At 33.3% G+C, this 72,089-nt stretch overlaps 6 protein-coding genes across 12 annotated transcripts; 2 read left to right on the forward strand and 4 right to left on the reverse strand.

Annotated features, from left to right (window-relative positions):
• The first annotated feature begins 17,229 nt into the window (after positions 1-17,229).
• LOC105173802 (uncharacterized) lies at positions 17,230-24,609 on the forward strand. Its single transcript, XM_020698058.2, has 7 exons — positions 17,230-17,389; positions 18,122-18,252; positions 18,381-18,635; positions 18,958-20,112; positions 20,434-21,620; positions 22,128-22,286; positions 22,472-24,609. Exons 2-7 carry the CDS (start codon positions 18,138-18,140, stop codon positions 24,341-24,343), a joined length of 4,743 nt encoding a protein of 1,580 aa, XP_020553717.1. The 5' UTR covers positions 17,230-17,389; positions 18,122-18,137; the 3' UTR covers positions 24,344-24,609.
• Positions 24,610-25,895: 1,286 nt separating this feature from the next.
• On the reverse strand, positions 25,896-34,432 carry LOC105173453 (eukaryotic translation initiation factor 4G). Of its 2 annotated transcripts, none has more exons than XM_020697559.2 (11): positions 34,280-34,432; positions 33,997-34,158; positions 33,678-33,787; positions 33,161-33,340; positions 32,942-33,009; positions 32,773-32,829; positions 31,362-32,141; positions 30,881-31,225; positions 27,674-30,792; positions 26,670-26,864; positions 25,896-26,422 (listed from the first exon to the last, which is right to left on the reverse strand). In XM_020697559.2, the coding sequence occupies exons 2-11, from the start codon at positions 34,146-34,148 to the stop codon at positions 26,092-26,094; spliced, it is 5,337 nt and encodes a 1,778-aa protein (XP_020553218.2). In that variant the 5' UTR covers positions 34,149-34,158; positions 34,280-34,432; the 3' UTR covers positions 25,896-26,091. The 2 variants fall into 2 exon arrangements, with proteins under 2 accessions (XP_020553218.2, XP_011093493.2); XM_011095191.3 differs by having other exon boundaries at positions 33,997-34,197.
• A 6,073-nt stretch (positions 34,433-40,505) lies between these two features.
• Positions 40,506-42,260, forward strand: LOC105173455 (large ribosomal subunit protein eL43). 2 transcript variants are annotated; one of them, XM_011095196.3, is made up of 5 exons: positions 40,506-40,614; positions 41,328-41,367; positions 41,677-41,765; positions 41,868-41,950; positions 42,037-42,260. In XM_011095196.3, exons 1-5 carry the CDS (start codon positions 40,612-40,614, stop codon positions 42,098-42,100), a joined length of 279 nt encoding a protein of 92 aa, XP_011093498.1. In that variant the 5' UTR covers positions 40,506-40,611; the 3' UTR covers positions 42,101-42,260. The 2 variants fall into 2 exon arrangements, with proteins under 2 accessions (XP_011093498.1, XP_088731900.1); XM_088875774.1 differs by lacking the exon at positions 40,506-40,614 and having other exon boundaries at positions 41,322-41,367.
• A 228-nt stretch (positions 42,261-42,488) lies between these two features.
• Positions 42,489-45,105, reverse strand: LOC105173454 (uncharacterized). 3 transcript variants are annotated; one of them, XM_011095194.3, is made up of 3 exons: positions 43,635-45,104; positions 42,892-43,135; positions 42,489-42,792 (listed from the first exon to the last, which is right to left on the reverse strand). In XM_011095194.3, exons 1-3 carry the CDS (start codon positions 44,714-44,716, stop codon positions 42,637-42,639), a joined length of 1,482 nt encoding a protein of 493 aa, XP_011093496.1. In that variant the 5' UTR covers positions 44,717-45,104; the 3' UTR covers positions 42,489-42,636. The 3 variants fall into 3 exon arrangements, with proteins under 3 accessions (XP_011093496.1, XP_011093495.1, XP_088731899.1); XM_011095193.3 differs by having other exon boundaries at positions 42,874-43,135; positions 43,635-45,099; XM_088875773.1 differs by having other exon boundaries at positions 42,489-43,135; positions 43,635-45,105.
• A 10,745-nt stretch (positions 45,106-55,850) lies between these two features.
• Positions 55,851-60,447, reverse strand: LOC105173456 (casein kinase II subunit beta-1). Of its 2 annotated transcripts, XM_020697969.2 has the most exons (6): positions 60,302-60,447; positions 59,926-60,149; positions 58,195-58,413; positions 57,341-57,450; positions 57,078-57,243; positions 55,851-56,379 (listed from the first exon to the last, which is right to left on the reverse strand). In XM_020697969.2, the coding sequence occupies exons 2-6, from the start codon at positions 60,113-60,115 to the stop codon at positions 56,249-56,251; spliced, it is 816 nt and encodes a 271-aa protein (XP_020553628.1). In that variant the 5' UTR covers positions 60,116-60,149; positions 60,302-60,447; the 3' UTR covers positions 55,851-56,248. The 2 variants fall into 2 exon arrangements, with proteins under 2 accessions (XP_020553628.1, XP_011093499.1); XM_011095197.3 differs by having other exon boundaries at positions 59,926-60,428.
• A 9,326-nt stretch (positions 60,448-69,773) lies between these two features.
• Positions 69,774-71,065, reverse strand: LOC105173457 (Cox19 family protein (CHCH motif)). Of its 2 annotated transcripts, none has more exons than XM_011095198.3 (3): positions 70,912-71,065; positions 70,104-70,180; positions 69,774-69,983 (listed from the first exon to the last, which is right to left on the reverse strand). In XM_011095198.3, exons 1-3 carry the CDS (start codon positions 71,003-71,005, stop codon positions 69,936-69,938), a joined length of 219 nt encoding a protein of 72 aa, XP_011093500.1. In that variant the 5' UTR covers positions 71,006-71,065; the 3' UTR covers positions 69,774-69,935. The 2 variants fall into 2 exon arrangements, with proteins under 2 accessions (XP_011093500.1, XP_020553618.1); XM_020697959.2 differs by having other exon boundaries at positions 69,774-70,004.
• Between the last annotated feature and the right edge of the window lie 1,024 nt (positions 71,066-72,089).

Here is a 72,089-nt window from a genome sequence, read left to right on the forward strand (position 1 = left end):
AACACTCTATATCGTGTAGGACTAAATATGCAATTTTTTTAAATATATATATATGAATAAATGATAGATGGACGATGGATAGTTAATAATAATCTATTTAAATTTTGAAGGCCCCAAAAATAATTTAAGTGAAATATGTATAATATTTCCTTACGCATCTGACCATCTGATGGTGTTCTGATTTCTGGGTCGTTGTTATTTATAGTCAACAAAGACTGAGCTGTCAGCTAAATTGGTCACATCCAATTTGACATATGTCTTTTTATGATTGGTTGAATAATTTTTAAATATAATCAAAATAATTTGCCTAGATTATATCTAACTACCTAAACTACCCTTGTTGGAATTGATTTCAATTTTCAAACTTGTCTGTATGTTAATTGGTATCATAATTTAGATAAATACAAATCTTGGTAAGCAATTTTTAATTAAACTGATTTATTAGATTTAATTATTGACGTATTGTTTTTATGTTTGGAATGAGTATTTTAATAAATTGAATTTTTTTTGTTAAAAATAAAAAATTTATTAAAAATCAAATACCAAAATTACAAATATATATTTATCTATTTTTATTTTGAAAGTAGAATAATATAAACAATATAGAAATAATCAATAAATATAAAAATATCTATATAAGACTAATATTTTAGTATCTGTACGAATTGCTAAATAAAAATTATACATAGATTTCATGTGGTTTAGAAAATTATATCAATACCACTTATGTTTGCTTTCGTCTAACAATTAGATTCAGATGTTCATAAAATTCACGAAATTTGCTGCTATTAGCAAAAAAATTGAATGAAAATTCATACTTATCATTTTTTAATTAAACTACCCTTTTCCATCTTCACACATATAAGAAAGTACATCTTCACCCTTATAAAGTTAATTTGGTCATTAAAAAGTAGGAAAAAGTATTATTTTAATCCGCTAAGTATTCCTAATTTTAATTTTTGTCCATTTTTATTTAGGTCCATTAACTTACGAAATTGTTTACTTCTAGTCCTCTAGCAGATTTTCGGACAATTTTACTCCTATGCAACTTTTGAAAGACAGATTTAGTCCATATGCACTCACAGGGGTAAAATTGTCCAAAAATCTGCCAGATGACTAAAAGTAAGTAATTTCGTAAGCTATTGGACCTAAACAAAAATGGACATTGTTATCGGACTAAAATTAAAATTAGGCATACTTAACGGATTAAAATAATAATTTTCCCTAAAAAATATGTTTGACCTACAATAAATCAACAGGAAGTAAATATGAATTTTTATTCAACGTTTTTGCTAATGGCAAAATGAAAATGAATTTATTTACTGGACGATAACAAATGTGAATAGTATTAAGTGTAATTTTTTAAACCACACATATCTGTATATAATTACATTAAATTTTAGAAAGAAGAATGTGATTGTCTCATATTTTGTATATTGCACGTTACCCATATCCCTAGGTTGGGAAGAACATTACCTGGGATCTAAATATATATATAGATTAAATAATGTAACTAATAATGATTTAGGAAACATTAGAATCTTTTCTACTAAGATTTGCTCCCAAATTCCTCACTTTTTTTTTTTTTTTAATTATAGTATTTGTTTTCTTGAAATTTTGTACAAATCTCGTCATGGGCTTTTATAATTACATTGGCAGATGCCCCTCGGGGATGTCTCATCGTTGACATCTCGTCTAATTATATCGACAGGCACACCATAGGGACATATATATATATATATATATAAAAGATAAGAGATATTTGTATAAAAATTTAATTTTAAAAAGTGTTGATGTAGTTTTTTTTTTTAAGAGATAATTTATAATTTTATTTTTTTGAAATTTAATTTAATTATACGTAAATTATTTATAATTTGAGAAATTATATATATTATCCCTGATGTTTGCTTCTATTTAACAAATAAATCTCTCTATTATGTCAAAATTCGTTGATTTTACTGATATTAACAAAAAGTCAGGTAAAAATCTATGTTTTGTCCCTAATTGATTTATTACTAATTTATTACAAGTCAAATAAATCTGTTTTACGATCAAATTACCCTTATACATTTTCGGATATGTTAATGTGATGAGGTATATTTCATCATTATAAGCATAATTTAATTAGAAAAAAAAATATGTTTGGCCTGCAATAAGTCGACATAAATCAATCAAGGGTAAATATCAAATTTTATTTAATTTTGTTTGTTAATATTAAGAAATTCAATGAATTTTCACTACCTAGTGGACCTCTTTATTAGACGGGGCAAACTTCAAAGGTACTAAATGTAATTTTTCAAACTATATAGGATCTATGTATAATTATAACAAACTTGAGGAGAAGAGAGTGTTATTATCCCTTTTTTCTAATTTAGAAAAAATATTAATCTTTGCATTTTTGGAAAAAAAAAATACAACAAGTTTCAAAATATTAACAAAAATATATTTGTTGTCACTAGTTCGCCAGTATATATACTGCTAATTAATGATAAAATATTACTAAAATCATCACTTATATTTCTTCTCTTTTTTATCGCTAATCTTCTCTTTTTCAGTGTATTCTCAACATTTTTCGTTCAAATTCTGAACAACAAATGTGCAATAATATAGAGCATTTTTAAAGAAAATCCATCTGTAATTTCATAAGTTCAAGAAAATAAAATATAATTACATTATTTTGGACGTAATGAAGTATAATCAAACCCCACATTTCATTAAAAGAAATATGACTTTTCACTATGGTTAATAATATGATCATAATTAAAGGTAACAGCTGTGGCAGATACTAATTAATCACGATTGCACAACGCTATCCGTCATTGTTTCTGCAAATAATGTCAAAACATTTGCTACATCTAAAAATAATAACAAATATTTCCGTCATATTGTGGTGATCAAAACTTAAATTTTTATATTATTTTTATTTTACCATTGTATATTATATAAATTTATTACGATTTTCAAATCACAGTAAATAGCAACTTATGGAATAATCAATTCTTCTCATTTCACTTCATTACAACTTTGTACAACCAAATGTTGTTGCAATTTTCCAAGTAACAACTGGCAAACTCCAACATATGAAATTTTCAAGAAACTTTTGGGATCCCAAAACCTTAAAATCTCAGGCACATGCATGCATGCAACCTTTCAAGACAACATTTGGATTTTACATCTCCAGGAATTAATTCTAATCATATACAGACACAAAATTCACTTCATTATACAATTATAATTGTTTGGTATGCTTAATTATTGTTTTATTATTAATGATATCTTAGTTTAGTGGTTTAAATTGAGTTTTCTGAATAATTTGACATTGCGGATTCGAGTTATTTTAAATTAATGGGTATTTGTCTCACTTAGTGTGAGTATCGTAATGAGTGTTTATCTCACTTCATATGAATTTACTGTCATACAAATCAGTTTATTATAATTTGTGTTTACTGATCAGATTGTATGTACTAAATTTATTGATATTAATGTAATAATGAAATTACCATTCAATGAAAAAATGATTGTTTGACCGATATACTATTTGAGTATTGTATGAAAAAAATTATTGTTTCGCCGTTATACTATTTGATAAAAATGATTGATCACATAACAAGTACAACTGATTAACTCAATGTGAACATAGTACAAGAATAAAAAAAAAAAGAGTACATTTAATTAGGGATAATTACACTCCATTTCTTGAGATTTAGTGTAATTACACTTAGGCCCCTATAATTTGGAAAATTACATCTAGCATCTTTGAGATTTGCTTCCATCTAACGAATAAGTCATTCGTTAGTAAAAATTTCACCCACGATTGATTGATTACTGATTTACTACAAATCAAGTATTTTTTTCGGATTAAACTACCATTATAACGGTGAAGATATATTTTCTTACATGCATTAATGCGTGAAGATTTATAAGGGTAATTTGATCATAAAAAGATTTATTTGACCTGCAATAAGTCAGTAATATATAAGTCAATCAGGGGTTGATATAGATTTTTTTCTAATTTTTTTATTAATATAAGAAAATTCAATGAATTTTGACTAATGGATGGACTTATTTGTTAGACGAAATCAAACTTTATGAGTGTTAGATACAATTTCTAAAAATACATAGGGTCTACGTGTAATTACACTAAACTTTCAGGAGAGAATAGTGTAATTATCTTTTTAAATTATGTTGCTGTACGTACCCATTTGAAGATGTAAGATTTAAGGGTTAATTACGCTTAAATTTCTTTTTAAAATATGAAATTGCACTATATTCTGAAATTTTTTTGAAATTACACTTATATACCCGCCGATATTTCTCCGTTTACAACTATACATTTCTATTAAGGATTGGACATAAAATATTGATCTCAGCTAAAAAAAGAAAAAATACATAAACTTCAAATTTTATGACTCATTAAGCATTCTTTAAAAATTATTAACAATATGGTTAGTTTTTTCATTCATCAGCAACTCTTTTATATCCAATTATAATAATTTTGTAAATAATATTTTATTATGATTACATTCTTGTGACTTTATATATTACATCACCCAATTTACAAGCACAAAAATATTATTTGGGCATCTCTGTCAATAAATTATACGAAATATTGAATGAGCTAGGCGAAAAATTAAAAATTTTTGTAAATTTTTTTAATGTCAATATTTTGTTTAAAACATAATAAACGAAGAATTCTTAGAGTGGGTTGAAATATAATTTTCAAATTTTTGTTTTAGAGAAGTATATATAATTTTGTATTTTTAAAAATGATTCGGCTGTAATTAACCCCAAGATTTGTAATATTACAACATTACTACTAAAACAACCTATGATTATGATATATTTGATATTATGTTGAATTCATTTTCTATATAGATTGCTTTTCTTCTTTAGATATATATCAAATGTTTATTCAGAACTTAAATGCTCCATAAGAATTAATCCGACACAAAACCATGATAAATACTCTGACAAATACTTCAGTTTAGGGGTGCAAGATGAGCCGAGCCGGCTTGTATCCGAGCTCGAGCTCTTGGCAAGCTCGAGCTCAAGCTCTATACGTTAACGTTCGTGAGCTCAAGAGCCGGCTTGCCAGCTCACCCCCTGTTTTTCTAATTTATATATATATATATATATATATATTATTTAAGTGTATATTTAATATTATATCAAGTTTATTTTTAAAATTCACCATATATTAGAATTTATTACTCAATATATCTCTTATTTTAATTTCATATAATAACAAAATATGGTAGTTTTATTTATATTATTTAAAAATAAGCTTAAGCAACAATTTAGTAAGTTTTGATACATTTTTTGTAAATAAATATTTAAAATCCATTATCAATTAGAATTATTAGTTAATATATCATATTTTAGTTTAGATGATATTTTAATATGGTATTTTATATCATATTATTTAAAAACAAGCTTATTAGATAATTTAGTATGTTTTGATAATTTTTTTTGTAAATAAATATTAATATAATGCCTATAAATTTTATTGTTGTTGTTGCAATTTCAATTCATTATAACAAAATGCATTTATTCACTATATATTATAATTATTAGTCCATATCTCATAATTTAGTTTTAGATGATATTAAAATATGGTATTATAGTTTATATTATCTAAAAAGAAGCTTAATCAATAATTTAGTACATTTTCATAATTTTTTGTAAATAGATATTTAATATAATGCATATGAATTTTATCGTTATAATTTCAATATCCACTATAATAAAATGCATTTATTTTAAAAATTCACCATATATTAGAATTGCTAGTCAATATATTATATTTTAGTTTTAGATGATATTAAAATATGATACTTTAGTTTATATTATCTAGAAATAAGTTTAATCAACAATTAATACGTTTAAATAATTATTAATTTTTAAATAAATATTTAATATAATGCATATATTTTATCGTTATAATTTCAATGCATTAGAACAAAATGCACTTATTCACTATATTATTAATTCATATCTTAAAAATGATATTAAAATATGGTATTTTAGTTTATATTATCTAAAAGAAAATCTTAATCAATAATTTAGTACATTTTTATGTATATATTTTTTTGTAAATAAGTATTTATATAATGGGGTTATGAGATTTAGGTGAACTGAATTTATTGATGTTGGTTTAAATACTAAGTAGTGGTATGGAACTTTAGTTACTTCTCATTAAATGATCGGATCGAATGTTTTAATAGCTGTCAATTTTATTTCATCGTATTACTTCTTTTTGGTCTTCTTGTGAATATTTTCTTCCTATATTTAAATTTTTGAATAATGTATTTCATATGGTACAATAGTCCATATTTTTTAAATTCAAATATTTCAAAAAAATACATAATTGAGGTAGACTCTTTATTTCCTGAGCTCAAATTGTCTAGTGCTCGAGCTCGACTCGATTGCACCCCACTCCAGCTTTTTAAGACACGCTTTTACAACTTTGTAAATTCGTTTTTTGTGTTATGCAGTGATGAATTTGGATAATGTTTTTTCATTTTCATGTACAAGATGTGGCTTTTTTGTTGGATTATTTGTGCAAATTACGAAAATTCTATGATATTTACATTGGAATTTTGTTCTAATGCAAAGAAAAAAATTAAAATTTTCATACACGTAGAAGTTATCCAAAAAACAGTAGTAAAAAAATTACATATTACAATTACGAACGATCCTATAGTTTCAATTTTGAGATGATACAGAAAATTTTGTTTAATATAAAATAAATGAAATAATAAATGCTTTTTATTTATATTTTAATTCATTCAAATTCAATTAATTTGATCGTAGACTAATTGCATTTATTATTCATTCTTTGAAATATAAAATATTAGGAGAATTCTTTATAATTGCATCAGGAATTTCAACCATCAATAATTAGTATACGTTAATTATCAATATTAAATATGTATAAATAATTAATAAATATTATTATAGTAGACTAATATTACTATTAAAATAGATCAATATTAAATGGACTTTTATAAAAATAATTGAATTTTTTTTATATGAATTGAAATTAAAATATGAAATAATATTATGCCACGGTAGCATAACGTAAGTTCTGTCGCAAAAATGATATATATGTTCTATAAGTTTAGATATTTCGGCACTTAATTTATATATTTAATTATGTTGTAAAAATGATGTATATGATTTACATTTTTTTAATATTTTGGCACTTAATTTATATATTTAATTAAGGAAAAAAGTATAATGATATCACGGAGGCATCTCTTTTGTAATTGGGTGAATGGCCAATCAATCAAAAATTGACTGAATGATTCGGTTTGACCAATCAATCACATGTTACTTCTTTTCTTAATTAGTAATAATGATGTATTTTTAGATAATTTTTAGGATAAATTATAATATTTTTTAAAAAAATTTAATATAATTATAAATATTATTTTAAAAATTATAAATACTTTTTAAAATAAACAGCCATATGACAAATATCCCCTCGTGACAGTTCATTCAAGGAGGTATTTATTGGGCGATCGTTGATTTTAAGAGTATTTATAATTTTTAAAATAAAAAAACAGATTATTTATAATTATGATCAACCTAAAAAAAGTTTATATAATTTAGAGTAAATTACAACTACCTTTCCTGATATTTGGCATAATTATAAATACTTTCTTGTTGTTTAAAAAATTACAAATACCCCCTAATTTTAACGTTCGTCTAACAATGAGCCTATTCCATTAGGTTTTCATCTAATTTTTATGGTGAACCGACCAAAATGTCATTTTGAATTATAAATTATAATTTTTTATATATTTTATAATTTTTTAAAATAATTATGAATTAATATTCTCTCTAGATTATTTGTTTTACCCATCCTCAAAATTTTTTATACTTTTATAAATACTTTTTTTTTTATTTCTAAAAGAAATTCAACAAGGGTAAAATAGTAACGTCCACTTCAATGTTTAGAGGATACATAATTATTTTCCATTTGAGAGGGGGTATTTATAATTTTTCAAATAAAGGGTATTTGTAATTATGTCAAACCTCAGAAAATGCAGTTGTAATTTACCCTATAATTTATCCTAATTTTTATACATTTAAGGGTTTATTATATGTTGTGTTTAATATTAATTCATTTTCATGAGTTATTTGATTAAAAGACATTTATGAGGGCTTGAGATTATAGTAATATAGAAAAATTGAGACCATGTGATTTTTAGGTCATAGACTCGAGTTTTATAATTATGTCAAACTGTAGAAGATGCAGTTGTAATTTATCCTATAATTTATTCTAATTTTTTTACATTCTAGGGTTTATTATCTGTTGTGAATAAATATTAATTCATTTTCATAAGTTGTTTGATTAAAAGGCATTTATTAGGGTTTGAGGTTATTGTAACGAGGCATAATTTAGTTAGAGAAATTGAGACCACATGATCTTGAGGTTGTAGACTTGAGATCTAATTTTATGTAAGTATTTGTTAATTCTAATAGTCACTACAAAAAAGGCGGGATTTGGGGCAGATTTTGAAAAAAAAAAAATTTCTTTGAAACAATTTCTAGGACACCAAACTTATTTGGAGCGATTTTGGAACAGTTTGAATCCATCCTTACAAATAGCATTATAAAAATTTAGGAATGGTTCAGACAAAATTATTCCAATTTGGGACGGAACTGTAACACTCATTGAAAATCGTTCCTAATATTGAATTTGTCCAAATTTTTTTTAATTTTTTTTATTTCGGAACGGTTTTCACGAAATTTGGAACGGCTACATTAGTTTTGTTGGGGAACTTTTGGAATGGTATTTATAATACTCGTGCCTGAATTTTGGAACTATTTTTATTTGTATTGGTGATAAATATAGGAACGATTTTTGTAACTTTATTCTGCAACAAATTTAGGAACGGATAGTTTTAGTCAGAAACACATTTGTAGAACTGTTTTAATAATGGTACTGGGAACGATTTTTTTAGTTTGGAACACGTATGGAAAACTGAAATAGTAATGGTATTTAAAACGGTTAGCCACTAATTAGAAACAGTTGTTTGAAATGATTGTAGTAATGGTATTTGGAACAGTCGATGCAGTTTAGAAATACGTGTTCAGAATTATTTTAATAACGGTATTTGGAACGGTTATTTATTTAAATTTGTAACATTTTCTTTACTTTTACTAAAGTTGTTCCTAATTTTTGAATTTTATAATTATTTATAATTTTATAATTGATTTATATTTTATATTTTATTAACATATTTAATAAATTTAAATAAATAAATAAATTTATATATTTTAATAAATTTTTATATATAATTAAGTTAATTTAATAAATTTTTAATTAATTGCATTTATGAATTTAATTAATTGAATAAATATGAAATAATGGAGTGTAATAAATGTTATGATACATGAATAATTAAAAAAATATTATATTAATATAAAAAAATTATCTAATTATAAAAATAAAAAAATAAAACCTAATCTAACCCCTCCTCGTCAGCGATATCCATATTGTCCTAATTCGAGGCCGAGGGGTCTGTCGGAGGCAGTGCTGCGGTCGACGAGAAGGTCTACATCTCCCTCTTCATGGCCATCATGATCTCGAGGCAACCGATGCAATCCTCCATGGCAGTGGCAGTGTGGTAGGGTGGCGATGGTGATGTGAAGGTGCGGCTGGAGACGTGGGCCTCAAAACCAAGACCGAATACCCGGCCCTTGTTCTGGCCCCTAACTGCAGCCAGCCACATCTGTGCTTCGTCATTGCCATCAAAGCCTCCGATTCAGTGGGGGCATCATGGTCCTCAGCCATGGGCTGAGGCTGACGACCTCTAGCAGCTTCTGAAACGTCTCCTACAAAACAAACAAAATTATTAGTACTTTTAACAAAAAATTATTTTTTTTAAAAAATAATTAATGATGTAGCTACTTACCGCCACCTCTGCTGCCCTCGGCCCACTCCAGCCACTATCCTCTTTTTTCTTGTAGCACCTTTCAAATAATTCCATCTGCTTGGGTGACCGACCGAGCTCTGCTTCCTGTTAGAAGAAAAAATTAGTTAACATCTTATTTATGAAATAATGATAAACCATATAAAATACTATTATTTACTTATTAACTTTCTTTTGTGCATGCCGACAGAGGAAGACCCTCCCGGTACAAAGTCGAGGATGTTGTGGGGTTCGCCGCCCAATTTGCTTTATTCTTCGAGGACTCCTGCATGAAGTCCTCGCTGGCCCAGTACGTTTGGAGCTGGAGCCAGACCTCGTTGGTCAGCTAGAGTGGCCTGACCAGGCTGGATAGCGGGCGACAAAAAACCCACACGTGGAAGATTTGGAACATGGACTTTTCGTCACAGTCCAACCAGTTGGCCATCTACAATAATAAAATATTAGTAAAATTCATTAAACAATTAGATTATTAGATAAAATTAAATTAATTTAAAATTGATTACCTTCATGCTCTCGAACTAGAAGTGTTGGTCCTTTAGCTGCACCTGCTTTAGACACGACCATAGGTGGGGACGCATGCCCGCATTGATGCCTTCATGGAAGTGGCGGTCAGACCTGAAAAGACATGTTATGTTAGACATTTTCAAGATAAAAGAATACGAAAAAAAATTTAATAAACAAATTTACCTCGCGTCATCGAGGCTGGTGTATTGGCGTGCTAATGGTAGTGGTGGTGGTGGTGGAGCAACAGCCGGTGTGGCAGATTGTTGTATCGTCTCATCAGCTGCCAGTGCAGCTCTAGATGGTGAGCTCGTGTGGGTCCTGGAAAGCATCCGACGGCGCTGTTGGAAGTGGCGGGCAACGACCGTGGCCACTACCATGACCACATCCTCAAGCACGTGGTACAGGAGGCGTAGCACTAGACAAGACCTAAACGAATTATCGAGAAGTATTAGTCTAAATTTTGCGATTATTGACATTAATATGTAAATAAAAAAGAATATACTAATTCTTACACATTGAAAATATTATCATGAAGTTATGATTATTGTACTCATTAATTATTTAAAAATATATAATTCTCTTGTGCACATATACAAACGGGCCACACATTGCTTTAAGCTTGTTTAGCCTGTTACATGAACTTTTTTTGTTGTAGTACTACTTAAGTTTGTCCAATTTTTCTATCAACATTATCTTTTGTTGACAGGTGAAGATGGATAAATCTAACTAGTTTTACTAACAAAATTCACTTGATGGGCTAAACAAAATTAAAGGCATGCGTGATCAATTTGTATGTGGTTACAAAGAAAATATATATTTTTAAATAATTATTAATCATTGGAAATATTATCCTCAATTTGTTTTGTATTTCTAATGATTATGCAATTGTGTTTTTATTTGAAATATTACCTTAACATTGTTATTGTTGATATTATTTTGTAAATAATATTATTATTAGGATCTAACTTTGTGATTATTTACATTATTATGTAAAAATATTATTGTTGGGAATATTTTCTAATTTTGTGATCATTGATATGTTATGTAAATAATGTTATTATTGAAAATATTAGCCTATTTTTTGTGATTATTAACATTGTTATGTAAATAATGTTATTATTGAGAAAAATAGCCTAATTTTTGTGATTATTAACATTATTATGTAAAAATATTATTAATTGAGAATATTGATCTAACTTTTGTGATTGTTTATATTTATTATGTAAAAATATTAATATTGGGAAAATTGGTCTAACTTTCGTGGTTATTACCGTTATTATGTAAAAATATCATTATTGGGAATATTGGTGTAATTTTTGTGATTATTTATATTATTATTTAAAAATATTATTATTAGAAATACTAATCTAATATTTTTTATTATCTAAATAATATTATTATTGGGATTATATATTGGCTCATGTAAAAAATAATATTACATCAATTAGCCTATTTATACAATAAATTGCACCATCTATACAATAAATGTGATATAAAATTTAAGAAATATGTTACAATACACACAAAAATTGTATAAACTACAGAATTATACAGTAAATTGCACAAATAATTACACTATACAATTACTAAATTACACAATACTTGCATAAATTACACAATTATACAATTAATTTCGAGACATTACACAAATTTCTATAATTGCAAAAATTACATAAAATAAATTTCTATAATTGCATAATTCTTACACAGCTATATATTTCTATACTTGCAGAAATTACATAAAATAAATTTTTTTACATAAACTTTTCAAAAATGACCAAAACTTTTACAGAAAATCTTTAAAATTACCAAAAATTTACAGAAATTTTTTGAATTTACCAAAAAGTTAAAGAAAATTTTTAAAAATTATAGAAAATTATTAAAAAAATTGCCAAAAATTATGATTTTTTTTAAAGTTTTAGAAATGTATTAAAATTTCAAAAAAACTACAGAAAAATTTTTAAATTACCGAAAATATGAAAAAATTTATATAATTTACCTAAATTTTTTAGAAAAAAATTCTGTTATATTTTCTGAAAATATTTTCAGAAATATACTCTGAAAATATTTTCAAAATTTTTTTGTCAAACTTTGGTTCAAAAAATTTCAGAAAATGGGGGAAATTCATTTTACGAAAATGGGAAAAAAATAAAGTAAAATTGGGGGATAAAAAAATAGGTATTTAAATGAAAAAAAAAAACGTGGCTTACCCCTACTAGGATAGACAGCAGTTTTATGGCGACGGACGGCACAGGAGTGCGAGGAGTCGGGCTGAGAGAGTGAGGGAGAGAAAGGGAGAAGGAAAGAAAAAAATTTGTTAAGTTTTGTATATATATTGAATTTTTAAAATGGACTTTGGAACAGGTATTTTTTGAAAAATCATTCCAAAAGCCGTTCCAAATAACCAAGACGACATCGTTTTTGTTAACGAGCATTCTTTAAAAAACCATTCCTAATTTTTTAACTGTTCCAACAAACTGTTCCTTAAAAAACCGAAACGATGTAGTTTGATGCACAAACGAAGTTGTTTTGGTATATTTTTAACAAAACCATTCCTATTTTTAAAAAATCATTCCTAATTGTGTGTCAAAATTATTTTCTAAAATAATTTAGAAAAAAAAATGTAGGAAAAACCATCCCAGTCATGTTACTAATCAGAAAAAAGTAGACCATAAATTAATTAAGGCCATTGAAAACATACAATGCTTTGAATTAAATTGATACATGTTCAAAAGATCAAGTATATTTCTACATATAAGATTGTTAGTTTTATATATATGTAAGTAGCAATTTATAAAAAAAAAAAATATTGTGTTTTGTTTTTTAAAAAAAATTATTGATATGGACACCCACATGCCATAAAATTCTGCACTGCTCGATTAACTGCTCCAGATAAACATCAATGGGACATTTCGGATTGGAAGGACCAGGGATCACCATCATTAGGAACATATACTCAAACTTCATGCACATTCTTGGTAGAAGATTGTACGGTGTAAGTATAACGGGTCAACATGAGTATGTATGACCGTACTGCCTGTGCAGTGCGAACCCATCCATGCACAAACCCCGATCTAACATTACGGGGCTCTGCTGCAAAATCAGAATATGACCGGTCAAAATGTCTCCATGCCTCTTCATCAGACGGATGACACATGGAGACCTCCCCCGTCTGATGGTTGGCATGCCACGTCATTTGCTCGGCACTCGCTTCTGAAGTATACAACCTCTACAGGCGTGGGGTAATTGACAGGTACCAAAAAATGGTGTTTTCTTGCGATTAGAATTTCGCTCCCTGGTCGGCTTATACCTAGTTTCCCCACAAAACTTGTAGTTGTCCAAATCAATGTCGTCCTTCCAGTACAACATGCAACCATTCTTACACGCATCAATGTTCTTAACAGGTAAACCCAAGTCTCTTATCAAGTTCTTCATACTATAGTAATCCTGGGGTGGAGTGTGGTTGCGGAGCAATATATGATCAGTCCACTGGGATACTCAATCATATATATGCTGAGAAATATGGCCTTCGGCCTTGATTTTCACCAACTCAGCAGCAACCCCCAATTGAGATTTGCCATTAGCAGCATGCACTACATCTTGAAATCGATCTGCCAGCCTAGACACATAATTGTAGGGGCCCCACTATAATATGAACTAGGTCATGCATCAGTAGGACACGACTTTGTACCATAATCAAGCACACCATCCTGATTATAATTAGAAGACTAGACAACCGGCCTGGCGGCATAAAAAACCATCCTCTGCGCCGCATCACCCCAAGGCGTACCCGCACCCTCCATAACATGAGAAACGAGAGTTTGCTTCTCCTGCAACGGGGCTGCTGTAACGGCCTCAAAATACTCATGCATCCTCTTCTCACCATGAGAAGTCCAATTATAATACTCCAGCATAAAACCTTTGATATACAAGTCGAAATTTACTTTGTCCGTGATTTTGAAAACTTCATTTTTTGCACTTTCGGCAAGGACACTTAATTTCTTGTCGTCCATATATGCATATTGATACTTGACCCATTCTACAAATGTAGCAACACCACCCTCAAACTTCGAAATAAGACCCGCCCTATTTGGAAGGTTTTTCTCATACATGATAATGAGTCTCTCTCTCTCTCTGACACACATATATATTATTATAGTATTAAATTTAAGTGACAAAATTATAATAAATATAATCAATTGACAAACATAGGGTTAAAGTTGTTAACTGATCAAAATAACTTCAAATATCAAGGTTGACGAACAAGAGTATAAAAATATTAGTGGGATAGTCAGAGATAAAACAAAATTGAGAGAGATTGAGGAAAAGAGATAAAATAAGAAGAATGAAAGAAAATAGTGAGATTAAATGAAAAGAGAGGAGCACATTTATATAAAAAAATTTGGAATGATCTTTGAAACGGGTACAAAAACACATATTTAGCCGTTAGTTTAGATTTTGAAATCATCATTGGGACGACTTTAGGGACGAATTTTTTGACCGTTGAAAAATAGCCATTGTATTTCATTTGGAACGGTCTCAATAATACTAAAATAAATAATACAAAAAAACCATTCCAAGTAGTACTGAATTTTGGAATGATTTTTAAAATACATTACTTCTTTTGCAAAACTTACAATTTGGAATCGTTTTTCGTATAATTGATTAAGGGTGTACTAAAATCGTTCCAAATTATACCTCATTCTGGAATACATTTTCTAACTGTCATTTTTTGGACATCATTTGTCACACATATAGGAACGGTCAACTCAAGACCGCTCCTAATTCTAATATTGTGTTCCAAACAGAGTTTCAACAATTTATAGTTACTACTTTGGAACGGTCTTTGCACCGAATTTTGTAACTGTTTGTTTGAAACTTATGTTGGAACGGTTTGGCCGTTTCAAAAATTATAACTCAAATAAAATGTAGATCATGATGTCATCTTTCAATATCCATTCCTAATTATGTGTTCCAGAGCTCGTTCGAAGATGGAACGAATTTTGGAATGGTTGTCCTGACCCTGCCAAATCCCGCCTTTTTTTGTAGTGAATAGTTATTGATTAGTTATAGTGCTAGTTATATACAAATATATTTAATATTAGTAATTGACATATATTTATTATTGATGATTGAAATTCATAATGTAATTGTAACAAATTCATTCAAATACATCAATTATCAACATCAAATACACATAGCTAATGAACAACTACTATATATTAAGATATTTTTAAAACTTATAAGATGTTATATCTTATTTTAAAAATAATATTTTAGGGTGTTTGGATAAAATATAAGTACACAGCTTATTAACATAATGACAATTTTATAATTAACAGGGCTAAATATATTTACACCCCAAAATTATGCCTGAGGTGCATTTTTCCTCCCCCCTCCCGAACAATAAAATTTACTTTGTAAAATATATGTACGTATATTGAACTTGTAAATATTTTTTTGTATTACATAATTTATAAAAATTTAAAAGTTAAGTATTACTTTTTAAAATAAGCTGAGTAAAATTTTAAAATCACTAAAAATTTCTTAATAAAATATATTTTTGGGAGTAAAATAAAAAGTATCGGGAGTAAATGAGAAGGGCTTTTTTATCTATCAATGACAAATATTTGTTGTCAGCGCATTTTTTGCTATCTTTCATACTTTAAAAGGGTAAATACGATTATATACATTGTTCAGAGGGCAAAATATATTTAACCCTCATTAATATGATCGAACTTTAAGAAAAGTTTTAGTAGAACTTTAAAAGTAACTTAGTAACTCATTACTCCTCTTAAGAGAGCTTATCATTAAATTCTAATATTTTATTTTTGTATTTTACAAGCTATTTTTTCAAAAAAATTACGAAATAGTTCACAATACAGTGTACGTTATTATCAAATATTTTATAAAATATTTTGAAAAGTTTATAAACCCATCCAAATGCTCATTCAAAATTAATTTTGTGCTAGCAGAATACTTAGGTATAACATATATAATAATGATGTCTTAACTTAACGGTTAATGTTTTGATTCAAATTTTATCGAATGTATGAGTATTTATTTCATTATGTGTGGTTTATTTTGATTTTTTTATTATTGTTAAATATTGATTAAATTGAGGTATTATTATTATAATTTATTACTGTTATTTGTTTTTAGAAAAAAAGGGTATAACTTAAATATGAGAAAGAACAACTTGTCCCCTAAGAAATGGATGCATAGGGACAAAGTAATCATCATTAAACAAGAGTCAATTTTCTAACAACGATTCTTCATCTTCTTGGACACCAAAAGACGTGTAATGACTGCATAATTTATTGGAAATCATCATCAGCTTTTCCAAACAGGGCAAGCAAGCTATATATGTGCCAAGAATCAAGATTTTGAGGGGCCGGGCACAGGAAGCCTTGACATTTCAGTGTTGAAACTCAGAAAAGCAATGTCTCAATCCGTATAATGTTTTAAAGTTTTGGGCAAAATATGAAATTATGGTAAAAAGAGAATCCCATTTTTGTATTCTTTAGCTTTAGCCTGTAGCACAGAGAGCGAGAGAGAAAGAGTTGATTTTTAGTGCTTTTTCTTTGCTGCAGTTCACACCAAAATGCCTACGTGACCTTCTTCACTCGCTGTCTCTCTTTTCTCTCTCCTCTTCTCTCTCTCTCTCAGACACACACACTGTGAATGGGGGTGAAAAGTATGAGCACAGAAGTTATAGGCCATGCAGAGGTAAAGTTAAGGACATTTAGCCAAAAAAAGACGAACTTTAAAGTCACACTCAGACACAGAGAATAGCAAATGTTGGTATACATAGGAAAAGAAAGAATAAGAATCAATCTTTTTTGCCTGCATTAAAAGATTTAGGTTTGGGGAAGTTTCAAGTGTGTTGTGTGTTTCAGGGATCAGATCAGAGGGTGACATTCAAGTGAAATTTTTCAAAGGTAAATCTCTGCATATAATGTTTTGTGTTTCTGGGATCACCTTTTTTTTGTGCATTTTTATGGAGTTGATGTTCTCAGACTTATGTGTTTTTGCATTACTTTTTTTTTTATCTCTGAGTATTATGATTTTTCTTGTTTATGCGAGTACTAGCATGTGATTTACTTGAAGAATATCTTGATTATCTGAAGAGGTCATTTTTGCAGTGTTTTCTTGATTTCAAACATCTAGAATCCTAAATTAGTAGAATGATGTTCTTTAGTTTCCGATTGATGTTGAGCCCTTGTCATAACATAAGCCTATAGGCAGCAAACCAACTGCAGAAGATTGTGGACTTCATTTCACACCGCACCACAAAGCTTGAATTGTTCTTCAACGTCGGAGAAGAGTTTGATGCAGTTTATGTTGAATTTCAAGAACCCCACAGTGTCTTGAAACCCCATGTAGCTATCTGATCAAATGAAAGAATTGTTTCCATTGCACAAAACATGCACATAAAATGCATGTCTGAATGTAATCTGTTATGGTATGTGCAATAACTATTTCTACCTGGAACTTTTCAGTTGTTTTCTGTCCCTAATCTCTGTTCTTATTCATTCTTTTTCAGACAAGTAGAGGGTTTTGCATTACATCTCCCAATCAACATTTTTGAAGTCTCTTTTCTTTGCATTTACTGTGTTTTTAAATTTTCCAACTTATCTTCACTCCTTAATTATGTTCCTAATCTTGTCTAGTTTGTGGAGCAAAGCAATGAACTCTTCTGGTGGTGTAGCATCACGGACAAGATCACGTACGAGGTTCGCTCATGACATCATGGGGGGAACGCAGAGTGGCTCTTCAAGCAAGAGCGTGCAGATGAATTTAAGTATAAATTTTTACCACATTTGGGTTAACAGTAATTGCAAGAAAGCTTTTGTTGCAAATTGTTGATACTCTTATTTTTTGTAAGAACATAGTACTTGATGATGATGATGATATTGTTATTGTGTCTAGGAGAAAAACCAAGAGAAGAGAACAATACAGTGCTGGAGGATGATTACGAGTTAAAGGGTTATGACACCGATTCCTTGGACGACGAATATGTTCAGTTTCTTGGAATGCATGTGAAGCATGCGAATGGTGACAGCATTGGGAGTTGTCATCATGGAATGGAGATCGAAATAATCAGCGAAGCTGAATTCCGACAGACACCTCATTGTCCGAAGTCTTCACCGGCAGTGGAATCTGGCAGAGGTTGTGCAGGAAAAGGTCAGTGAACGAATTTTTTCACTTTGCAGGATCACCACCTTTTTTCATCTTTAGTTATTAGTCTCATCGCTTTCGCTAATGATAAAATTGTGATATGCCATTAACTGCTTGGATTAAGACGATCTTATTTCTGCCAATTCTATTTGTGCACATGATCTGCACATGTATTTCCTTTGTATTCTTGTTTAACAAGTTGATGAACTTAGAATCAAACATCATCCAAATAATGTCATTTGCATTCTTGGCATTTTTCTAGACATCTTGCACACATGCTGCTTTGTGCTACTTCTGTAACAACTTAAGGTTTAATTATCATTTGCAGACAATGATGATAACACAATCAAAGAATCAACTTCTGTCTGTCCTAGAACAAGATGGAGTAGAACTAGCTCTGATAGAAGCAGACAGTTGGATCAAAACAAATGTTACGCTGATTGTAATAGCGCTCTTCTGCAAGAAGATGAGAAGTCACATGGATCAGAACACGAAATAGGCATAGCAGGTTGGACTAGATCAAAGAGAGGGGTTGCCAGAAAGCCCATAATGGTGGACGACATTTCCTTGGATTTATCGGATGGATCATCGTCTCCTGGTGACAGCAGTCTTTCTGATTCTCCTTCTTCAAGTGAGCATGAAGACTGTTCTGATGGTATTGAGCTATTATCAGATAGTCATAATGAAGAAGAATCTATCGATCAGCAAGCTTCTAAGAGACAGGAGTTTGCACCATCGAAAGTGCATGAAGACAAGGTTCAAGTTGAAGTTCAGTTACTCGGAGATAGTAGTAAAAGGACAGTAGGAAATATAGGTAATTGCTCCAGCAGACAAGATAGCTCGAGAAATAGACCAGGAAGCAAAAGGGATCATGTGCAGAAATCATCTTCATTGTTAATAAGTCAGATGTTTACCGAGAAAGAGTTCAAAGAAGATGAAGACGAAGTGGGAATTGACAGTTCATGGACTGGCAGAACGAGTATGAAAATGTGGATTTCTTCATCAGGTACTAGGGGTGCTCGAGTTGCTCAAGGAATTGGGAAAGAAGGGAAAGCACCTATAAGCAAATATGATTCGTCATTGAAGAACAAAGATAGTGATAAGAGTAACACTGCTTTGCACGATCATTCTCCCACATACGAACATGTTAGAGAGAAGAAAGCAAAAGTCAAGTTTGAAAACAATGAGCAGACAAGTGGGAGGCGGTTTTGTGCAAGAAAGTATTATGATTTGTACAAGGACAATACAGAGCTGGAAGATGATTACGAGTTAAAGGCTTATGACACTGATTCCTTGGACGACAATGATGTTCAGTTTCTTGGGATGCATATAAAGCATGCAAATGGTGACACCATTAGTGGTCATTGTGGAATGGAAATCGGGGTAGAAAGAATCAGCGAAGCTGAATTCAGGCAGACACATCATGGTCTGAAAAAAGAATCTTCACTGGCAGCAGAATCTGCCAGAGATTATGCAGGAAAAGGTCAGTGAAGGAATTGTTTCATTTTGCAGGATCACAACCTTTTTTATCTTTGGTTTTTAGTCTCATCACTTTTCCTAATGATAAAATTCATATGCCATAAACTGCTTAATTTAAGACAATTTTATTCCTGTCAATTCTATTTCTGCATATGATCTGCATGTTTATTTCCTTTGTGTTCTTGTTTAACAACTTGATGAACATTGAATCAAACATCTTCGAAATTATGTCCTTTGCATTCTTGGCATTTTTCTGCGCGTTGCTTGCACACATGTTGCTTTCTGCTACTTCTGTAACAAGTTAGGGTTTAATTATCGTTTGCAGAGAATGATGATGACACAATCAAAGAATCAACTTCTGTTTGTCCTAGAACAAGAGGGAGTCAAACTAACTTGGACAGAAGCAGACAGTTGGATCAAAATAAATATTATGCTGATTGTAAGAGCCCTCTTCCGCAAGAAGATGAGGAGAGGTCACATGGATCAGCACACGAAACAGGTATAGCAAGTCGGACTAGATCAAAGAGAGGGGTTTTGAGAAAGCCCACAACGGTTGACGATATTTCCTTGGATTTTTTATCGGATGGATCATCATCTCCTTCTGATAGCAGACCTTCTGATTCTCTGTCTTCAAGTGATCATGAAGCTGATGATTCTGAAGATGAAGAATTCACCATGGAGCAGTATGACTGTTCTGATGGTATTGAGCTATCAGATAGTCATGATGAACAAGGATCTGTTGATCAGCATGCTTCTAATAGACCGGAATTTGCATCATTGAAAGTGCATCAAGAAGAGGCTCAAGTTGAAGTTCAAGAGCTCGGAGATAGTCGCAAAAGGACAGTAGGAAACATCGGTAATTGCCCCAGCAAAGAAGATAGCTCCAGAAATAGACCAGGAAACAAAAGAGATCATGTGCAGAAATCATCTCCATTGTTGTCAAGTCAGATGTTTACCAAGAAAGAGTTCAAAGAAGATGAAGACGATGAGGGAATTGACCATTCATGGACTGGCAGAAAGAGAATGAAATTGATTTCTTCATCACATACTAGCGGCACTCGAGCTGCTCAAAGAATGGGGAAAGATGGGCAAGCATCTATAAGGAAATATGGTTTGTCACAGGAGAATGAAGATAGTGATAAGAGTAACTCTGCTTTGCACGATAATTCTCCCACATATGAACATGCTAGAAATAAGAAAGCGAGAGTCAAGTTTGAAAACAATGAGCAAATGAGTGGGAGGCGTTTATGTGCAAGAAAGGATTATGACTTGTACAAGGACCTCTTGGATTCTGTACTGGATAAGACAGCAGAAGTTAAAGAGGATGGAAGTCATGAGGAACCCAAGCAGTCGCTTGAACACAAAGATGCCCTTCCTCTGAAGTTCAGATTTGAGGATGAGATCACAACAGCAGTAGAAAAATCAGAATCTGAGTTGATCATTGAACGTCTGTTTGACGAAATGGAACTTTGTCTGACATATGGAGATATGGACTTCAATGAATACCATGAGGTAAGTATATCAAGTTTATATGTTGTAAGAAATGAAGCTTTTATTTGTGTTAACATGTTTAAACTAATTAAGGAAAGGTCACTTTTTCCCTATGAGAAAACAATAAAAGAATTTGACCTTCCCTCATAAATTCTGAGCGCACATTTTTTTCAAGATCGTGCTACTTCTGTGCACTTTCTAGAGGAATGGAAAAAGAGTGATATGTTCATTTATTGTTTTGGTATTCTGCACTTACCTATTAAGGTCACAGGTTGGAAAAGTTTATATGTTGTAAGAAATGAAATCCTTGTTTGTGTTAACATGTTTAAACTAATTAAGGAAAGGTCACTTTGTCCCTATGAGAAAACAATAAAAGAATTTGATCTTTCCTCATAAATTCTGAGCACACATTGTTTCTTGAGGTCGTGCAACATCCGTGCGCTTTCTTAGAGGAAACTTAATAGGGAAAAAGATGACATGTATTCGTTTATTGCTTCAAAATTTTGCACTTATCTTTTAAAGTCACAGGTTGCAAAAGATACTACAAATTCTCCTGATGACGAAGCAAATCAATACACACAGTGTTGTAAGGGGAAGCATCAGCTGATCGAGGATGATGAAATCGGAGTGATCTGTAAATATTGCTTCCATATAGAGCTTGAAGCAAAACACGTTATACCTCCATGGGTAAGTACTTTGATCTGTATTCATGAGAATTAACAGGGTGGAGGAAATACTTGAACATTCAGATAATTACAGCATCAAATATGAATAATTCCTGTTTCTCGGATGTTAAAATAGGAGCTTTTACTTAAGAGTTGATATTGGAACTAATCTGTATAAACTTATGTTGTTATTCTGTTCTCATGCAGGCAGAAAAAATGTATCGAGGGGCAAATAGGAGGTTCGCCGGGGCTGATCAATCTTATGTGCTAGACGGCCTTGATATGGAACCAGGAGAAGATTTCGCTGGTTCTTGCAATCCTAGGAAAGGAACAATATGGGATATTAAACCTGGTATCAGAGAAACAATGTATGAACATCAACGAGAAGGGCTCGAGTTTCTATGGAAGAACTTGGCAGGAACAACTGATCTTGCTCAAGTGAAGACTGCAGAGTCCAGAAATCTTGAAGGATGCATTATTTCTCATGCTCCGGGAACTGGCAAAACCCGCTTGACGATGGTTTTTCTCGAGACTTACTTGAAGCTATATCCTGATTCTCGACCCCTCATCATCACACCAGCTAGCATGCTCCTTACATGGGAAGAAGAATTCAGGAAATGGGACGTGCAGTTCCCGTTCCATAACCTGAACAACTTGGAGATATCAGGAAAGGAGAATAAAATGATTCTTCAACGTCTGCCGGAAGGGAGGCCCCTCAACAACACAACAGTGCGGACAGTGAAAATCTATTCTTGGAACAAAGAGCAAAGCATTCTTGGAATGAGCTATGATCTATTCAAGAGCCTGGCTTGGAAGAAAAGCGAAAATGAGCCTGTGACTAGGATACTTCTTGAGAAGCCTGGTCTGGTTGTTCTTGACGAAGGGCACATTCCACGTAGTCAGAAAAGCAACATCTGGAATGCCCTTCTGAAGCTGAAGACTAAGAAAAGGATCATTCTTTCAGGGACACCTTTCCAGAATAACTTCAAAGAACTCTTCAACATTCTGCGCATAGTGAGGCCGGCAGTAGCTGGAGTTCTTGCTAAAGAGAAAAAGTTTAGTGAAATGATATCTTGTAGGGGAAGGTGCTCGAGGAAAAATTACAGGGATATCGAAGAATCTCAATTTTCTGTCTCCGTCATGGACACTGCAATAGACGATCTAAAAGCTGCCATGGCACCATTTGTTCATGTTCACAAAGGCGCCATTCTTCAACAGAGTCTCCCTGGTTTGAGAGATTGTGTTATCCTTCTAAGACCTCCAGAACTGCAAAAGAGTCTAATACAGAGAATAGAAGGGTTGAAAAATATGTTTAAGTTTGATCATAAGGTCGCACTAATCTCTGTGCACCCGTATCTTTTCACTCAATGCCGTTTAACAGAAGAAGAGAAAAGTGGAGTCGACCAGGCTGCATTGGAGGCATCTAAGCTAATTCCTTTTGAAGGAGTAAAAACAAGATTCATGATGGAGCTCGTTCGTCTCAGCGCAGTGCGGAACGAGAAAGTGCTCGTTTTTAGCCAGTATCTCGGACCTCTGGATCTGATACAAGACCATCTTAAAGGATTCTTTGGATGGGGAGAAGGGAAGCAAATTCTCAAAATGGAAGGAAAAATGGGACAAAAGGACCGGCAGAACTTGATAAACGCTTTCAACGATCCCAAAAGCGAAGCCAAGGTCTTACTTGCATCGACAAGGTGCTGCTCAGAGGGCATAAACTTAGTCGGGGCATCCAGAGTCGTGCTTCTTGATGTTGTTTGGAATCCTTCAGTGGAAAGGCAGGCTATATGCCGAGCGTATAGGCTGGGACAGAAGAAGATTGTCTACACCTACCATCTGATGACTTCAGGGACAACAGAGGGGGATAAGTACTGCAGACAAGCTGAAAAGGAGCGGCTATCCGAGCTCGTTTTCACTTCTTCCTCCAATGAACAATGCAAGTCCATGAATGCTGATACATGCATTGATGACGGAGTTCTTGAAGATATTGTTGCTGATGTGAACCTCAAAGACATGTTTGTGAAGATCATTTATCAGCCAAAGGATAAGAACTTGGTTGAAACTTTCAGTATTGCATCTTGATGGCGAAAATTGACATTTGTCTTCAATCTCATCAGCTTTGGCCACTCTCTGTTGCCCCATCCAGAAGTTTATTACCAAAGATTTGAGTTCTCATATACAAACACATTATCAAATGAACCATCTTCTTACATCTCAAAACCTGAAGCAACTGCAGCTGAAAGCATTCATTTCTGTGCTTGGAAATTTTAGTTGGTTAAATTACAGACATCTCAAATTATATTTGACATCATTACAAATATTTTCTCAAAAGTTACAAATACTTCCTTCATTTCGTCCGTCTAACAATAAGCCAATCATATTAGTTCTCGTTAGGTTTTCATTCAATTTTTGTGATGAGTTGATCAAAATATTATGAATATAATTTTATTTTATCTTTTTGAATTTTCTAAACTATTTTTTATGTACTAACATGCTGTATGGATTATTTACTTTACTCACCTTGGGACTCTTTTATATTTTTTCATATGATTAAAAAGAAAAAAGAAAACGACAAGATTAAGTAGTAGTTTCCACCTCATCGGCTAGCATAATTATTTGTTATTTCTATATAATTTTTTAAATAACGAACTCATATTTATAATTATGTTAGATCTTATTAGAAGTGGCTGTAATTTAGCATTTTAGTTTAATGAACATTCTTACTGATATTAGAACTAGAAAAGAGGCTTCTTGCAACTGTAGGGCATCTTTTCCACTAACAAAATTCACTCAGACAGTAGTGCTTTTTCAAGATTTAAATTTATAGGAGTTGGTCCTTTTATTTTTAAAAATTACAATTGTCCAAACCAAGGTTTGTTGAGTTTTGGATATAATGCCATCCAATAAATTATATGTGATATTCCAATAAAATTCACTGTAATTTAACTACTTCTTCTGAACCAAATTATAAAATTCTAAAACTGACAGGATCAAAATATTATTTTAATACACTTTTGTGGTTAAATATTATATATTAATATTTCTGAAAAACTAATTCGTTTATGACCATTTAATGTACTTGTGCTACATATTTTGATCTACAATCTTCTCTCACAATTTTTGCATTTCTCAATAAATTATTTCATACTTTATTAAAATAAGTTGAGAAATAATAATTAAAAAAAAAAGATATATATGTTTGATTGTTGTCAATATATTTGATCACTTGATTCCACTGTCGTTTCACAAGTGGAATATTTATATAATTATACATTGACAACGATTTTCTTCAAACATCCATATTTGCTTATTTAATATCTCAATCTATTTTCAATAAAATAACAAGTGATCCATTGAAAAGCCACGTTAATTTTTTTTAGAAAAAAATAAAAAGGCTAACAGATCAAAATTTATGTACATAGGTAGATACATTCACAATGATTCAAATGCTCGTAAACGGCTAGTTTTTCAAAAAAAAAAAATTAAAGATAATATTTGACCACACTGTACTAAATTATAACATTTTAACCCCCAAAACTTTTCAAAAAGCATTACAATTTTGATCAGAAAAAATAGTTAAGAGTAGAGTAAGTCACCTTAAAATTTAGCCTAAGAAAACAACAGAAAATGGATATAGAAAGAATAGATAAGTGGATTGCTCATTCATAATTTGCAAGTCATTTCTTGGCAAAATAACATAAAAACACGAAGATTTCCCCTAATATTGGCCCAGAACAAAAATTTTTACCTGAAAATTTAGAACTGGCGAACCTAAAAAAAATGAGACAAGAATTTCCCTACCAGATAGATACAAGGAGCATGGCTATCCTCTATATAAACTTATCTATTCTCCATGATTTGTTAGAGCCTGGAGGCCTGAACTTCTCTAACCGCAGATTAGAACCTGACCGGATCTCATTGAGCATGGAATCGCCTTTTTCGGATTTGATCATGTCCAACATGCTTCCCATTACTTCGGCTGCAAGACCTATTTCTACCAGACGCCCTTCTTCTTCTCCGCCTTCATATATCAGTTGCCCGATTTCAGAAAATGAAACAACGTTCGCTAAGATGACTTTTGCGAAGATACGGCCAAGGAACTCTGCTGCTCTGGGGGCGTCATTCACGGCATCCTCCAAGACACTCAGAGCAGATTCAAACCTATCCAAGTGAGATTATATCAGACAACAGAATAAATATTATGGATAATTCCCCCTTAAGTTTGGACATCTTACAAAATAAAAAAATAAAAAAATAAAAAGAAAAATCGATTTTGAGAACTTAGACTCCCTCTATAATCAAGTTTCAGTTGCAGATTTCCCTTAACCATCCAATCTTCAATGGCTTTACATAATATATCTAAAACTCGTTATTGTGACAGTGATTATAAAACTGGTCACAGCCATACCCTTTGAGGACTTGATCTTGGCTTATCATTCCATCTTTTGGTTTTACAAGGTTGATAAGAAGCTTTGTCAAAAGATCCCGCTCCATGTCTTTCCTCTCAAAAGAATCAATAAGCCAGAGAGAGATCATAGAGGGATAGAAGCTGGGGGTATCCAAATCCTTGATGCACAAAGCAACTTCATTCTCATCTCTTGCACTGCAAAAATGAGAGACTCAGTTTCATCTTAATATAGAAAGAAAAGCAAATATTTTTAAGCTTAACAAATATGAAGAGACTAATAAGTCCACAAAAGATAACAGGGCTAAAAAATTATATAGCATTGTACAACAGTAAGAAAGACAACACATAAAGTGAAAGTACAAGACGAGGTTAAAAATGATTCTCAAGGAATAAATAGCTCTGCCAAATTCTCATTCCCAATGGTGTCAACATCTTGCCCTTCCACTCTCTCGAACTGACCCACATAAGTCCAGGGTGGGTTAATTCTAAACATTTTACTCCAGTGCTCATCATTGAAAACATTATCCTATATAGGGTTCTTCTAGTGTTTTGTGAGAACAAGACGGTGAAAACAGAGTAAAAAATAATTTAGGTAAAACCCAACTTAACCCCACTTAAACTACAGGATAGAATTGCTTCCTAAACCATCCAACATCTCCCTTAACACAACTAACTTTGGCCCCCTCCTCCAGCCAAACAAATCCTCTATGTGAAAAACTGAAAGACTGGTGCATCAAATGATATGACGATGGCATCAACTAACCACAGTTACATAGTAAAGACAATATATTTTCTTCAAAAAGATCATTATTGGTTCAAATTTGACATAGCATTAGAGAGAAACACAGAAAGAATTGAGAGGCATGATTTGTAAGTTTATTAGGTAGTGCAACTTGAACACAGGAATTCTTGTTCTACTCTTCCTAATGAACTTATCGAACCTGGGCTCGTATTTTCGAGGGACTATGAAACAAAAAAATATCAGGTTGGAGTCACATTGATACCTGTAAAATTCTTTAATTGCAGCAATCGACTTGTCTCGTAAGTGCTCTTCTGGCCATACCTTTTCTGAAGAAACATTGTGCATACTAGCTGTGGGGCCACCTTGAGCAGGTGAAGAAGTAGGGATAGATCTATCAAAATCACGATCTGTATTTCTAACCTCCTTGTTCCCATAGGAAACAATTCTCTCCTGTGAATGTAATTGGTCATAATTGGATGAAGCATCAAATCTGTCTGGCGTGTATCTTGGCATGAGATCATCTCTTTGGCTATACGCATTCCGTTCTGGCACAGAATTGAATCCATTTACACCAGGGGCTGTCCTCCGTGCATCTCCATGACTCGACATTTCTGTCAAATGAACATTAGGTGTGGATGGTTGCCCTCTGAAAGCCATTCCCTTCACAAGGCCACCTTGGGGCCCAAGTGTTATGGAATCATCACCAAGGGGTCTTTGAGGCAGAGGAACGGACATGGTCCTGTTCTCAAGGGAATGTCTCTCATCCACCCGCACATCTTGAGAACCATAACTGCGGACCTGAGGTTGGATAGCACGATAACTGCCGATCTGGGAACCTGGAGAAGATAACATACTAGAAGCTCGAGGAGCAAAATCTGTAGGTGGACCCCTTCTAATAGAATTAGCCATGTTCGGAACACGGCCTAGCCTGCTAGTTTGTGCGTGCCGCTCTTGTGCAGCATCTCTGTGTACCTCCTCAATCTTTTTCGGACCTTCAACTTTCCTCCTCTGCTGCCACTTATTCTTTCTCAGATCAATGGAATCTTTCAGCATGAATCTGACCCTGGAAGATAGTTTCATATTATTGGACAGCTGTCCCATGATATCAAAATATGCATCCATATGATCCTTTGCTTTTGGGTGATCTATCATCTCACCAATTGTACTCATCAATTTGCACAAGGCTTCAATGTTTTCTTCATCAGGATTCTGATACTGACCCAACAACTTATTTATGCACTCATGCATTATTCTCTCAGTCAACATCCTCTTCTTGTACAGTTCTCCAATTAGTCTAATATTACCTAACATCCGTCTTCGGGCTCGGAGCCTCTTCTCCTCTCTCTCTTCTGCTGTCTGTTTAGCTTCACCTTCTTCCTCAGCTTTATTTGCCTCTTCCTCCTCCTTTTCTCCCCTCTCAAATTCTTCCTGGCATTTGTTCAGGAGTAGTCTCTTGAAAGTAATTTTTTCATTCTCCACGCTCAGGTCAGGCAAATCTGCAGCAAGGTGAAAGCAGAAGTCGGCATACATCTCACAGAAGGTAGGTTCCATCAGAGCTTTATCAAAAATCTGAGAGATCACACCAGTCAGTGTAACAACATTATCAACGTTCACTTGTTTAACTTGTTGAAACAACTTTTCAAAATTTTGAGGAGTAAGCTTGTTCAATATGGCCTTCAACCGTCTCTGCTTTGCTTCTTCCTCATCAGCAATCTTACCTACTTCATACTTCTTCTCAGCTCTGTGCATCACTGGTACTGGTATATAAGGAGAAGGCATCAAGCCCTTCTGGAAACCAGTTCCCCGCTGCCACCTCTCAGAATCAAAATTATTTCTTTGCAGACCACCCTGAGGACCAAAGGATTGCATCGGCCCAGAGAGGATGCCTCCAGTATACTGGACAGGTGTATGCGCCCGTGGATTCCTAAGAACACCATAATTACCTCCTTGGCCAGGTCGATAGCCGACAATGTTACCCACATAGCCAACATCTGCCCGCATATCTCCTCGCCCTGGCATAAGAGGGCCAGGGAATTTGCTCCATTTGTCCTCATCTCCCAAGCTACCTGTACGACGATCTGGTCTAGAACCTGCAACTGGCCTGTCACTATTTCTTCCGTGACTAGGGTATGACTCACGCAAAATATTGACACTGGAGTTCATCAACACATCTGCTATGTCCAAAGTAATTTCAAGTCCCTCTGGAAGATCAGTGCATTGCTCCACAAATTTGAGGAGGAAATCTCGAGAATACCTTTTTGTTATCGACCCATTTCCATCTCCATCAATACCTTGACTTTCATTCTTCGAAGTTTCTAACTGGGGAGAGTTCTCGGCAGCATCTTCCCAATCATCTGGCTCCAATTTACGCACAGCAGGTTTTTCAATTGACACATGATTCTCTTGAGTCACTTCAGCGGATGCCTGTTTCATGCTAATGCTTGAAGTTTTCTCCGTGCTATCTGCAGAGGTTACAGTTTCTTTCTGTTCTTTTAGTCCCTTGTACGCCATATAGAGATCAGAACTTGTACCAGCAGCTTCTGCTTTTCTATATAATTCTTTTTTTTTCTTCTTCCCTCTAGGCACAACACTTTTTGCAACATTTGTATCTGACAAGACTTTATCCTTGACAGTGGTTGAAGAAGGAGAGACTAAGTCACCACCATTATTGCCAATATCTGCATTTTCAGGTATCGAGGCACCATGAGGATGAGAAGGAATTAAAACAGGAGCAGACTCCTGGTCTACAGACTTTGCAACAGTTGTTCCCATGCCATCACCCACACCTTGCAATGTGTCTGAACTAGAAATTTTGTCATCCTGTGCAGATAAACCCTTGACTGACACAGAACTCAGAGCATCTCCACCACCTTCTGTGTGAGCAGATGCAACTAAATTATCAGTCATCTTAAGATCATCAGAGCGAGAACCTAATGTTTCTTTGGCCTTTCCTTCTGTGTGTTCTGATAAACCATCAATGCTGGGTGTTACCTCTTGATTAAAGCTCTCCTTACCAGTGATTTGTGGAGATTCTAAAGAAAGAGACTGCATCGGCTTTTCTAGGCTGTTTTTGTCGAATTTTGAACTTTTGGATGATACATCTTCTCCTTGTTCCTTTCTCCCAATTATTTCAGGCTCTGGTTGTCTGCTATTTACTCCTTTCATGACTAAACTTCTGTATGTATCACCCGTCTTTCCTTCTTTAGCACCCTCACTTGCCAAATTAGAAGTCTCAGAAGCAGTACCAGCAGTTGTTGGTGTTGATCCCTTAGAAGTTGCAGGTACCAAATTAGTTATAGACAAGGTAGATTTTGGTTTCATCCCCTCAGCTTCTGACAATTGAGAAGGCAAACTTGAGAGGGACTCTGGGTACCTGTTCACCTGAAAATATCAAGAAATCATACTCATGAATCACTGCAAATTAGCTTAAAGTGGGCAATACTTACAACTAGAGATAAACAACCAATACCTGATACTGCTGGCCCCTATTGACTGGTTTATCATGCTTAACTTTGGTGGAATCAGGCACAAGTACTCCATTTCTTTCTTCATCAGCGGAGTTGATTAATGTTGATGCAGAACCATCTATAGGAGCAGATGCAGAAGCTAAAGTGTTGGGCGCATCACTCTCCCCATTGATAGAACCTGGTGATGGGCCAGATGTAGATGTTCCTAAACGAGACTTTGACTCTGGTAAAGCGCTCAAAGATGAATTGTCAACTTCCAAAGACTTAGTTTTTCCAACTGAAATTGAATACACAGCTTGCAATGACTCTTTTTCCCCATGAGAGCCAACAGGTGGTTTCACGGTGACCTGCAGGCAATAAGCCAGAAAGGTTAACAGATAATCTTCCCCAATCCTAAGTGAAAGTGAGCATAATGCAAAAAAGGAATGGCTTATTAGGATAACTAAGATGCCAAAGCAAAGTCTACAGAAAAGATAAACTAACCTTGTTATAGAACCTTGGAGGCTGAGAAGTGGGTGGAACCTGAGTGCTATTCATAGGAACGGAGCTCGCAGAAGGAAAAAAGATAGGAGGTGCATTGTAAGAATTTGGATAAAAGTTCATTAGATGATTAGGCGGAAATGAGGGGATTGGCGGTGATTGAGGTGGCACATTAAGATGCAACCTTGGACCAGGTGAGCTATCAAGCCTCAACTCTTCATGAGTTTCTGGATGGGTAATCTTTACAGTTTTGCGAGAACCACCATATTTACCAACCTGCTGCTGATGAAACTGTGGGGCCATATTAATTCCCATGCTACCCAACTGAGGAGGTAGCTGATGACCCATCTGTGATGAAAAGTTAAAATTCTGCCCTTGATGTATTATTCCTTGCGAGTGCATAGGGTGTGGCTGAAGACCTGAAATAAACATTGGTTGCTGCATTGGAGGATTAGCTATAGGTAGGGGTATCTGCATTGGCAGAGGTAATGATGATCCTGACATGGCTTGAGACTGAATTTGAGGATTTGGTCCACCAAATTGGACAGGAACCTGCGGCTGGTGAAACGGCAGTTGCATGGGCATGCCAGGGATGTGATGTACAGCAGGCTTCTGAGTTTGAGTCACAGGTGCTCCAGCTGAAACTTGTGTGTCTCTCTTAGATTTGGACACTGGTTGAGCCTCAACAGTATTGGCCTGGTCAGGAATCCCTGTATCATTCTTCAGCGAATGCGACTTGGGAATTGATGCCGCTTGGTTGAGCCTTACAGAGTTTTGCCGAGCCTGACAAGAAAAGAATCATGATGCAAAACCATCATACAGCGATTTAATACAAACTGAACCGTTACTGTCACCATCCTTTCAAGTTGAGCAGAATGAATAATCTTGACCAACAGGCCCACTGATGAATTCAAGAAAGATTTATGCAGGTGGGGCTCAACCCAAAATTACCCCATCTTCAGGCAATTCTTAGAAAAATAATGGAAATAGGTAGTGTTCTGAGCTAAAAATGCAACGTAACCTTCAGAGACTTCGGTTGATTAGAGTAAGGAAGGGGGACACTTTTCACTTTACAGAAAGCAGATGCAAAAAGGAAACAAGAGGAGATTAATTTCTTTCCTAAAGTTTCTATATTAATAGCAATTTTCTTTCTTCCTTTCTCCAATGGATCAAAAAAACCGTTTCCATTTTTTCTCATAATTTATGATATCGTTCGACTTCCCTCCATGTCTATCCAAGCACACTGTAAAAAAAATCAAAAGAAACATAGCATTCTACAATATCCAATACAAAAGGAATGTCTTCTGAGTCTTTTCAATCAAAAAGTATGACAACATACAACTCTAAGTACTCAACAGAAGAGAGCACCTTTTCCTACACCACGTAAACAACAGGATAGAAGAGAACTGCCAACCTGAGCTTTTTTCTGTTCGTCCAGATTTGGTGGTGCAGAACTAGTTCGAGCAGGTATCTAATAAAAAATAGAAAAAGCATTTTTTATTCTTAGGAACTAGAGTTAGGATTACGGAGAGAAGAGAAAGGAGATGACAATGGGACTTTGCATTTCATGAATATTGGATTACCTGCACTCCTTTCATAAAACCAGGACTTATGGACCCAAACTGCAAAGGAAACGACTTAGATGCATCTCCTGGAGAGAAAGATTACAAAAACAGTAGGAGCCATCAATTGGAGAAGAAACGATAATCTCAATTGCAATAAAGTATCAGCAAAATTATGTATAAAAAATTATTTTAACAGCTAAATATATATATATATATACACAATCCACTATGCCATACCTTTTCCATGTGTAGCAGGGGTCCCAGACTCAGAAGAAGCAACAGAAACATTAGAAGTTGGAGCTGCAGCTGAAACATTAGACAACGAAGCTCCTGGAACAGCTCCAGTGAATTTTTGAGTTGGAGTATCTGTCAGCTTGACATCGGAAGAGACGCTGGTGACTGGTGCATCAGCTACCACTAAGAGTAAATAAATTAAAATTTTAAAAACATGGTTTACTAGAACCAAACTTGAAAAGATAACAACGAAAAAATAAAACCAAAACCACTTCAGGGTGAAGAAAATTCTTGGAAAAATCACTATAAATTAGTACTGGCTATAGTTAAGAAGAATTTTCTTGGAAAGAAAACCTTTTAACTTCAACTAACACTGTAACTGTGAAAAGAAAAAACTTGGATTATCTCCCAATAAATCAAGAATATTCTCACCCCTCCCCAAATTCCAAATCCCGCCATGCAAAGAAAGACTAAATTAAAATGAAAAGGTTAACCTAAAAAGAAAAATCAAATCACGTACCATGAGTTGGATGCTGTTGATGTACAGCATGAGTCTCAGAGTCTAAATCCACATTCGGACTTCTTGCCCTCGTCTGCCCTCCTTGTGCATTGTTATTATACTTCTTAAAACTGCATCTCAAAATGAACAAAAAAAAAAAAAAAACAATACATCATTCAAACCCACGACAGACAGACGCGCAAGCCCTAGAGGAAATAACCGCTCACACCCACATTCATCATCAATCAATCAACACACGTGAACACGTCCATGTATGAAACAATTGGTACACTAAAGAAACAAAACCCCACTCGAAATTCAATCAACACAGAAGGTGTACCTGCGACTAGCTTGACTGGAGGGGGCGGAGGAGGCGCCACCACCGCCCTTAGTGGACACGCCGCCCGGGAACTGTGCTTGCTGATTGGATCGACCGGTTTTCCTGTACTGTGTAGACTCACTCCTCTCACTCCTTGATTGATTGTGGGACATAAATCCTAACCTTTAACGAAAACCCAGAAATTTAGAGCAATCTTCCTCCCTACACAGACCACCGATCACATAAAAAGAATCAATCACCTTCCCGTTAATCACTGAAAGATTTCAAATTCAATTATATTCACCTGTATTCGAGAGTGTGGAATTAGGGTTTCCATCGGGAGAGAAGAATGGCGGGAACCATGAATGGACGTTGCCGTTAGGAAAGGAAGATCAAGAAGAAGAAGAAGAAGAAGAAGAAGGAGGAAAAAGAAAAATAGAAGAGTGTTCAATGTATATTACGTGTGTGTGTGTGTGTGTATTTTATATTTTACACAATATAGATGTAAATAAAATTTGAATTAATTACACTTAGATTCCCTATATAAATATAAAATTAATGTTTTTCCTCAAAATATTTTAAAAATATAATTAAATCCCCTGTAAAAATTCTTAATTTACACTTGTCCCCCTTTTATTATAATTTGACTGAAAAATACTAACTTTAGCAGAAAAATTGTATAAATTTATAATTTTATTCTTTATTTAATATTCTCATTTATATTTTTATAAATCTAAGTAAAATTAATTTTATTATATTTTTTACTTATAAGTATAAAATTATTATATGAGAATAATAAATGAGGATAAAAATTAAAAATATATGTAATTTTTCTATTAACGTAAGCAGTTTTTTCCAAGCAATAACAAAAGGGGTTAGGTATAATTGATAAATTTTTGGAAGGTGGTGTAATTGTAATTTTGAATTTTTTTCGGTAAAAAGTATAATTTCACATTTTTAAAGGTGTCTAAGTGTAATCAATCCTAAATCTTATTTCCTTTTTCTTTTCTTTGTATGTTTTTGTCTAGCTTTAATTTAAATTATACATATATATATATGTATGTATTTTTTGGTATAAGTGTAACAACCTAACCTATCAACTGGTAAAGAAGTTGAAACTTCGAGTGATAATAGGAGATTACAATATTACAGATCCCACATTTCCGATCTTTTCGTTTAAATCTTTTTCAGATTCGCAAATATTGTATTTTCAAAGATTTTATTTTTTATTTATTGTTATATTTCAATTTCACTAATTTTTATTTATATATATATCATTCGCAACATCAATTTAATTCACGTATCTTTTTTATAAAACTTAAAATGATTCTTTAGTTGGGTAAAAACTGAATGTATAAAAGAAATAAAAGTAAAAATGAATGTATAAAGAGATTGCAATATTACGGATCCCACATTTTCGATCTTTTCATTTATTTTTTTTTCAAATTCGCAAATATTGTATTTTCATAAAATTTTATTTTTTATTTATTGTTATATATTAATTTCATTAATTTTTATTTATATATATATATAAATCTCATATATTGTTGTAATAATTTTTCATTTTTATTATCATTAAATATAATTCGCAGCATCAATCTAATTCACGTATCTTTTCTATAAAACTTATAATGATTTTGCATTATTTATATTTAAGGTTTTGTTTGGTTGGGATAAAAACGGGATATATAAAAGAAGTAAAAGTAAAAATGGATGTATAAGGAGATTGCAATATTACGGATCCCACATTTCCGATTTTTTCATTTAAATCTTTTTCAGATTTGCAAATATTGTATTTTCATAAGATTTTATTTTTTATTTATTGTTATATATTAATTTCACTAATTTTTTTATATTTAATATATTACTGTAATAATTTTTCATTTTTATTATCATTAAATATCATTCACAAAATCAATGTAATTCACCTATCTTTTCTATGAACTCATAATTCTTATGCATCATTAATATTTAAGGGTTTGTTTGGTTGGGATAAAAACTGAATGTATAAAAGAAATAGATGTATAAGAATAAGTTTGATGTTCTGTTAGGGAGTATAGATGGAGGTGAAGTAAAACTGAATATATATCCAAAATTAAACGAAAATTGAACATATGAGGCCAAAAGGATAAAAAAGTACATATTCTATTTTTATTTACTCTATTACCCATATACGTAATTTTCCTCAAATTCTTTTCTCAGTCCCGCTGATAACACCGATACATAATCTTTTAAAAAGGTAATTAAATCACCAATAAAAGTGCTAATGCTTGAATTTAATTTCTTTATTTGAGGAGATTGATAATAATTTTTATTTTATTTACATTGAATAGTTTAGAATAAATGAACAATACTAATTTTTATGAATGTTTTTATTAATAAAAATAAAAAAATATTCTTGTTTTGTTTGATGAATATTTTTATTAATAAGATAAGATCTTTAAAATTTTCATATACTACAAATTATTTTAATATAATATTAACTTGTTTATTTGTTAATACAAAATAAAGAGGAAGAGCTCATCAGTAAAATTATAAAAATTCGTATTTTCTTTTCAATCTAATTTACTCGTACAAAATAATTAGAAATATTTTATATTTACTCCCCTTTTAATTATATCAACAACTTAAAAGAAAACTATTATTCTTTCACAATTCCCCTTTTAATTGTCATTTCCCTACTTTAAATGTTTCAAATTTTGAAACAAAAAAATTATCATATCTTTTGCATTTAATTAGATCCACTCATTCGGAATGTTGTTGTGGATTTATTAATATAATATGATATGATTAAACTTGTTGATAATATATAGGGATAATTACATTTAGGACCACTCCTATCTTTTAAAAATTATATATATATTTATTAAAATATCAACATCATTTATATAAACACCCCAAAAAACGTCAAGATTATTACACAAATTATCTTATTTTTGGATTGTCGGGAGTCATTTCTAAAATTACACAAAAGATAGAGATGATTTATATAATTACGTATAGATCAGGAAGTGTAAATATAATTATTTGTAAGGTATTTGTTTTTTCATACCTCTATTTAAGGATTACACAATTTCATACATCTACATAAGGATTATATAATTTTAACAAACGTAAAGGGGTATCTGTAATTTTTCAAACAACAAAAATGTATTTATAATTATACCAAACATTAAAAAAAGTTGTTGTAATTTATCTTTAATTAAAATGCTATTAAGTGTGGACCATACTCTACTTAAGAGCTAGTGGTGCAAAAATTATGGGCTACAATTGGATTTTAACACCAAATGCCAAATTATATTAAATATAAAATTGTGGTATTTAATTTTGGAGTAAATACTCTTTGAGTAGCATTTACCTCCTAAAGTTAATAAATATAATACTTACGAAAAGTTGCTTATTATGCCATATTTATTTATTTATATTGCTCTTTACGTAGGATAAATTACAATGATATTTTTTGAGATTTGACATAATTACGATTATCCTCTTGTTGTTTGAAAAATTACAAATACCCCCTAATATTCGATGAAGTTATGTAATCCTTGAACGGACGTATTAAATTGTCATTTTTTTCTTACTGTATTTTTTGTTTTGTTTACAAAAAGTAAAACTTATAAAGAATTTGAATGTGATGGATGGAAAATTTTTAAAAATCATCCACTTAGTCCATAAAAAAATAATATTTTTAAAAAATAAATAAAATTATAATTTTTAATCCACAAAAGGCATTTTGGTCAGTTCATCATAAAAATATGGATGAAAGCCTAACAGATTGGGCAAATTGTTAGACGGTCGTTAAAATTAGGGGATATTGATAAGTTTTCAAACAATGAGGTGGTATTCATAATTATGCCAAATCTCATGAGAGGTCATAGTAATTTACCCGTTTATGTATTTTAAGTATTCCACACCTTAAATCAAGACTAAGAGGGTGTTGTGGACTAAATTTATTCGAAATATTTTATAAATTCCGACATCTTATAAAGTGTTTTAAATAAGCTTTTAAAGTATTTGAATAAATAAGATGTCAGAGCTTATAAGGTGAGTGTGTTTGGCGTTACACTTTTATATTAACAAATAAAGCCATCAAATAATTAGCATTTAAAATTATATAAATAGATAATCATACTTTGGGAAGGGGAGAGTCAATTATATAAAAGGGTAAAAGTGAAAATTTAACAAAATTATGAGCCTGTTTTTGTTTATTGGATGTTAAGATTAAAGAGCTTATAAGACGTTTTTCAAAATATTGGGTCAAGTTAATTTTTTTTAAAGAACTTATAAAATCCAAAGCATTCTATTTTCGGATCTTATAATCTCTTAAAAGAAAATTGCCGAACAATTTTCAAGAGTTTATAAATTTTAAAACATCTTATACGATACTTTGAGGTCCAAACACCCTCTAAATTACACTTGAACTAGAAGAAAATAGTTTTCAAGAAAGTATTGGAAAATTAAGCAAATAATAGCTTAAGAATTTAAATTAAAATTAAAGTAAAATAAATTAGCATAATAGATATATACATATATAACGAGAAAATTATAATTTCGATCCTAAAATGCAAGATGATTTGTAATATTAGTCTCATAATTTTTGAAAGGCCAACATTATCACATTCTTAGAAAATATTGCAAGTTCAGTCCCACCGTTGCAATATTAATTTCATACTTTAGAAAATATTGCAGAGTTAGTCCCAAACTTTAAAAGAATATTGTAAAGTTAGTTCCAAATATTGCAATATTAATTTCATACTTTTTAAAGAAATATTGCAGAGTTAGTCCCACACTTTAGAAAAATATTACAAAGTTAGTTTGAGATGTTGCAAATCTTTCACGGTGGGACTAACTTTGTAATATTTTTTTAAAATATGGTATCAATATTAACTATTTTAGAAAGTGTAAGACTAATATTACAAACCACGTTAATAACCCATATATATATTTTTGGGAAAAAATAACAAAGTATGCTTAACCAATTATCGGACATTTTATGGAAAAAAAAATGAATAAATATAAATTTGTTCAAAATTTTTAAATATATTTGAGAAATGGGAGATGTAATTCTTCGTATGTATGTTAAAAAAAAAACAAAGAAAAAGTCTAGAGTAATTATTTTAAAACTTGATTTTAATACCAAATTAATAATAATATTTTACGTGCAATATTTTATTAATTTAATATTCTCATCATGCTCAATTTGTTACTTAATTTTCTGTGTTAAAAATTTGAATTATTTAAGTTAACAATTACCTTTTTTTCACTATTATAGCTCAGATATAAACTTTTGTAATTGAAAAGAATTTAAATTTGACTTTAAGATGCAAAATATTAAAAAACAAACAAACAAACATGTGTATGATAAATATATTTATACATGTAGATCGTGTTTACTTCATTGTATGGGATAAACAATTTAAATAGCAAATTTGTAATTGTCTTGTTGATTATTTGATAAATGATTGATTTGTAAGTCATTTACTGATTTCAAGATTCTTTTGATTATATATATGACTATTACTCGTGTGTTTACTAGGTTTGGACAAGTTGAGAACATAAAGAGGAGCAATCCACAATTCCAAATGGGTTGTCCTATTCGACTTCTAATCAACAATAATTGTGCGTGATTAGAATTACTTAAATGTATGGCCCAGAATCGGATCAACCCACTGAATAACTAGTTTTTATCAAATTACTGGTAAACATACCCTAAATGGAATCGTAAAGGATATCGCCTCTTATGAAAAAATAAACATATTTCTCTCACTCCATTCTCCATATATTTTGTTTTTCCACTCAAATTTTTATATATTTAATAAACCTACAATTACAATTATTTTTCTCTTTCACCTTACTGCTCATTTATTTCTCAGAAACTTCTTTCTTTCTCCTCAACTCACACTACATCTGTATCATTTTGCTTGATGCTATATATGTATTAAAATTGACCAAAATAAATAATTTAAACATAATGATTAATGCATATTAATATTTTGGATAAATTACATTAACATCCCTTGATGTTAGGCAGTTTACACCTACACCCCAACTTTTTGTAAAATTACAGCTACATCTCTTGAGGGGTTTCCTCTACCTTTTGCAAACTACAACTACATTCTATGAGGGGTGTTAGTGTAATATTTTTCAAAAGGTGTTTGTGCAAGTTTTGTAATCGAATAGGAAGTGTCATTGTAATTACAACTATAACCTCTTGGGTGTAGCTACGATTTTGCAAAGTGAAGAGAGTCTGTATTTTGGCCTAATCTATTGGCACCTTACCCTAATATTTTTATCATAGTTTTTTTTATTTGTTCACGAATCGTTTGTGCGTGGACTGCTAATGTGTATATATATGTATTTATATATATAGAGAGAGAATGAAACAAGAGGCCAGAGAGGCCCATTAGAAAAGCAAAGAATTTGGGCCCAAAGAGAGAATGAAACAACAGGCCAGAGAGGCCTATTACATTCAAAAGCAAAGAATTTGGGCCCAATCGATTCGGCTCGGAAAGCCTGATTAATAACAGGCCACTCAGGTAATTCTGGTATATATATACAGAGAACGATACTAAGAGCGACAATAACTAGGGTTTTTGCCGAGGAGCTCCTTCTTCGTACCCGTCGCCCTAATCTGCAATGGTAATCCTCATTCTCGCTCGATTGAGCTCGCTCGCGTACATTTGGCGAGCATAATCTACTGCTCGGTGATTTTCTTATGTTTTTCTCAAACTGTAAAGAGCTTTGGAAGCTTATGAATTAGGGTTGTTCTTATTTCTCGGTTTGAAATTGCGATTAATGACAGTATTATGAGGATGTGTTTAATGGTTTTGGTGTTGATTGGATTGAATAATTTCTTGTTTAGTTTTGTTTCGGGTGTGGTTTCTTGTGGTGTTTTATCTTTTGTGTTCTAGTTATCAGTATTTGTGAGGCGTGTTTGGTATTGTTGAATGTATTTGTAAGTGGAAAAGCTCATACTGATGTGCGGCAATCTTTTTGTTAATAGAGATGAGTGTGCTTAAAAGGAGTATTGCAACATTTAGTTTTACTTAGATGTTCATGTTAGTATAGTTCGATTTCACACTTTTATTATTTGCATTTAAGTTACTTTATTGGAAAAAATCAATTGCGGACAATCATTTCGCTATGTAAAACACTGTTGATTGCTTTCATACAGAATCTGTTTGTTTCAACATGTAGTTTTGCAATTAATGGTTCTTGATGGGATTGCAGCTTTGTAGCTTTTCTTGTTCATTGTAAATTTTGTTTGGTCGTATAAATCTTTTATGTATGCCGTACTATGTGGTCCTCCATGGTTGTATTTTTCCACTGAAATTCTTCTCTGATTTATGCAGGCCAAGAGAACCAAGAAGGTTGGTATTGTTGGGAAATATGGTGCGTGCTGATCTTGTAATTACTTCCTTTGCGGATCTTATAATTACTTGTTTTCTCAATAACATTTACATTTTTCTTTTGTTCTTATGTAAATATTGCGTAAAAATTCTAGTGTTCATGTTTGTGCTAAGCGTTAAATCTCCACGAGCATTAAAATAGTTGGCAAGCAATAGAATTTAAGTATTGCAAGTGTTCTAATGGTTTGTGAAATAATACTCTAGCTTTTTGCTTGTTGGAGCTAAAACTAATCTAAAACTTATATTTGTATATTACTTGGGCGGTACTTGATCTGTGTTTCATTCATTTCAGGCACCCGTTATGGTGCTAGTTTGAGAAAGCAGATTAAGAAAATGGAAGTGAGTCAGCACAGCAAGTATTTCTGTGAATTCTGCGGAAAGGTATACATAGATGTTCAGTTTATATCATGACTGGTTATTGGTTTCTCGTTGCGACTTTGATCGGTTATACTTCCTGTGTCTGAATGAATGCTGCTGCCACAGTATGCAGTGAAGAGGAAGGCTGTTGGCATTTGGGGATGCAAAGACTGCGGCAAAGTGAAAGCTGGCGGCGCCTACACATTAAAGTAATAATCTTTTGCAGTGTCGTTTCATGTTGTGATGTTACACATTCATGTTTCATTGGTTTAACTCATGTTTCTCTGTTCTGCAGCACTGCCAGTGCTGTGACTGTTAGGAGCACCATCAGAAGGCTTAGGGAGCAGACTGAGAGTTAAACTTAGCTGAGTTGGTTTTTGGCATTGTTGTCCTTTTTGAAGTTTTCAGTTTCATTTTTAAGTTACTTTAGTCTTGACTCTTGTGAGCTTGATACCGATTAATGCGAATTCCTGCAATATTTAATGATATCCATGAAATCATGAAGTCTTTTTGAAGGTATATTCACTGTTTTCCTGCCTGCTCTGAGTTGTGGACTCTAGCTTTTCTAATTGCAATTCTATTTGTGAACATGAGATTAATCCTCTGCAGGGTGTTTTGTGATTGGTTCTGTTTGCCTATTTGGATTGTAAGATCCATGTGTTCTCAGAGTAGATGCCAGTAAAAGACTTGATCTGAGAACAAAAAAATTCTTTGCAGTTGCTACTTGCACACCTAATGCTGGATTGATTTAGGGGTTTTCCCCTAGCACCGGTGCAAAATATCGTACCTATTTCCAAGAATAGCCTCCAAAAGTTTGAAAAAAAATTGTTCAACTCTGAATTTCCTAAATCCTTGTGCTAGAATCTTTCCACCACTGCATTTGAGAAATCATCTTTCACTTTTGCATTGGATGATACATTCTCTTCTGCACAGCCTTCACTGCGGCCACTCTAGCAGCATTAGCAGCCAAGACAGCTGCTGTTACTGCCTTGTTCACTCTCTCATCTAGCTTTGTTGCTGCCTGAGCCTTCTCAGCAACTTGTTGGGCTTCCTGAAAGTTGAATGAAAACTTCTTAGACATGAGCCAAAGATGAATTTTGCAGAACACTGTGATATATATGTAAGAACAAGCCTGAACAATGTCGAGCACTTTGTAGTGGTTGACAGCAATGCGGGAAACAGGATAGGTGGTGCTCTGTGTGCTTGGCACATCAAGACTCCCGTTTTGCCAATGGCCGGATTGAGTGTCTCCATTTCTGAAAGTATATGTTCCAAGACCCTGTCTTCTACCCTCGTGCCAAGCCCCCTCATAACGGTGGCCGTTGGCAAAGTAATAGATTCCAAATCCATGTATCTTGTCAGCAAAATATTCTCCAGCATATCTGTCGCCATTCCTGTTGCAAAACAATGTCTGACTTGGTGAATTCATCACATTTAAGGAAGACCTGATGACATAATGGATGCTACTGAATCATCAAGATTCAAGAGGTCATAATGAAACTGCAGATATAGCAGATACCACCCGATTGGACAGATCATAACCGACATCTATAATAGAAAAACGATTGTCCTTGTTATTCTTCGAAACATTGAGCTTCATCAAGCAACAAGAAAACTAGGTGATGAAATACGAACCACATCTATAATAGAAAAACGATCGTCCTTCTTGTTATTCTTCGAAACATTGAGCTTCATCAAGCAACAAGAAAACTAGGTGATGAAATAAGATTCAGACAAAGGTGCGACCCAACCAAAAGAAATATTGTAGGCAAGTGCTGAAGGATTGAGCGATTCAAATATCAAACAAGAAGCATCATAAAACAAATGAACAATAAGAAACAGTCATCGAACAAGACTGTTAATTGAAACAATAAAAAGCATCATATGTCCCACCTGAAATGATAGTGTCCCAAGCCATGTTTCACACCCCATTTAAACTCCCCCTCATACCGACTTCCGTCTGCACAAGTATGCATTCCCCAGCCATTGCTCTGCCCATTAAACCACTCCCCAGCATACATATCTCCGGTGTAGAACCTATACACCCCAAGACCGTGCCTAAGCCCCTGCCTATACTGCCCTCTATACCGGCTGCCCATTGCCCACGTCTCGACCCCATATCCGTCATGCTTCCCATCGATCCAATCCCCCTCATATCTCCCACTCATATGATAGTAATACACCCCACCACCACTAAACTTCCCCTCATGAAACTCACCCTCATAAACATCCCCATTGCTATAGTCCTGCACATGGCTCCCCGATAGTGATATCACATTCTCATCCACAGTTTTCGACGACCCTATGGACCAAACCACCGGTAAATGGGGCTGGCACACGTGATCCTTCTTTCTGATCTTAACCGGCAATGATCTAACAAAAAACAATCTTATTGTGGGGAGGCGTGGAACGGTCAAATTCAGGGAGAAAAGCAGCACGTAGGAGAAGGCAAATGCAAAGAGGAAATCGAGAATGAAGGACCTTGAAGGGTAGGTTACCATAAAATATAGAAAGGGGAGACTGAGGACAAGATGAATGCGAAGAGGCAGCTGGTGGCAATGGCTCAAGAACCTCCGAGCCCCATTCCGGAAAAGATTAGTTTTCGCATGTGGGTTCTGTGCAGAAACCCTATATCCATCAAGGGACTTTGATAAAGTTGGATTCTTGGTTAGACAACCGGAGGATTGCTGCTGAAGATGGGGTCTCTTGAAAAGGGTGGGCTTGAGGGGAAAAGACTCGTTCTCTTCTTGCTCCTGCTTATTCTCATCATCAATTAGAATTTCAAGGGTAGGAGGACTAGTCACAGAGGAAGAAGCAGAAGATGGCTGGCGGGGAGATGAATGCAGAGGTTGTGAAAATTGGGAATGTTTCTGGTAAAGGGAAACAGGGGGCAGAGGTGGGGTGGGGTTGAAATCCGAGGAGACGCCACTGCTTTCTCTCCTGATTTGTTCTTCTTCAGACTTTTTCAGATGCATTACACAGATTTAAGACCGAACCCAAATCAAATCAAATCAAATCAAAATCCCTCCACCTTCCAACAACCACACAAGGGACCAAAGTTTCAATCTTTTTCCTCCAAAGTCTCGTCTTTCTTGCTTGCTCAGCAGTGCGTGATGTGGGTGGAAACTCAAAACAATGGTGGCGTCTATCATCTCTCGGGGTTCCTATAGTGGACGATTGTGAGGTTCTGAATATGAGAGGACGAGAGAGTGAAGGGAAGAAGTGGAGCAGAGGTGTAGAATCAATGGTGTTTCGGGCAACATTAATTTGCGCCTCCCGCGAAAGAAGACGACCCATTTGACTTCACACAAACCAAAAACACAAAACTCTGCATCTCAGCTTCTATTCTATGTATATTACATGATTTTCGCGATGTGGGCCGATAATCTTCAATCATTCATTTTTATATTACGACATTATGATAAATTTAAACTTATGGGTAAATTGTATCCATATTTTTAAGATTTGACAAATTATAGTAAATTCATATGTTCATGTGTGTTATAAAAGTAATAGAAAGAATGAATGACCATTAATAGTATTAAATAATATTTATACATTTTATATTAATGAAGTCATTATTACATTGTTACTTAATAGACTATTATAAATGGTAGACGTACGATGTTGTTTGAGTATTTGAAAAAGACAGTGAAAGTTTACGACATATTTATTATTTTCTCTTTCAACATGTTACCAAATCGAGTAGTTTCTAACCTTTTATATTACATTGATTGTTATTATTAGTAAAAAATATAATATCGAATAGTTTAACAAAATTTAAATTTGTTGCTTTAGACATTACTAGTAATAATTATTTATTATGGATCCTCTATATCGAGCTTCACTTGAAAGTTGTGTTGGTGACACAATTAAACAACGAAATCAGACATTCCAACAGAATTGCGCAAAAATAATATTTTTCTTATGACACCACAGTCATAAAGAATTTAAAATGAAATATTTAACTATAAAAGACCGTCTTGTCCTTTAGAATAATTTAAAAGAGAGATATGCGCACTATAAGTCCGAAAAATTCTCCCTAGAGCTCGTTATGGAGGATGACTCGAGGTCGCAAGATTTCAAATTTGTGGCTGATTACAATTCTGCACTCTTCAAAATCACCTCACTACTGAAATTGTATGGTGAAACAGTCATGGATGCTGATATGCTAGAGAAAATATTCTCTACATTTCATGCCTCTAATATAGTTTTGCAACAAGAATATCGAGAAAGAAGATTCATAAAAATATTCTAAGTTAATCACATGTTTTCTAGTTGCAGAATAAAACAACGAGCACCTAATGAAAAACCATCAGGCACACACACCCCATTGATTCCATGCCGTCACTTGAAGCGAATGGCACAAAAGGTAACAATAATGGAATAATGTTGGTGCTAGACGTGGTAAAAGATAAGTTTCAATGGGAAAATAAAAATCAAAATTCTTCTAAAGGATATAGTCCATACCACCAGAAGTAAAAACAAAATGGGTCAATACAAAATAAAGAGACGGATCCATAATACAATCCTTATGTGGTGCACTAGGTTACTTGTCGCGTGTAGCACCCCCTCTATAAATACATTCCATCTCATAAAAAACTCACATTTAAACCCAACAAGATATTTTTTATTTTCAGCAATATATTATATAAACATCATGAAATGACATACGTCATTAATATATTGTATTTAATCATCAATCTTAGCTTTTATGAATATAAATAAAAGGAGAAAGTCAAGTTTTTAGTTATTAAAGAACTTGAAATACTGACTTAGTGAAAGTCTAGTATCTATGTAACTGTAGAGCTAGAGCTCCCAACTCAATACATCACTGCTACCCCACCAAGTAATATTGTTGATCGGCTAACGATTCAAATCAAATAGTCACAGTGACATAAAATAAGTTGTATACTCAATAAGTATAACTAGTTAACTTATATATATACAAATACATACATAGTTAGACAAAATTCATGCAATCACACCAACCAACAAGTATTCATTATATAATCACAATATATACATAAAGTGACCAATACCAATAGGCAATAACCATACATTCAACCATAGTACAATTTATCCAAAATCATCATTTATTTTCTTATGCCATACTTACCCTAATTGGAGCACATCAGCCAATGATTTTTTTGGCAAAAATCATCATTTCAGTCAATGTATATAATATATAACATAAAAATAACTATCGAATGTGATATCCCCATACTACCCTAGTGTATAGCAATATCAGCACAAAATATAATAACAAACATGGCATCCCTTACACTATCTCAGGGTATATATACCAGCATAGTATATTATCCGTTTATCGAATTGCTCCGGTACACTGCGCGCCATGTTACCTGGCTATATAATCATATTTTTTTTCATGTCACATCAACCACATAATCATCATTATCATTCAGAATACCATAAACAATTGAATATGCTCTCTGTTAGATAAGTTATAACTTTATCACAATTTATAATATTTCCATCAATAAATTCATCTTTCAATTTCATTGAACAATCAAATATAGCACAACAAAATCATTCATTCGTCTTTCTTACACCTTACTACAGATAGGCACATAATGAAAACTTTGCGAAACCAACAACGTAATTCAAACAAAAAAAGTAATAATTTATAATCAAGTATACAAACAAGTATACATATATATATATGTAATTTCAGTTACCTATACCTACCTCATTCTCAAAACGACTTAGTTAGTAGAAGGAATTGCTCAACCTTCTACTTTATCTTCATGTCCTGTTTTTTCTTAAGAGAGAGAGGTTCTGTTTTATAAATGAAAGTGTTTAAGTGCACATATATGCATATATTAGAGGTGGCAATATGGGTGGAAACCTATGGTTTCAACCAATTTCCCCTAGTTTTGGATTTTGGGTTTAATATTTTTTAATATGAGTCCAATATGATTTTGTTTAAATAAATTATGGGTCCTATATGAGTTCTAATGGGTTCTAAATGAGTTCTTCATATAAAAAAATTTATCACAAGTCATTTTAGTAATATAATAGAATTGATAAAAGAATTAATATACACTATAATTATGAGTTCATTATGAATCCTATATGAGTTGGTGATGGACTTTAAGTAGGTTAATCATGAGTTAGTGATGGATTTTAAATGGATTTTGTTGATGGGTTCTATATGGGTTGGTGACCCAACCCCATAGCTGAATTAATTAAATTATAATCCGGATATGTAATTATTGAAATAATTGTTGGAGACTCAAATGATGGATATGCAAGCATGATAACTTGTTGTTCTATATCTCCATGAATCTAGAAAATTTTGCTTACATTTTATTATTTGATCTACGTATCAGAGCTAATAACATTTGAGATTATGCAGCATTATATACGAAAGATCCTTTTCTGACTCTCTCTTTAGCCCTATGTCTCTTATCCCTAGGAGGTCTTCCTCCACTAACTTTGTTGATCAAGTTGACTACATTTATTATATTTTCATATGTTCTAATTTTTTCAATTTTTCTGGCTAAAATGCGTTTTACCCCCCTGTGTTTCCGAAATAGGTAAAACCCTCCCTATATTTTGTAAAACTCAATAAAAAAAACACTCATTTCGTTAGTACTTAATGGAAGGTGTGTTACACTGGTGTTTTTAACAAAAATACTCTCATGGTGTTCCCCCTCTATCTTCCCTTTATTTAAAATTGCTTCAATTTATTTTGGGGCCTTCCTCCGAGTCTCCAAACTTTTCTTTCATTTACATGTTTCTATGGTCGATCGATTTCATCAAAGGTAAGTAAACTGTTCAAAAATACAAGTTGAGATAAAAAAAAAAAATAGCTACATGAAAAGAAAATACTTCACAATAGCGTATTCCTTTCCTTTGACGACGAAGATGAACGATGAGATTAAAACAAAAAAAAAAAAGAAGCTATATTTTTTTATTTTTGGAAAAAAGAAGCAAACAAAGAAATATTATGGGAAAGAAGGTGAAGTGGTCTAATGAAAAGAACAACTTGTGTCAGGTGCAATTATTGTACCTGACAATGTATTGCTGTAAATTAGCTCAAAATGGAGAGCAATAGGAACATTGCAATAGATAAAATCAATGGCAAAAGTGAAAGAAAAAACCAATCACAAATTGGGTTGCCAAAGTGATTTTCTAATCACCAGCTTGAAGGCCATATTACAATCACCTGAAATTGAGGCTTTATTACGGCCAACCCACATTGTACTGAGTTGCAAAAAAAAAACTAGTAAACAAACTATTAATAAAGATTACTTGGGATATCACGCTTTATACGAAAATATAGACATGACCCTAATATATATACCACTCACTCACTCAAAGTTTATTTTTAATAGTTACTAATTTATCCCGCAATTATGTATAAAAGTTTGTAGATGTTATATTGTGTATATGTTTACACCCAGACATTTGATAAACTGATACAAAAGAAAAAAAAAAGAGATAAAGGACATATTTTCTCCATATTAGACTAATTTGGAGGATTTAACTAAGCCTAAGAACCAAAATCTCAACGATTTTACTATTGTAAATTTTGCTGAGGATCCAGATAAAAATAGTGAATAATGTAAAAGTACTACTAAATATATAAATGAATGAATAAATGTTTACTTTTATATGATTGACATGCTTATATTTATACTGATTTTATTAAATTCTATTCAGTGTTAGAACATAGATGATTCTGATGGTTTTACCAATATCAATAGAACTAGTGAAGACTTATGCTTGGTAGATAATGTAAGGATGTACACTGTCTTATGGATAAGAAATATTTTGATACTTTAACATTTATCAGAATAAATGTCATCACCATATCAAGTCCAACAGATATGATCAAAGGTTCCGAAAGCGTCAATATAGTGCTACCTAAAGGCACTAAGCTTCATATAATGGATGTTTTATACTCATCCGAGTTCATAAGAGATTTACCCAATTTTAAAGATATGCACCTCAATGGTTACCATATTGAGACCGCTAATGAAGGCATTAAAGAGTATCTACTCATCATTTCATAGTTTGATCCAAAAACTCATACTAGACAAACTGCCTGCTTTTTCTTCAAGGTTTTAATTTACGATCATGAGAATAATTAAAACTACTGTATTGGCACACCAAATGTGTTCCAATCCCAAAGTCTTTAAGCTTTGGCATGATCATCTTGGGCCTCTGGGATCAGTAATAATGCATCGTATTACCAAAAACTCACATGATCATATGTTAAAGAACCAGAGATTCTTTTACCAATTGGAATATTATATAATACTTGTTCACAAGGTAAATTAATTATCAGATCATCATCTTGAAGGTGATAGTGGACTAACACATCCATCATGTGGTCCATTTAGACACTTCATGGTAATAGATGCCTTTATTAAATGGTTTCATGTCTGTTTGTTGTCTACTTGTGATCCTTGCATTTGCAAGACTACTTGCTCAAATAACTAGATTAAAGGCACAATTTTCAGATTACTTAATTCAAAAAATTTGTTAGGACAATGCAAGTGAATTCACTTCAAAATATTTGATAACTATTATTCATCAAAGGGAATTGATGTCAAACATCCAATAACATATGTATATATTAGCAATAGTCCATATGAATCTTTTATTAAAAGATTACAATGGATTTTCGTACCTGTATTTATGAGGTCAAAATTACCTGCATTCGCTTGCGGGTATGCTATATTACATGCTGCATAATTAGCAAAAATTAAACCAACAACTTAGAAAAAATAATCCCAGTTACAACTTGTACATGGTCAACCCCAAAATACTTTTCATCTTAGAACATTTGGCTGTGCAGTTTATGTACCAATTGCTCCTCCAAAACATATAAAATGGGTCCACAATGTAGGTTAGGTATCTATATTGGACTTGACTCTCCATCCACTATTAGATATCTTGAACCAATGACGGGTGGCCTTTTTACATTACATTTTAAAGAATGTCAATTTGATGAGTTCGTTTTTTGTCCATTAGGGAGGGAAAGGTCTATGCCTGAACACAACAAGAAATTATATGGTGTGAGCACTAATTTTATCGTGTTTGAAAAATCAAAACACATATAAATTATCACAAAAAAAAAATATTTGAATTAAAATATCAAGTGACTACAATCTCTATTCTATCCCTAGATTTTTCTCTTTAAAAGTAATACTTGTAAAACTTGACAAATTCAAAGGGTAATCTCCATGTAGATCTCCTTAGGACTTGAATTTGAATTTTTATAACTTCAATTCGAGGGCTCACGCCTGGAATTCCGAATTAAACGCTATAGTCTTGGCTTGAAATTTGATGATTTGAAAATGGATTTGCCACTTGGATATTCTTAAGAGTATATTTGGATATACGTTAATTCGAGGGCATAAAACTTATAATTCTGAATTAAAGACTATAATTTGTGACACACCTTTAGCGAAAGAGTCTATCTCTGCCTTAAATGCCCTTGAATGTTTTTATCTCAAAAAACTGTAGAGAGAATTATTTGTCCTTCTTTCCTTACTTTGCTCTTCTTTCTCCATCCCTATGTGTCCTTTGAATGAGTTTCGAAAACTCTTTTATATAGGTGTGAAAGAGGTAGAGTTGTAATGCACTTGAACACTTTTTGTATTATTTTTTTATAATTTAATTTAAAGGGATAACTACATCATATATTTAAAATGATATGATTGGTCAACTTGATATTATCTCTTTAATATTTGTATTTTTAAAGAGATAAGTATAATAAATATTTATCTTGATTTGATTGGAGCGTACATGAGCACGAGCTGACTGGCTTGAATCTTTGACTGCGAGACATTATTTGATCGGCCCAAATACTTTATTTTGACACTTCTCTCCTATTGTCTAGATGACAAAATATATTTGTCTACACATGACATGAAACAAAGTTATCTCATTTTGACCATCACACTAAAGAATGTAAACTTGAAGTATTCATTTTTAAAATATTGCAAATCAATTATCGAATGCTTTCACCAACAACCAAAATATTACAAAATCTCATAGCTGTTAATGCAACAACAAGGACTAGACTCCGTGAAGAATCATAAACAAATCTAGCAGCATGAGTTCTTATCCCACTTGAAGCACGAAGGGTAGTGGTGTGAAAGATAAAACTCCTCGAAAGAGAAAAATGCAAATTAAAGTTCTTGAAGAACCAAATAAAGCTCTTGAAGAGCATACATCCATAGAATTTGCAATGAAATTAATGTCCAAATTTTCTCCTCCTCCTGAAGAGAACCAGGTACTTATAAATAATGAGATCTTAATACATTATTCACAATCAGGAAAAAATATAGGATAGAAATAAAATCGTTATTGGTAGCGTATTTGCATTTGGAATTGCTTTTGATATCACCAGCAGTGATGATGAAATTGAACCGCAAATCATCAAGGAATACCAAGCAAACTGAACTCGCTTGCAAAACATGAAATATTTGGACCTATAGTCCAAACACCCAAAACATTATGCTTATTGGATATAAGTAGGTGTTTTTTATAAAAAGAAATGAAAAAAAAATGAAATCATGACATGTAAAGCATGATTAGTTGCATAAGGTTTTTGGGAGAAACTTGGAATTGATTACAAGGAGACATATGCTCCTGTCATTGATTCAATTACTTTTAGATTCTTGATTAGTTTAGTGATCGTACAGAGATGAAAATGCAATTGATGGATGTAATTACCGCATATTTGTTAGGAGCATTAGACAAATATATTTATATGAAAGTGCCAAAAGGGCTCAAGATGTCGGAAACATATAATAAGAAACCAAGAAATGATTATTCTATTATGTTACGAAGGTATTTGTATGTATTAAAGCAATATCTAAGTGCATGAGGTATAATCATCTGAGTGAATACCTTCTTAAAGAGGGATATGAAGACAATGAGATGTGCCCATCTATTTTTATTAAGAAATCACCAACCGAATTGGCTATAGTTGTAGTATATACTCATGATTTAAATCTTATTTGGACTCCAACAGAGCTCACCAAAACTACACATGATCTTAAAGGACAATTTAAAATGAAAAACCTTAGCAAAATCAAGTTTTGTCTTGGATTACATTGAACACATGTCACAACATATTTTTGTTTAGCAATCCACTTATATGCAGAAATTAATGGAGCAATTTCACATGGATTATGCCCATCCCTTGACATCTATGATTGTTTGATCACTTGACATAATAATGGTCCCTTTGGTCCTCCTGAAAAAAACATTCTTGGTACTAAAGTGCTATATTTAAACTCTATAGGAGCACTTATGCATCTTTCAAATTATACTAGACCTGATACATCTTTTGCAATTAACTTATTAGAAAGGTATAATTCCAATCCTATTTGGAGATATTGGAACTAGATCAAACATATTCTTCGTTATCTCCGTGGAACAATTGATATGGGATGTTCTACCTATATGGATCAAGTACTGAGTTAATTGGGTATGCAGATGCTAGATATCTCTTTGGCCCATATAAAAGGAGATCACAGACTGATTATCTATTGGCATGTGGAGGTACTTCAATCTCATGGGAATCAGTTAAACAATCATTGATGGCTACATCTTTAAATCATTCAAAAATAATTGCAATTCATGATGCAAGTAGAGAATGTATTTGACTGAGATCAATTATCGTACATATCAAAGAAAAATGTGGATTACAAATTGAAGATGATCCAACAGTACTCAATGAAGACAATGTTGTGTAGATCACTCAAATACGAGGAGGTTATATTAAAGGAGATAGGACGAAGCACATTTCAACAAAATTATTCTATATACATGAGCTTCAAAAGAAAGGTGAAATCGATGTCATGCAGATAGAAGTCAAAGGAAAATTTGGCAGATTTACTTACAAAGGTTTTACCTACCACAACATTTAAAAAAATCATCCATAACATCAAAATGCGTCGATGAAAAGGACATCCAGTAAGAATGCTTATAGTTTTGAGGGGGGGGGGACACATACAAATTGTACTCTTTTTCCTTAGCTTAGATTTTTTCCCATCGGGTATTCCTTCGCAAGGTTTTAACGAGGCAATTCAAAATATTTGAATCCTCAAGTACTCAAATATGGATCCAGAAATATTCTCATAACGTAACCTTTTGAACCCTAGAGTATCTTAAAAAATGATATATTCTTTTTCCTTAGTCAAAAATTTTTATCCCATCGAATTTTTTCTTGACAATATTTTAACGAAGCACATTCTTTACAAATGATCAATCAAGAGGGGTCATGAAGAGAAATAATGATTGACCAATTAATAGTATTAACTAATATTTATACGTTTTACTTTGTTAAATGTAAAATATTATTGAAATTATTAATACAATGTTACTTAATCAATTATTATAAATAATAGATGTACGGTGTTATTGAATATATGAAAAAGACGGTTAAGGTTTATGATATACTATTTCTCTTCTGATCGTTTTATAATAATGCAGAGTTTATTCGATCTTACATGTTTTGGGTAGACTAGGTGCATTTTATCTCATATTTCAAAAATAAATTTTTACTATAATTTGACCATTTTTTATAATTAAAATGCTCTTCCATATAAGACGTCCGTATTCTCTAATCACTTCGTCAGTGTTGTGTTCCTTTAAGGTGAAAATTGTCAATGAAAGATTTGAAAAGACAGTTAAATATAACATCATAAGAAAAATGATACAACGAGATGGAGAAAAGAAACAAAAAGTATGTCAAATGTTATTGTCCATTTTGGGTAATCCCCCAAATTCCTGTGTTCTTTGCTTCAAGATAAGGGTGTTTAATAACTCCTAAACTTTTCTGATTGGGCTAGTAATGGTGTGCAAACCTCAGAAAAAATTATTGTAATTTTTAGTCTAATTATCATAATTAGATCATATCTTAGAAGAAATTATTATAATTTTTAATCTAACTATCATAATTAGATCATATCTTAGGAGATGTAGACGTAACTTATTCCAAATCTATTCATATGGAATACTATCCCGTTGAATTTAAATCTTTTTTATTGAAGTATAGCATTAGCAATTAGGTCGAGTTTATACATGTAATTATATGCCAATAATCCCAGAATCTTGGGATCAAATGTTATCAATCAAAAAAAGAAAAAGTGAAAAATATTTAAATTAAGACGATCTTCGATAATATAAATAAAGTCATAACTTATGTGCAAATACTAAAATTTCTGCAAATGAATATTTCGGGAAACAAATTGACATTTTGAATCTTCAATTGGGAATAAGCACCCAATTGTTAATATGTACAACTGTAACTTGTAGTATAAAAACAGACAAAAATGTGAACCATCATATCACCAGCAATCACAACGTTAGAATAAGAATTGACGTTCAATTCTAGAATACGTCTTAACAAAGAAAAAGAAAATCATACAAGCCTGTTGATTTTATTTACAAATTTACTATTCTGAATGATAAAAGTGAGGCTGTCTGATTTTAGAAATTGCATTCTATAAATTGTGGGCCGCTTATGATTAAAAAATCATGAGTTTGTTTCGATCAGATAAAAGTTTTATATCACTTAGGAAACAAATGAAAATTGATAGCATGAAAATAGTACATCTTGAGAAATAGCTAATAACAAATTTCCAAAAATTATGCCACTCACAGAAAAAGCATGAAAAATAGGTGTAATTTTAGCTTTTAGTACCAATTAATTAAGATCCTCTATTGCCCAAAAATATCAGAACCTCATGGGTAAGAGTTAATCAGTCAAAATCCCAAAGAAGCTGTATAGTGCAAATATAATGGCCACAACCTCAGAGGTAGTAACTGCAAATAATGCCTTCTCCATAAATATTCTAAAGATTGTCAGAGAAGTACACTTTCCTCAATTTATTCTTTACATTGTCAAGTGGTACTCATACAGGCAATTCCCATCCAACTATATGCTGCATATATTTATATATATATATATATATATCAACCAATGGAAAGGTAAAGTAGGGTAATTATGCCAAAGAAATGAATGCAAAGGTACCTCAAGCAGAGACACAGCAATTATTCAAACACAAGATAAAGAAATATAAATTTTAAGGATTGTTTTTCAGATTGTTAAAATACTTCTTGTCAGCACTAAACTATATTGTATAGAATTGATGTTAATTTAGGTTCAAGTAAGGCTACAACTGGATACATTCCTCCAACTGCTCCATATGAAAATATAGTGCTGATTAAGTATGCACACAAGGACTACATGACAAAGTATTGAAAGCATTTCTGAACCTGAAAATGAAATTAGCTTACAGGTTGCTCCATGTTCAAATGATGAATTTGCTTCAAAGATAACCTAGAACTGCTTCTCCACGAATCAAGCAATTCTGGTATATGAATAGCTGATGTGCCTTTACCTGCCTTGTTTACAACCCACACTTGTCCGTGCCAGATGCCAGATGCCAGATGAGAACCATTTGTTCAAGGAAGAATTAAGAGCTCGAGATAGGTTACGGGAAAACTTGTTGTCAAGGCTTGTGGATCTTGAAGCCAAAAACTCTTGGAACATAGCTCTGTGTTGGCTTCTGTGGCTTGAGGTGTCCATAAGTCATCAAGAACAGATGAGGGAATGTGGTCCCAAAATATGCTCCATCAATATCTTTGGCAGTCAAGAAAAACAACTGAACTGGTACGTAACATACTACTACAATAGTTGGTTAATGTCAATGCATAAAACAAGCAAATCATAAATACAGCATAAATTAAGTTCTACATCAGAAAAATATGTGTTTTGTGTTTTCCCACAGAAAACTTAAGGCAATATCTTAGTAATGCGTTATGAGCACACCCATCATCATAAGCAAGGAAATTGCTAAATCCATTTTTCCTACCCATCCACACAAATACCTTGGTCTGTGTGTTCATCTGTTCTTTTCTTATTTTTCCCATTTACAACACTCAATAGAGGGAGTACTAACTGCAAAAATAGTTCTATACAATTATACAAGGGTTAAAGAAATATGCTTCAGTCTTTAAACTTTGAAGAGGACAAAAAGTTTTTTGGAGGATTCACTTTTTTGGAGGTTAGTATGGGAGAATAGTGCACATTGTAATTCATCAGACAGAAGAAAAATTATTAAGAGAGATAAGACTTAACTGATGGGTAAGAAACTGAAATTAGTATTGGATTGTGAGATTGACTGTGAATGCAGTGATTAATCACTTAGTGATTGCACTTCCGTCAATATAAGATGTTCCGAGTGAATAGGTAAGCAAGAGCAAGAGAGATGCAACCATCTGAATTATGAAATGAACCAGAGATCAAAACCCAGAAACAACATCACAATATAAGGATACTGCCTTGGTACTTGGATCGAGGGTAGTAAATGTCTTCACATTTGGGACAGTAGATCTTCACTGTACTGGAGCGTGGGATGTCCGATTGTCCAACTGGAAGACAAGGCTGTCCACAGCAGTACACTCTTGGACATCTTCCAAAGTCATAGTTTTTGTACTTCTCTAACTGTTTTAACTCACATGTCATTGATAATTTAAATCAAAAAACCAAACTAAAAGGAGAGGTAGCAAATGCACAAAACATGATGAACTAATGATGTTACCATTGCAGCCATTCCCTTGGTCGTCAGAATGTAACGGACATGAATAAGGCCATAGAGCATTTCTGCAGCTGATTCAACCAATTCATTCTGTTCCTCAGTAAACATATCACCTACATATGCCCATCATGGAAGAAATGTTATGACCAAAATTATTCAGCTTAAGAAAGGGACAAAAATTGGAAGTATGCCCTTGATGGGATTAAACAAACGCGCTTGAGCTATGAGCAAACCATAGGAGAGGAAATAAACCAAAATCAAGGTTATTTCAATCTGGAAATGCTGAAAATAGTTTCCAGCATAGACTGCAGGCAGCTGTCAGTGAAAGTTACAAGAATGTACAAGAATTAAAACCGAAATACATCCATCAGGAGGAATGTTAAATCTTACAACAAATTAACTTCCCAATAAAAGAACTTCCCCAGAAGGTTAAAAGCCAGAAGTAGTACATATATCCCCAAGAGTTGGGCAAACAGATCCAAGGACCACGGCAACCGAATACAGATGAGAAATGGAAAACTAAATTCGAAGTCTAATTCAAATCCAGGCATAATCAGGGCATAATGATTAAGAACTCTGTGAAACGCTAGCATGCAGAGCTTGGAACAACAGAATAAATGCTCAAGATCTCAGCCTATCGTTTACATCTACGCCAAATTAGATTACTGAATTACGAAGTTGACTCATTACATTCATGTTGTAATAGGACAAATCTGCCTTTCTTATCCATAAGACTAGAAGCCACACCAGTGATAAAATGAATTAAGATTCCATAAAATATAAGAAAACAGCATATATCTCTAAAAGCAGAACCCAAACAGTATCTATCAAGCAGGAAAAGAATGTAAAAGGCTTACCATGAGAAGACTCAACATCCAGAATTAGGTCAAGCGCATAGTCATAATATGGAACCTGACTGCTCAACCCACAGAGATTGAAATCATCTTGAATATATTCGTCATCCACTTCACAAAAGAATTCATTTCCACGCAAGTTGCAAAACCATGAAATCCAAGATGTATCATCCCCATCAGAACCACTGACATCAGACTCTTCACTGTCTGTTTCAGATTCCTCTGCAAATGGCACACATTAGAAATCGTTAACTTTTGTTTGATCAATACACATAGGCACATATGTTAAGCAAAATGAAAGTAGAAAAAGGTAAGTGAATGTGAGTTAATAGGCACCATAAATGCTTGTGTTAAGAAGGTATACATATAACTAGTACTTAGATAAGCATAGTTGTTACATGGCCAGGCCCTAGGGCACATAAAGATAGCTTTTTAGCGGCAAGTGAAGAGTTAGAATCATGTGTCCCGCAAATGACTTTTTTTTTAAGTTTACGGTACCATCACTATTTTCTTTGCAGCTTGATCGTCATCCATATCATCATCATTCTAAGTATAGCACTTGCCAGCTTCCTCTATAACATTATCAGTTACTGTGAAAATATGACCAGAACATTGATGCTATTTAGTAATGGAGGTCTTACTACATAACTTTAAGTGAATGAGCCAGTCATAGGGCCTAGTAGAATCTGGATCCCCATTTAGGAAAGATTCGTCATTACAAGAAAAATCAATATAGACCAACATTCCATTTGAATCTAGGAACTTTAAACAAGTCCTCAGCAAGTCACATTGTTTATGCTCCTAAGAATTTTCATTCATGTGAAAGCACAAGCGGCATTACAACCTTGCACCTAGACTAGCCTAGGAAAACCGACGCCTTTGCTGCATCAGAAAGCATGTGTTTTTATGGCACCTTTAGGCTTTAAATTCACGCAGAAAAATGTATATAGACATACCCACATATGCATTAGGTGTGATTTTACATATCTGAGACACTAAATGCGCTACATTCAGATACAATACACAATTAACTCAAAATCACAGAAAGAATTCCTGCAGCTTTTAGGTTTAGCTCTCGTCTGAGAGCTAACATTTCAAAGCCATAACAACACTAATTACAACTACTCTGAGAAACATAACCTTAACAGTGCATAAAAAGTAGCACAATGACTTCAAACGTATCAAACAACCATTGTAAAATTTATACTTGACTCAGTGTTCATCACACTATCCTTACAGTCATGAAAATTCTCAAAAGACTGCACCAGAATCAAGAAGCAAACAGAAGGGATGAACAGAATACATAACTGCAAGTACAAATCAACTCTTTCCAGATCAAAAGCTAAAGAACTTCATACAAGGCACACCCATCAATAATCGTAGTCACAATTGTACAAATTAGCAGCTCAGAGATCTATCGAGTCACCCAAATAGTTAAAAAGCTCTCCAAACAATAAAAGCGACAGCATTCAGCCAAAAATAATGAAACTCCGGAAGCCCACAAACGTAACACGTCCAGAATAACTCTTTAAGAAGACGAAAAATAAATAAATCAGTAACAAATATTGAGTAGCTAAACGTAACAACCACACATTTGTTCTACAATCAACTGAAAGCATAAACAAAAATAACAAAATTTGAACACAACCCATATAAATCACGTTAAAAATCCAAAACACCAAACAACTCCGCCCCTCCCCCCCCAACCCCAAAAAAAAAAAAAAAACAACGTACCATCGGAGCACTTATTCTTCGTGGTGGTGAGGGTGGATGAGGAGCGATTATCCCGGTGGTCAATATGCTTCCCAACGGCGTTGGATGTGGAGGGCACGGCGACGGCAGAACCCTTGTTTCTGGAGGTGGAAGGAGAAGACTTCTCCAAGTGCTTGTCCAACGCATCGTTGATTCGCTTCCGATCCAGCATATCCCCGCCCTTGGATGTGCCCCCTCCTCGATCCCTGTACATGTTCGTATATATCCAGAAAAAAAAGAGAAAACAAAATCGACTACCAGCCCACTTCTACCTACACGTTTGTATACATGGGGGGGGGGGGGTTCCCGAATTACAACTGGAAGATCGGAAAGAGGATGAAAATGCTTGGATTCGTACAGTGTTGTTATGCTGTGCGTGTGATTGAACGAGACGGAGAGAACTAGGGTTTCTTTCTTGTAGAGAGAGAGAACACAGCTGGGGAGGGAGAGGAGGTGGTGTCTATTTTAATTTAATTTCATTGTTTTATTTGAAAAAGAATCATTAATTATGGAATAGAATTGTATTCTGTGATGTGATGGTGGACGATATTTCATTTCATCTCATTTCAAATCCCTCAACCATCACACAAATTCACCCTTCATAATTATATAGTCATTACTGTTGACGTGACTGTCTAATCTTTCATATTGTATTGTACTCATATATTATCATTTGTTTAATAAAATTTATATTTATCGAAAAAAATCATATAATCATTCATCTCAATTTTATTGTATTAACTTAAAATAAATTATAAATGCCTCCTGAATTTCGTTACAAATACTTTCTTCGTTGTTTAAAAAATTATAAATATTCTCTTAGAATTAACAATTATCTAATAAATATCTTCCTTCTATAGATATAATAATGATGTATTTGTTAGACGATCAATAATTTTAACAAGTTATTCATAATTTATAAACGTTGTATTTATAATTATGATAAATTTTTAAAAAGCTCGTCACCATTTATCCATTAATTTATTAATAGTATTTGTTGATATATTGTAAAATTAATTAATATTTTATATTAATATATATTAATTATTAATAATTTGAAATACGTAATAATTATAGTTGATTCACTACAAAAACAAATTAATGTCTAGAATAAATTTTTGGCAATATAAAGGATGAAAATTAGGAGCGATTGAAACCTTGCCTGCTGGAATCCCCCTTGAAGGGGCGGGTTCGAGTTCAAAAATTGAAGACGGGATGGTTAGCGAGTTCTTGTTAACTTGCCCCGGTATAATAATTATATATACATATATATTTACTTAGTCTTAGTAGAATAAACACTAACAAAATATTATATAATTTTATTTATTTAATATTAAGTACTTGTTTAATAATTGTTATATTGAAAAATTATCCTACAATAATTAACAAGGAATAAAGAAATATATATATATATATAATTGCTCTGAATTGTTTGGATTGTTTTATTATAAATAATTTCACTTGTATTTGAGAATTTGTTTCTTGAATTCGAATACTTGAGTTAGGCTATGAATAATTTTTATATGTATATATGTTAAATTTTCTTTTAGTAAAAAAAAAAATTGGGTGAATCAAGTTGAACCCACCTCGATAAATTTTGTATTGGGGCGGGGAGGAGGTAGAAAATGACCAGTGCAGATGAGTCCTGAATCCTCCTCGGAATTGGCAGAATGGGTGCCGAGTCCCTGGTCCTCCCATATCCATCCCATTGCCACCCCTACTGAAAATACCGAGATCTCTTCGTCTTTAAAAAAATACTATATTTTAACATGTAGGATGAAGATACTTGTAGTCAAAAAGAAAATAAACAAATATATATACATCTCACTTATCTTTGTCATATTTTAGGTGATGAGAGTATTTCATGGAACTTGTTAGGTAGAAACATTAATTAGACTTCTTTAGTAAATATTACATAAAAAAATTCTTTTGTTATATTAAAATAAAATAATATAACCAAGACAACCAGAAGAAACAAAAAAAGATGATAGTAATAGTAAGTTACGAGACGTAATTAAATTATTTAGAATATTATAATTAATATCTCAAAAAATTCAGCATTATTTGGAATTATTAACAGGAAAATTATGACTATGATAATTAGATGACCCTTTTATCTTCATAGTATAAAATCAATGAATTAGTGTCGGCATCTGAATAGGAGAATGGAACAAAGAAAGATAAAATGCACTAAAGATAGACGTTCTCTCTCTCTATAGTGGAACTCCCATGGTGGAATTAAAGGGTTCTCCTTCCCTTACAGAGTGAGGGCTTGACTCATCTCCCCTTTTCCCACCCCTGGTTGTCCATTCCTCCATTTCCCCCTTCCATCTTCTTCTTTCTCCTTTGCTCTGATCCCCACTTAACCCCCCCATTTACTCATCTACCAACAAAACTCTTTTCTAATCCCTTTAATCCCTTGATTGTTTGGTCAAGTACCCACCTCTTATGGAGGAAAGAGGTTTTGTGGCAAGCCTTTTTGACAAAATCATTCACCTTGAACTCTCAAATGACAAAAACCCACCAGAACACCGAAATTCTACCTCCTATTACCCCATCGTTGCTAAAGTCATCTATGAGAAACCACTCAACCATAATGCCATGAAATCAACCCTTGTCAAAGCTTGGAATATCCCTCCAAAAAGCACCATTAATGTTATCACCCAAAATACCTGGTATTTCTCCGTGAAAAAGAAGATGACTGCAGGCATATATCGAGACTCAGCCCATGGTAATCTCATCGTTTCAAAACCGTGGCACCTTGAGGAAGCCCTTACAGAAGTAGATCTCAACAAATACCAAATCTAGGCGCAAGTATTTGGTCTCCTCGTTATCAATGTAAACAAAAAAGTGGCAAAAAAAAAAAAATCAGGAACTTGATCGAGAATTATATTGGAGCGGATCTTGCTACAGATAGTCATTGACGGAAAAAATCACTCCAAATCAGGATAGAAGTTGATGTGGCGAAACCACTCCAAGATCATATCATTTTAAGTTGTCAAAGAAAATGGAAATTGGTGCTTGAAATCATGTATGAAGGATTATGTGATTTTTGTCATGTTTGTGGTATTGTGGGCCATAAAATCAGTTCCTACTCTGTTAACCTAAAACCAACAAATATATCGGAACACCAATTCCGTTTTAGCCCCTAGCTCAAAATAGAGAATGCTCCCATACCAAATCCATTCATACATATCTGCAGAACCAGTTTGGAACCATATCCACCTGAGAAACCACTTGCATCCATTGAACCCAAACAAACAAAGATCACCACAAAAGACAACCCAAACTACAAACCCACCAACCCCCTAGTTGGAAACCCAAAATTTACAAAAAACGGACCTAACTTGGCAAAGGACAAATGGAAAGAACAATAAGAGCCCAAATATCTTCCCAATTGTTCTTAACCCCCCTGACACAACACAATCATTATGTGGATTCGTTGTTCCCATACCCATAAACCCAAATCCTGATTCCCCCCTAAAGCCTAACTGCTCCCCTAAGTCAACTTTAGCCACCATTGGAATGGGTCAATCTTAGATAACCCACTCATTAAACCTCCAGCCCAAATGGTATTTGGTAAACTCGTCACTCAAAATCCCACTCCTATTGCCTTGAGCCGAAAATAGATAAGCCCAACCCAATCTCCAAAACAAACATCTAACTTAATCCAAACGAGCCCAAAAAAACACCTGACCAGCCCACCAACAAAACAAAATAGGTGACTGCTAAAAGGACTTCCACCCCCGATTGGAAATCAATCCAACATCCAAGAAATTGAAAATTGATGAACGATCTGAAGGCTGGTTTTCCTGCCAAATGAATGTCATTCCCCTTTCACCCGAGTTTCCCCTGCCTAACAGTACCAGTTCACACGACAAAAATCCTAAGTTCATCCTGGAGCTGGTGAAAGAGAAAACAATAGTTCAAAAAGAAAGAAAAATTATAGAATGAAAGAAAAGGCTAGAAATAAATACAAAAGCCTTGGTGGGAACCAAACAGGAGCTGAAATCCTGCCCAGTCAACGCTTTCCAGTTCAATGCTGATGAGATTTTAATTTTTTCCAATTCTGTCGAGGGCCCAAGGGGGTCATGGTAGTAAACTCTCAATGAAGATTATCCTTGGAATTACCGTGGGTTGGCCCGGCCTGCAGCAAGGAGAATGCTATAGAAACTTCTTCAATCTCACAAACCCGACATCAGCTTCCTCTGTGAAATCAAAACAACTAACACTGATAAGCTTTCTTCCCTCTTACAATCCTTCAATCTAATTCACTTTGAGTTTGTCCCTGCTTTAAATAAAGCAGGGAAATCTGTGCTTAACTTGGACCCCCAACCTTAACATTTCTGTTGTTTTAACAAGTTCGTGGATGATTAATGCTCTCATCTTTCTCAATGCAGAACCACGACCCTAGCAGTTCATGGGTATCCACTACCTAGTGTCACAGTCCTTAAACTTTTATTTTGGCAATCCTTTCATAATATGTGTAACAATCTTGACAGACCGTGGCTGGTCATGGGCGACTTTAACGCTATCATGTCTCAAACTAACAAGAGGGGGAAAATCATTTGCTTCAGCATCTCGTAATGCCCCGGGAGATGAACTTGATTTGTGTAATCTAGTAGATCTTGGTTTTTCTGGCTGCAGATTTACTTGGTCCAATAAAAGAACAGGATTATCCAACAACTAGATTGGATAGGGCTACTGCAAACCCTGAGTGGTGTCTCCTCTACCCTAAGACCATTATCCTTAATCTCCCGGCTATTGCCTCTGATCACTGCCCCTTACTCTTAGATACTCACCCAAGTAGTATAGGAAAATTGAGACCATTCTTTTTTGAGGAAATGTGTTGTAGAGACTTTCCTGTGAAACTCTTATTGCTGATGTTTGGTTGTTCTTTGTTACAAGTAATCCCATTAACAGGTTACACAACCTCCTTAAATTGCTTAGGAAGGAGTTGAGAAGGTGGAACCGCAAGACTTTTGGTTGGTGTCAAGAAAACATTTCAGCTATCAAACAACACTTGAAAACACTTCAAGATTGTGACTAGTCTAGTGAGACAATTGCAATGGAAAACAATCTCCAATGTGAGTTGGATGAACAACTCAAGAGACTTGAAACAAAATGGAGGTAAAAAGCAAAGCATAGATGGTTTGAGGATGGCGATGCTAACACTAAATACTTCTATATGGCAGCAATCCTCCAATCAAGGGCTAACCACATCCACTCAATCCAAACAAATGAGGGTAATGCCATCATGAATTGGAGCAAATTGCTAACAAGTTCTCTATCTACTTTTAATCCCTTTTCAAATACGAACTTTTAAAAAGTGAGTTTGAAATGATTGATCACATTTGTGAACTTATGCCTGAAGTGTTACTTGAATCTAATAATGTGGAAATTTGCAGAATGCCCTCTTCCAAAAAAATTAAAGACACTTTCTGAAATGGCATCCTTCAAAAACCCAGGACCCTATGGTTTCCCACCTAATTTTTTCAGACACTTTTGGCACATCGTTGGACCCCAAATGATTGATGCAATCTGTCACTTCTTCTCATTAGGACAAATTGGTCAAGCCATCAACCACAAGTATATCACCTCATCCCCAAAAACCCGAAGGCTTGCACTGTTGAGCAATTCCTACAAGGTGATGTCCAAAATGTTGGCAAACAACCACTTCTTCAAAAAATCATCCCATCCCTTCAAATGGAATTTGTACCGGGTAGAACAATTGAAAATTCTATTCTGTCTCATGAATTGATGCATTATCTCCACAAGAAAAAAAAAAAGAGAAAAAGGATTCATGGCCATCAAGATTGATCTTACAAAAGCATACGACCGCGTTGAATGGTTATTCCTGATCAATCTCCTAAAAAATCTGAAAATTTGGGATAAGTTTGTTAACTGGATATCCCAATGCATTTCATCACCGAGCTTCTCAATTCTTATCAATGGAGCTCCTTTTGATTTCTTTCGACCAACTCGAGGTATTAGATAGGGAGATCCCCTTTCATCCTATCTCTTTATCATTTATGCTGAAGTTCTCTCTCGATTCCTTCTTCAAGAAAAAAGCCTTGGGGCACTTTAAAGGAACAAAAATTTATAAAAATGCCCCTTCTGTCCCCATCTTTTGTACGTTGATGATCTCACCATCTATTGTAGGGCGGAAGAAGGAGACGCGCGAAACATTCACCAATGCCTTACTCAGTTCGAAGAATGATCAAGCCAAATTGTAGAAAGTCCTTTGTCCACTTCAGCTCAAATGTTCCAAACAGGTAATGACACATCATCCTTGAAATCCTACAAATGCATGAATGCAACCACAAAGCCAAGCATGTGGGACTCCCATTCTTCAAACCTCTATCCCAAAGCCATCTCTCCAACAAGCTCATGGAAAAACTGTCGAACAAAATGCCTCTTTGGAAAGCAAAAAACTTGTTTAAAGCTGGTAAAATGGTTCTAATTAAAAACGTGGCCCAATCTCTCCTGTTTACCAAATGTCCACGTTCCTCCTCCCAAAGAAAGCCTGTTACAAAATGGACTCAATAGTCCACCGTTTCTGGTGGAGGACTAAATTCGATGAAGAACACAACCATTTCCTAGCTCTCAAATCATGGTCTTCCTTATGACAACCTAAGAGCAAAAGGGGCCTCGGATTTAGAAAATTTTCAGATTTCAATAAAGTTTTGGTCTCTAAAATTGCATGGAATTTATTGCAAAAATCTTATAAACTATGGTGCAAACTACTCTTAGCTAAATATTTAAAGAATGATGCTGACTTTTTCTCTCATTCGCAGGTGATAGGACCTCATAGATTTGGAAAATATGTGATGAAATGCAAAAGGATCATCCAGTTGGGCACATGCTTTCCAGTGTCCAAAACCTCTACTATCAAAATCTAGGAAGATCCGTGGATCCCGTCCACCCAAAACTTCACCCTTGACCGCCTTTTAATCCTCAATCCTAACTGGCTGATCTTCGTTCGAGACATCATGGATCACCACTGAATCAATGGAAAGCTGAGTTACTCCTCCAAATGTTTCCTTGGCATGTTGTCAAGGAAATAAGGAAAATTCAAATTCTGGATTTTCTGGAGCCCTTGAGCCATTTTGGACTCCCTCCAAGTCACAAAAATTCAACACCAAAGCGGCATTTCACACCATCCAACAAAACACACTCGATGACAATCCGAAAAGTGAAACTGTTGGGAAAAGAATTTGAAAACTGGATCTTCGTAACAGACTTAAACTTTTCATTTGGAGAATTCTCTTTGATACACTTCCTACAAAAAGATAGATTGAATCAACTTTTCTTACTAATTGTTCGTTTTGTGATTTTCAGGTCGAAATTTCTCATCACCTCTTCATGTGTTGGCGTTCTTGGAAAGGACATGGCTACTCTCTAAATGGCAAGTGAGATGGTCCCCCCGTCCCACTTGTCACTTAGAGAGTGGTTTCTGAAAATCTCAAGCAACGACTCGACCTTCTTCCCAAATTGTAGCATTCAAGATGAGTTCCTCATTGCATGGGCGACGCTCAAAATGATCTGGAAGACACGAAATGACCTCATCCATGGAAAAGTCCACAAACACCTAAACTCATTGCACAAAGTGTCCTAAAAAGCACAACAACCTACTCAAATGCAAGAAGCTCAAAACGGGTCAAGATGCTGTACAACAACGAATGACAACCACCACTAGTGGGATGGATTAAAGTTAATACTTACATTGCCCTGAAGAACTACAAATGCTTTGCTGCCTTCCTGGTGAGATAACATCAAAGTTTCCTCATCCGTGCAGAAACAATTGAATTTTTTGTGTACAATGCTTCAATTGCAAAACTAAGAGCTATCCGACTTGCTGCTGAAAAAATGCATTGTGTCAATGCTGACAATGTCATTTTGAACCAGACTCCATGGATGCCATCAGGTAGATTAAAAATGCGAAGGAGGATGTGGAATGGGGTGCCCTAACAGATTATCAAGGAATCAAGAAGACGTGGGAACTCGGGGCTAATTGGAACTTCAGACGTATCCCTAAACTTTGTAGTTCTTTTGCCCATAGTAATGGGTACATGGGCCAAATTGGGACGGCCCAATCACCCCCCCCCCCCCCCCCCCCCCGTTTTTCTCAGCAGATGTATTTTGTGATAATAGGCGTAGAACTCTGGACCATTATTGTTTTGAGTAATGAAGTGCCAAAAAGAAAAAAAAAAGATGACCCTTTTCTTGTTTGCCATTTATGAAAATAATTTTAATTATTGTATATTTGTTTTCTTTTTTAAAAAAATGAGTTTTCAGTTTCAACCTATTTGGTGATTAATAATATTAATTATTAATTAACCACATCTAGCAGTAAAAAAGAAATCTACGATAGTAATGTAATTTTTTATTTTTTTAAAAATATGAGTTGATCACTTAAATGATATATATTTAGTTCAAAACCTCATTCCATCAAAAGAAGAAAAAAAAAAAGAATTAATATAAATGATATATTCTTGGATCCTGCTGCACTGCATACACCCTCAAGAGGGCAGACCAAATGTAACTCAAAAAACATAAAAAACACCACAAATATTGGTGATATTAGGAGTTTAAAGTTTTAAAAAGACAAAATACATTGAGGAAATTCAGGATTTGGGTTGGAAAATTGTAACATAGAAAAGGTATAAGTACATCTATGCTCTATACCCCCAACCTACAATGTATTTACACAAATCACACATGCCTTTCAAAAAATTACATATACTCACTAGAAATTTCAACTTCATATACACAAACCACCCTGCTTTTGAAAAAATTACAGATACAATCTCCATAAAGATCAACATCATTACACAAATTATCTCTATTTTTGGATTGATGGGTGGTTTTGGTAATTGCACAAAAAATAAGATTGATTTGCATAAATAGACCTTATATCAAGGGTTGGGGTGTAAACGTAAGTAGATGGTGGTAAGTTCCACTACGCATTCCACAGGCTCATTTAACTTAAACCTACACTACATTTCAGCACAATCAAGACTATAAAATCAAATGAAATAAATGTATGAATATTCGACTTTGGTAACTGATTAAAATATTTCATCAAAAAATTGAGACTATAATCAAAATAGTAACACCCGCAATAAATATATTGGCAACTAGAAACATATTTAACATACTCCATTTCTCATTGGGCACAGGACAATGAACATAAAAAGAAGGAACAACCTTGGGGGTAACACCTACTAGGTATCCACATCATAAAGCCACCAAGAATGTAGCAAAAAGCTGTTTCGTCTTCCAAGGGCTAAGGTTCCAAGATCATCAAATGGTGTGATGTATGTGTTCTTGTGCTGACCATCCTAACCTGTGCATTATCTTCTTGTACCTTAACTGTCATAGCAACGACACCCTAAGGAAACATGCATGGATGGTTTCTCGTTTATCATCTTGTATCTACTTCCATATACTTCCTTACATATACGATTGGCATTATCACTTGACGTTAATGAAATGGAATACAAGACGTAACAGCATTAAACAAAAAATATCTGCTCATATTCTGTGAATTCTCCCCTTCCAGCATTCTATAACCAATTATACCATCTTTGCAGGAGAAAATCCATATCAAGAGCTATTAAGCATTCCCTCCAATACGATAATCATAAGCTAGCCCAAAATTAAATAAAGAAGAAAAGGATCATCTGAGAGCCAAGAGCTGTTGTTGCTTTGATCAAATTCTTCCACAGACACACATGAGAGCATAGTATAAATATTTAATCCATTACTCCAGAAAAAGAACTAAGATAGATAATAACACGTCGAAATTTCACTCTCTATAGATAGAATTATACAAAAAAGATTTTATTGATATATATGAAAGACATTCCACAACATTTCTGTCAGAATTAGGTATCAAAACTAAGACTAGCAAATAACAGAAAGCTGTGGGATGCATTGCACAATGAGTTCATGTTGTAGGAAATACAGGAAATTATGAACCAAAGACCTCATGAGAAGAGAGAACGGTTCCGGTTGCGTTCCAGCCGTGCTTCCCTCTGTCACAATCAAGGAAAAAACTAATATCTGATCATGCAGATAATTAAGAGCTTCTAAATAAAATGACTATAATGAAGAGAAAAGGTAGAGCATTTCTGCCTTGTAATTAACATCTATACCTCCTTTTTCTTGCACTCCTTGTAAACGTCAAAATGTTCTTGGCATTTGCTCTTGTCGCTGTTAAATACTTCTAAACCTGCAGCATTAGAGACGCAAAACAAATTAAGTTCACATCAATGATAATACATCCAGGAAATTCCACAAATTTAAAGCCAAATGAAGTGAGGTACATGAGAAACACAGGGCAACAGTGGAGTTTCTACATAGAGAAAACACCAAAACATTTCATATTTTCCCACAGAACACATAAACATGCTAGCAAAATGGATTGAAACTAAGTAAAACATATTTAAGGGCACGATATTTTACATTTTTTGTACAGAAGAGATTGACAATAATGAACGAGCAACATGTAATGATTTCCGCCCTGTTGATAAGAAGAAGCTAATCCCCAAACCATAATGTTCTTCCTCCTATTGTTCCACAAAAGGTTCACTTGCCCTAGTGAACCAAAGTTTGCAGTATCCCACCATCGCAAAAAATACACCAAGAATCCACCTTCTAGTGCTCTATACCAAAATTTCCACTCTATCAATTACAACTAGCTAGATAATCAAACTCTGAGCCCAAAAAGCAACAATTTCTATTTACTTAAACCCTAACCCTAACAGAAAATCGCAGTTAATAGCAGCCTGATCTCCGTTAAAGATGATTCCACCCAACAGTTTTCCCAGGTTTTCAGGATAAATATCCAAAATTCTCACATAAACGAACAGATTACTTGGAAATTTAGCAAAACCTAAAACAAACTTGAGATTTCAAACAACCAAAAAACGGAAACATATTAAACAAACCGAAATTGCATACATTTAAGGGAGGCAGTGTAAGCAGGATAGCATTCAGAATCGGCGAGTCTGGCAGCACTCGGATACGCCGGTGATTGCACTTTCGATGACGCCATTTTCTATCTTCTTTCCACCGTGTGCTCTCTCTCTCTGTTTTCTTCCTACTTCAGATGGGCTTTCACTGTGGGCCTTATTGTGAGAAAAAGGTTTTCAGCCCAATAAGATATTGGGCTTTATATTTTCTTTTATAATTAATTTTATTGAATTTATATTTGGAATTGAAATTTTTCAAATATATATTTAAAATAAAAGTACGTTTCAAATATTCGGTGAAGTTGAGGCCCGTCTATGATCACGAGGCTATATGTTTGAATTATATTAACGTATAAGGATATTGTCTATTTTAATAATAATTGCAGGTCTATTTTAATAATTACATCGGAAAATTATAGATATTTATTATTAATAATTGATATATTAATTATTAATAACTGAAATTCATACTACATTTAGATTCATTTGAGTTAAATGAGTAAATTCGATTGATTTGGAATAGACAATAGCATGTTCTAAACATGATAATTCAATTTATTGAGTTCGAATTAAATGGTTTCTAATCAAATTCGAACTCAAATCCAAATTGTTGTTGCATTTATGTTTACTCACTTACACTTATTTAAATATGGTGAGAAAACATAAAGAAACAATAATAATAATAGGGGTAAATTACAAAAACATTTCGGACGTTTGTTATAATTACGAATACCTCTCGTTGTTTGAAAAATTATAAATATTCCCTAATGTTTGAAGAAATTATGTAATTCTTGATGGTGAAATTGTCAACTTTATCCTTACTGTATTTTATTATTTTTTTAAAAAAATTAAAAATTTATAAAAAAAATCAAACAGGGTGGATGAAGTATATACAACAAGGATAAATGCCTAATCTATTAGTCTTTCTTTGAGTTCTCCGTCCATTTATCTATGGTGAAGTGGTCAAAATGTCATTGTGGATTATAAATTTAATTTTACTTATTTTCTTAATTTTTGCATTGAATAATTGAAGAATTCTTTTTACAAATTTTTAAAATTTTCCGTCCATCTTGTCCGATGTTTTTTTTACGATTATTCAATATTTTTTTAAAGAAAAAAAGTATATACAACAAGGACAATGTCTTCGAGCTCTATTCAAAGTATAAT

This window comes from Sesamum indicum, linkage group LG11, assembly GCF_026168435.1.
Source record: "Sesamum indicum cultivar Baizhima isolate 11 linkage group LG11, ASM2616843v1, whole genome shotgun sequence".
Taxonomy (NCBI): Eukaryota; Viridiplantae; Streptophyta; class Magnoliopsida; order Lamiales; family Pedaliaceae; genus Sesamum; species Sesamum indicum.

Coding starts and splice junctions, on each gene's coding strand:
- LOC105173802 (XM_020698058.2), top strand. CDS start 18,138: ATGAACTCTTCTGGTGGTGTAGCATCACGGACAAGATCACGTACGAGG. Junction 20,113..20,433: donor CAGAGATTATGCAGGAAAAG/GTCAGTGAAGGA, acceptor TATCGTTTGCAG/AGAATGATGATGACACAATC. Junction 21,621..22,127: donor ACTTCAATGAATACCATGAG/GTAAGTATATCA, acceptor TTAAAGTCACAG/GTTGCAAAAGATACTACAAA.
- LOC105173453 (XM_020697559.2), bottom strand. CDS start 34,148: ATGTCCCACAATCAATCAAGGAGTGAGAGGAGTGAGTCTACACAGTAC. Junction 33,788..33,996: donor TCCAGTCAAGCTAGTCGCAG/GTACACCTTCTG, acceptor TTTGAGATGCAG/TTTTAAGAAGTATAATAACA. Junction 26,423..26,669: donor CAAGATCAAGTCCTCAAAGG/GTATGGCTGTGA, acceptor TCACTTGGATAG/GTTTGAATCTGCTCTGAGTG.
- LOC105173455 (XM_088875774.1), top strand. CDS start 41,322: ATGCAGGCCAAGAGAACCAAGAAGGTTGGTATTGTTGGGAAATATG. Junction 41,368..41,676: donor TGGTATTGTTGGGAAATATG/GTGCGTGCTGAT, acceptor CATTCATTTCAG/GCACCCGTTATGGTGCTAGT. Junction 41,951..42,036: donor GGCGGCGCCTACACATTAAA/GTAATAATCTTT, acceptor TCTGTTCTGCAG/CACTGCCAGTGCTGTGACTG.
- LOC105173454 (XM_088875773.1), bottom strand. CDS start 44,716: ATGCATCTGAAAAAGTCTGAAGAAGAACAAATCAGGAGAGAAAGCAGT. Junction 43,136..43,634: donor TTGGGACACTATCATTTCAG/GTGGGACATATG, acceptor GTTTTGCAACAG/GAATGGCGACAGATATGCTG.
- LOC105173456 (XM_011095197.3), bottom strand. CDS start 60,157: ATGTACAGGGATCGAGGAGGGGGCACATCCAAGGGCGGGGATATGCTG. Junction 57,451..58,194: donor GGATGTTGAGTCTTCTCATG/GTAAGCCTTTTA, acceptor GGGCATATGTAG/GTGATATGTTTACTGAGGAA. Junction 57,244..57,340: donor CCAAGGGAATGGCTGCAATG/GTAACATCATTA, acceptor GAGTTAAAACAG/TTAGAGAAGTACAAAAACTA.
- LOC105173457 (XM_011095198.3), bottom strand. CDS start 71,005: ATGGCGTCATCGAAAGTGCAATCACCGGCGTATCCGAGTGCTGCCAGA. Junction 70,181..70,911: donor TTACACTGCCTCCCTTAAAT/GTATGCAATTTC, acceptor CTAATGCTGCAG/GTTTAGAAGTATTTAACAGC. Junction 69,984..70,103: donor AGGAGTGCAAGAAAAAGGAG/GTATAGATGTTA, acceptor TGATTGTGACAG/AGGGAAGCACGGCTGGAACG.